This window comes from Falco peregrinus, chromosome 1, assembly GCF_023634155.1.
Source record: "Falco peregrinus isolate bFalPer1 chromosome 1, bFalPer1.pri, whole genome shotgun sequence".
Lineage (NCBI taxonomy): Eukaryota > Metazoa > Chordata > Aves > Falconiformes > Falconidae > Falco > Falco peregrinus.
Window position 1 is genome coordinate 97,258,277 of NC_073721.1, and position 72,089 is coordinate 97,330,365.

At 41.8% G+C, this 72,089-nt stretch overlaps 2 protein-coding genes across 2 annotated transcripts; one reads left to right on the top strand and one right to left on the bottom strand.

The window, feature by feature from the left end:
• Positions 1–2,169: 2,169 nt before the first annotated feature.
• On the bottom strand, positions 2,170–31,987 carry EXOC5 (exocyst complex component 5). The gene is made up of 18 exons (XM_055799740.1): positions 31,855–31,987; positions 26,850–26,941; positions 22,404–22,551; positions 21,806–22,000; positions 17,644–17,708; positions 17,191–17,219; positions 16,928–17,037; positions 16,403–16,447; positions 16,163–16,303; positions 15,009–15,091; positions 14,352–14,561; positions 13,015–13,162; positions 10,730–10,838; positions 9,843–9,963; positions 8,988–9,074; positions 6,160–6,268; positions 4,904–5,119; positions 2,170–4,455 (listed from the first exon to the last, which is right to left on the bottom strand). The coding sequence occupies exons 1-18, from the start codon at positions 31,879–31,881 to the stop codon at positions 4,267–4,269; spliced, it is 2,124 nt and encodes a 707-aa protein (XP_055655715.1). The 5' UTR covers positions 31,882–31,987; the 3' UTR covers positions 2,170–4,266.
• Positions 31,988–32,041: 54 nt separating this feature from the next.
• AP5M1 (adaptor related protein complex 5 subunit mu 1) lies at positions 32,042–41,586 on the top strand. The gene is made up of 8 exons (XM_055799792.1): positions 32,042–32,174; positions 35,929–36,574; positions 38,097–38,324; positions 38,756–38,895; positions 39,649–39,734; positions 39,838–39,953; positions 40,220–40,316; positions 41,413–41,586. Exons 1-8 carry the CDS (start codon positions 32,107–32,109, stop codon positions 41,493–41,495), a joined length of 1,464 nt encoding a protein of 487 aa, XP_055655767.1. The 5' UTR covers positions 32,042–32,106; the 3' UTR covers positions 41,496–41,586.
• The last annotated feature ends 30,503 nt before the right edge of the window (positions 41,587–72,089 follow it).

The window sequence follows — 72,089 nt, forward strand, 5'->3', positions numbered from 1 at the left end:
AAAAGAAATTAGAATGGAGGAAAAAAAGGCAAGCAAAGCAGTGAACACGACTGGGCAGATCTGGCTCCCTCCGTGCCTTAAAACAGGTGTGGAAACACCAGGAAAGAATAAAAAAGTGCCAGCCTTGATGTCCAGAATGAAAACACCCCAATTGCAGATAGCAAAACAGAAATCTATCTCTACTTTCAACTAGCACAGAAGTGCTGGAAATAATGCCTGGAAGCCAAGCAGAACATCAGGACAGGAAAGGTGCTCCTACCTTTCGGTTGTCTTCTAAAAAAAGAGTAAATTTTGGTGCTGATGGCTGACTTATCCTCCCTACAGCTCCTGGGACAAGAAGCGTAAAGAAGAGCTCCTACCTGCATCTAAAATTAGACAAGCAATTATTTAGGTATCTACTTTCTTAATAAAGGAAAAATCATCGCTTCAGCCCGGTTTCCCTATCTGCAACTGGTTCAGCTCAAGTGCTAATCCAAACAAAGATAGTTATTGCCATGGAAATTTAATACAAAGAGCACCCCTCTGGTTTGGAATTTGTCATGACATCTAAAACTGAGTACATCAGGTTTACTGTCACACACACACTGGATTGAGAAACCTGGAGCAACAGGCTTCTGAAGAACAGGCCAACACATACCCAGCCTGTGAAGGAACCCAGCAGGCCTCACCCTCTTCAGGGCACTTTGTAAAATGCAGCATTTTGCCACATTTCCTAGAGAAACGAGCAATCTATTCAAACAACACTCAATCACAACACTGCAGCACCAGCTATATGGTGGAGGATTCCTCCTCAGGCAACTGAAATTGTGAGTTATCTGTGGCAGTTACACGCTGAAGCAACCAGTGATTTAAAATGACTGTGAAAGCTAAGAGGGGAAAAAAAACCCCAAACCCCAACCCAAATTTTCTTATTGTGATATAAACTGACCGGCCACCTGTCAATACCATGCCATTCTCAAATCAAGCAGTCACTTACCATTATCCAGATCACTGCAGGCTTAAAAATAAATAAATAAATAAATAAATCAACTCAGCTCTGGTAAATTCTCCTTCCCTCCGATCAGACTGCATATTGTTGATGCACTTCTACTCCTCACAGTGGAAATAAGCAGCGGACACATCCACAGCATTGCTACCTATCCTTCACAGCAGACATACTCATGTACGGATAGTCTCTTCCTGTTGAATCCAACGGTTTCAAGATGAATAAACAGCTCCATGGAAAAGTATTTTAGCCAGCTCCCCTTCTCTAGAGCTCACTTCATTTCAGGGTGGGAGACGTAGCTGTGGAGATTTTAATTCCAATCCTGCTGTGATGTGTACGTCGGGTTTCTATTAATCACATTTTAACCTCCTTCTATGTGTTATGCTACTTGAAAACTGCTTGTTCTCCATATCCTTTTAGTTCATGTCTTTACTCCTTACCCTCTATTTCTGAATATCTAGATTTAGTTTTTCCAAGCACTTCCATTTCCCAATTTTTTATATTTTTGTGTTGAGAGAAGTATTCTTACAGAACACCAACTCCTTCCTGCCCTCTGTGCAGATGCAAACAGAATACAATACCAAATCACGTTAATAAATTATAGGACTTGTAAAAACACAGCTTATTTTCCAGCCTACAGCAGTTTACTGCAAAGCCATTTTCAACAATTGTAGACAACATAATTACACACACATATATACACCTCCTCTCAGGCATTCATTTGGCTGCCAGCCTGTTAAATGCCTACGTTCTAGGAGTGAACATTAGAAAAGCAATACTTTAACTCAGTACATGAACATTAAAAGGTGTATTTGTATTTTGGATAGTACTCTATTGTACTCAAAAGCCACTGGAAGTATTTTCCCAGATTACATGCTATAAAAACTCTAAGCTTACAAATGTATGAAAATTATAGTTCCCCAGCCCATCCCATTCCAACTTGCAAAGTAAAGTTATGACAACATAGTCTTCTCTAGAAATAGTAACTCTTTCAGTGTGCACATGGGGAGGTTTTGTAAAGGAAAGGGAAAGCTCACACCAGTTATAAATTTGGTCAGTAAAATTACATTTTATTCTTTTTTCTTCCCCCACCCCCCACCCGCCACCCCCCCCCAGAAGGGCTTATACAATTGAGTATAAAGGTATTTGAAAAACATGGAAATGAAATTAAAAAAAAAAGTGTCTAGAGGGAATTCTTTTTATTGAGGAAGAGTTTACATATCTAAGTTTAAGTATTCACCTACTTTTTGCTGCCTCCTGTTAACAGGCATAATGAAAATATTGCACTGAGCATATGCATGGAAAACACAGCTAATAAAGCAAGAAATATGGTAAATACACATTTCATACAACCTTAAAAAATTCCAGCAATCATACAACAAGTTCTGAAGCACTTTTGTGATCTGCAATCTTAAGACGATGTTCACTGTTCTGAAGTGTTTACAAATTGACACTTTTTTGTAGAAAGATTTTGTATTAATAAAACCACAGCCTTAAAATTGTTGGCTTTCAGTTACAGAGGTAACAGAGAGGTATCATCTGAATTCACACCAGAGCTTTTGAAAAACAATGGCAGCAGTACAGCCATGTGCCTCCTCCAGTGTCCAAAACTCTTTGTGGCTTTGCCATGGCCAAGGCATAGAGCTACGCAGCTCAGCAAAGCAGCCAGTCTTCCCAAATACTTTGAGACAGTCTGGCATCTGTTCTCTTTGTTTGCTGATGTAATGCTCTGCTAAATATAAAATGAAGCAGAAGAACATCAACTAACCAAGAGAAGTTCCGCACAAGCCTGTCAATATTGACTACACCTGTGAATTCATTTTAACAAAAGCAGAAAGTAGTTTGATTTGATCAACCCATAAAGTAAATTTATAGAAATGCTGCTCTGAAGATGGGAGTGAAAGAAGTTTCCATAACATATGCTGAGCTCAGAGTAGAAATAAAGTGGTACAGATGATTTGTTCAGGCATGATGTAAGTCAGATTGAAGACACAAACCACAGCAGTTCCAACCTGTTTTCCACAACAGCTCACCCTGAACAAAAGTCTATTTACAGAAATTTCCAACTGCTTGTGGAAAAGCTACCCCAAATATTTCAAACATCACTGTTGCTTCAATTCACTATATGCACACTATGGGTCCATCTCAGAAACACCTTGAAAAAACACTGGAGCGTAATGGACAAAAATAGCCTGTCTCCAATATTAAAATTATGATCGGTCAAAGAGCAGCATTTGCACACTTCAACATTTTATATTGCTCAGGCACTGAGGATCAATTATCTTCAGCACAGGAATTTTCAACTCTAGGTTTTGGCTAGAGCTGCTGTCCATTCCTTTCATATATGAAACACTGGGCTGCATTTTATCCTTTCACTTTGTTATAATTTGAATTTATTTACATACAAAACAGAGACAGAAGAAAGTTCTCATATTAATCCAACAATGGGCACCTTCACCTTGTTATACAAATGCCTTAGGCAAGGCTGCTGCATTTACTTTAGGAGTATATATAAAATTCAGTGTGCCAGTATCAAACAGAAACAATAATGTCAGGTCATACAATGCCAATATGTTCTGGTAGGCCCTTGACTATTAGGTACGAAAAAAACCCCAAAGCCAAAAGAACCAAAAAAACCCCAAAACTTTTCACCACTTAGTCCTGTTTAGAATGCTACACAATGAATAAATTACATCTTTCTGGGATAATGTTGCTTTTACTCCTACATCTGAAAGAAATTCCAAGCTAATTAATTAGAGCAAGAAATTACATTGAGCAGGATAATGTTTTAAATGAAAGAAATTACTTAGAAACACCAATCAAAGATAATTTGATTATGATTAGCTGTGCTGAAGTCTAAGTCATTGAAATTGATGAAGAATGTTTCTACGCCGGTCTATTCTACGTAATCCATTACCTATGCTATGCTCTGTAGTTCAAGTCTAACAAATGGTATCTGATAATTCAATATTGAAGACTAAAATAATTTCGATGCACCACTTGCTTTCCTATGCCGACATGGTTCCAATAAAAAAAGGAAAAAAAATCAGTAGCAAGTAGACTTGCAAAATTCTTCACTTTGAGAACTTCAGCTTACATGAAATATCATCCAGATTTTTACCTGCTTGCCTTCTACGTAGTCATGTTTAAATATGGCTGCTGCTTTATTCTGAACAGTCATTATCCCATGAAAGTTACAACCACAGTTTGTTAAGAAATCATTCCCTGTGCTTTCCAACAACTGAGGCCTACCCAAAGGTACAACATTTCTTTCCATGCTCTCAACTGAAGTGACGAGCAAGACGAGCAGACCTATAATCAACACGCAGCTGAACAAAGGAGTGAAGGATGTTCTTGTCCAGATTAGCAAGTTGTTCTCCTGAGCAAACCTGCTTTAAATTATCCGGGGCTACAACCAAAAGATTGCAAAGTGCATGCAAGGTATCAAAGAGTTGTAACACCAGCGCAATCTGTGGTTAAGAGAAAAGAAAGAAAAAACCCAAATATTAAAGAGTTAAGAGTTGCTTGAAGTCTTAATAACACAATGTCAATCTAGATCTTCAAAATACTTCCCGACAGAGGATTCACATCCATCATTCTCTCCTTGTGTGCATAACTATACACACATATAGACACACGCACATATGCATCTGTTGGGAGATATGCACGCACACACACACACTGCTACATAGAACACATAATAACGCAAACTCAACACTTCTTCAGTATACGTACCTGGCAGGAAACTGCTCTTTAGGACATGATAAAGAACTGCTGGTATAGTAACAGATTATATAACAAAGGTATACAAAATGGTGATGTTAAAACAGAAACAAGAAGAAAAGACATCCAATTAAAAATAAGAGTCTGGCTACCAATTTCAACATGGCTGTACACTACCAACCTGTACAAGCTTACCTTGAAGTCTTTGGCACACTTCCTATACTCAGCCACATCACAAATAGCTAACATGCCTCCCATGCAACTATAGGAGTATTGCTGTAGGTGTTCATAGATAAGTCGATGAAAACGAACTCCAAGCTCCATCAAAACTGTGTCCACGTTTTTGCCATCCATAGAACTTCTAATCTTCTCCACCTGCTTTCTAACATAGCCACAGACCTTAACACAAGCCTAAATAAAATTAAGAAAAGTAATTATGTAACTTACTTTCTAGAAATCTGTTCTCAAAGTGACTTCCACATCATAAACTGAACATCAGTCACTGTCTTTAAAATTCTCACATCACTGAAATTATTCATCCTCCAATTTATTAATTTTCCAACAGGTTTTTTATTTGCTATATAAAGATTCAAAAACATGAGTAGAAAGATGGATTCGAGACAATATTCGATTAAGTTATAGTTCTTATCAGTTCAGAATAGAACAGTTTAATTCTGGCTTTTAATTCAAACAACAATCAACCAAGGGGAGGGAGTGGGGGGACAACGATGACACACAGTGTTTAAAAGCCTCTTGTGAGCTGCAGTTATAAACCCAAATTAACAGCTACACAGGCACCTTCACCCTTCCCACATAGTACCAGAGTGTACATGCTACTGCGCCAACTCTCCCATTCCCACCCGGCTGTAGGCATTCAGGCAATGCTCTCACTTCTTCCCATTGACTGTAGTTCTCCGCTCCTCTCTGCATTTTTCCCTGACAAGAGCCTAATGTAACCCAGCACTACAGCTTCTCAGCAGCCACTAAGGCTGGGATTTGGACAGATGTGGTGGTAGAGACAATGTTCTGCAGCAAAGAACGTTCATGCCAAACCTGTGATGCTTCGTCGTGCTCCTGCCATTCCAAGGGGGAAAAGCACCCAGCAACTAGACAGTACCTGATAATTGATTTTCTGAAACTGATAGCTTAAACCTAATTGTCAGCTAAAACCCCTGTTTCAACTCTGGACCTCCTAGCAAGAACGTGACAGTTCGTCCAGCACCTACTGATTTGTGTCTGACACTAGATACTAAACTGCTAATGTTCCTTTTCAGCTTGAGAAAACACTCCACAACAGAGTTTGGAGGTGCTTAGTGCAAAATGGAATAGCTAAAGTAAATTAATCAGATACACATGTTGTCTAACACAAGTCTGGTAAGGAACATCTTGAACCTGAAAAGACTCATGAGCATTTGAACCTATACTGATGAGCTGGGACTCAGTTTACTTACATTAGTATACTGAATCAAAACATTGTTTTCATCTTCTGGTTTAAAATCTGTCTTCTTTTGCTCTGCAGTCAAGATGTGCTTCATCTGTCCAATCATACAATTCAGCGTCCTTTAAAGTTACAAATACAGATTGGGTTTTGAAGCAAACATTTTAATTTCCTTCATTTTTATATTTCCATATACTAATTGATTCTCTACAAAAGCAAGCAGCATAAAGCAGTGAGGAAAACCCCTGCTACCTAACACTCGAGTAATCTATGAAGATGCACTAAAAGCAAACATTTATTACAAGAAGCAAGCAGTGCTAGGACATGTCAAAGGCAGTACTTCATTTAACAGACATGCACACTCTTTGGAAGTTGAAATGCAATTCTATAGAGAAGATATGCTTGATTTTACATAGTCAGTTAGAAAAAGAACAATCAGTGAAAAAAAAAAAAAAGACAACCAACAACCCTAAAAACTCTTTCCTCCAAGTTCCGTGTCCTGGGGCACAGCACACAGCATGCTGGCCAGCTAGTTTTAAAGGGGACACATTAATTGTAAGGTAACCCATTCAAATCCAGCTATTCAAGAGAAACTGGATAGCATTCCTCAGTGCAGAGGGAACTGGATAGCTGAAGGAAGCATTTCAAAGAGTTTAGTAGCATAGAGCACGTTACTCACGAGGAAGCATCAGAAAACACTCAAACTGAAGGGGTGAGGGGGAAAAAAAAAAAAAAAAAAAAAAGGAAAACCCTCTTCCTCTGCCAAAGCTTGGTATTTCTCTTGTTCTCAGAAATCTAATAGTGTTTTACAGTGCCATTTACTTCTCCTTTACAGGATTTATCTTTTCAGAACACTATCTAAGGTCAAGGCCCTGCTTTGCTTCAAGTCCAAACTAAAGGTCAAACAGCAAAGCAGCAGAGAGAGGCTGCACAGCTCTCTCAATGCCTACCTTTACCAGGAACCTCCCTCTCTCTCTTCCCCCCCCCCCCCCCCCCCTTCCCCTCCTGTTTTCTTTACTTCCCTCACCTCTCCAACCTCCCTGAAGAAAACATGGTCAAGGCAATTACAGGCCTTGAAGGATTCAAGCTGGGGTGAAGGGGAGAAGAAAGTATGTATCCAAAGAGGGAATAAACTCTTTTTCTACACATAGAGCTCAGACTTCCATTTTAGTTGTACTTCATTCAACAATCCACATACCAATAGAAATTTAAAGAAATTCTATCTTGCATTCTCCTGCATTTCCATTTTCAATAAATACTCCTAGAAGGCTGTTTACACATAATACATACTGAAAGAAAACCAGTTGAACTAATTTGTTTGACTAATACTGCCTTCTGCAGAGGTAGACAACTGCTATGAATGGCATTCAAGAAACTGCTATCGGACTTTCTCAGATCTGATAACTGTCAACAGTTAGACATTTGCTTTTTTTTTTTTTTTAAAAAAAAACCCCTCAATCATTCCTTTAAGCAAGACAAGTGATGCTCAGCAGCACCAGTGGCACCACAAAGCAGCATGGAATCAGGCACACAAACACATTTAACATGTAACATTTATCTCAAAACTCATCTCTTATTTGTGCCAAAGCACAAATTTGTTTGAAGTCTCCATTCACAAACCTTTGAACATTCCATTTTCCAACAGGGACATGCTCTCTTATGTCTTACTGTCATTTTTAAGGTATTATTTACAAAAACAAACTATTCTGATGCTGATAACTGATCTGTGTCTGTCTAGATCTGAGCTTATGGCCTTTATGGTTCAAGTATTTCAAACTCTGTGTTTAAACCTCTATGGTCACTTCCAGCACAAGCAGCTAAAATCTCAGTTGCCACGTACACATCCCCTACCTCCACCTTTCTTTTTGCACCTACCGAAAACACAGGTGCAAAACAATATAGCAAATCTCTTCCCCTCCCTCTCTCTGCAGAAAATGCTCACTAGGACACAATTGCAATGCCACCTTTTCCTACACAGTGCTCTCTTCATCCCTCTCCAGTACGGTGTGATCCTTACAAAAACCTCAATAATAGTTTAGAGTAGCTCCCATTACTTGCAGGATGGCTTATTTCCGTTACTGCAGAGAGAAACAGGCACAGAATGCTTAGGTAATGTGTGCTTGGTTGAATAATGCCACCTTGAAGTACAGGAACACTACATGCTTCCTGGTTCAATGTCAAGCATTGCACAACAGATCAATTTCCTAATATTAAGCATATTAGTTTGTTATTTTCCTCTACTGCAAACCAGTTATGATTTTAATTTATAATCTTTGTAGCTATCCCCTCATTTTTATTTGGAGAAACAGAGGAAAAAAAAAAAGATTAAATGAGTTAGTCAACCTCAAAGCAAGTAAATGTCAGAATCAAAATTATTCCAGGTCTACAGATTTCTATGGCTAGGTCTAATCCATAGCACTGCAGAGATTCAAGCAAATCACCTAACCTATTTTTGTCAAACTTTGCTCCTAATGGAAATCCTGCAAGTTTTCCATCTATTTCAATCATCATTCCTCCCTCCTTTACAGTAGAAAAAAGTAGTTTGAGACAATAAGGTAACACTGAATTATTGCACTCTTTCAATGTAACCAAATCCTTTTATGTCCTTCCAGAAGTATTTATGGGTCAGAAATCTGCCATGAAAAATATGACCCTCTAAACAAACAAAATCTACATTTCCTATGCACCACAATGTGTATTTATGGGTTAAAAAAAAAAGTTAAAAAATATAATCAATTTTGTGTTCAGAAATAATTAATCCTTAAAAGAAAAAGCTAACATACATCACAAAGGAGTTTTGAAAGAATTTGTGATTAACAGAAAGTTTAAATCTCTACTTGCCTATCAATGCCCATATCCAGCTTCACTTCCATTTGTTCTATGATATCCTTTTTCTTCTGAAGGCATTCAGATAATTTAGGAGAAGAACTGCAACAGTATAGAGGGTTGGGTGTGTGACAGAGTGTTAATACAGCAGAACAAATCTGTCTACAGGGTCTGCTTCTTACACCAGGAGTGTGTGAAGATTTCCCATCCCATCAGAAAGGACTAGTTTAGGTGGAGTTCAGCCAACTCGAGAACAACAAATCAACAGCCATCTGGCCCTGAGGAGGACACACCGCGCGCTGATGGGCAGTGCTGTGATGCACTCCGGGCAGCACTGTGCCCACTAAGCAGTGCCTCTCAGCTGCTGCCAGCCCCTGGGCGTGAGCGAGCAAACTCAGCTTTTCACGCACGCTAACTCACAGCACAGCAGTGTGCTCTGCTTCGCACGTATCCAACCTGTGGCTCCCAACAACATGCAGCTTTCGCGTAGTTCATGTGTGGCTCCCAAGGCATGGCCAGCTGCTCCCTCTGCAGAACCTGTGGGGTCCTCCCAGGAGTCTCAGCAGCCCTGATATTGCCGGCTCACCCCAAGGAGCAGCCACAACCCCCTCTAGTCCTGGCCTGTAATGCAGCAGTGAGGCCTCTAAGGACCGATACCCTTGGAACTCCCTCTCTCCCCTAAGTTCTCCAAGGAAACAATTTGTTTAACAGCCCTTCTCCTGTCCATTACAGTGTTCTGTCTTCCCACAAGATCAAACTGAACCACTCCAAGAATAAACTCCTCTTAATAGAGATGAGGAATGAAAAAAATTGCTTTCTTCACCAAAAGTCACCATTCACAAAAGGAAATGCTACTCAAAATAAAGGTACCTGATCAATGGCATCAGATGATCATTGAACTGCTTGTCAAATAAATGGAAAATAGTATTGGCCTGGTGGACAACATCCAAGAAATAAAGATTTGCATTCTTTGAATCAGAAGAGGGAATGCCTAAAGCAAAGAAGGTTTCATTAGGATTCTAACGATATGCAGTTCCTATAATTAGCATGATTTTTTTTAAATATGCAGAGTTTTTCCATGAATGCTTAAATCACAGGCTTAGAGTTTCAAAAATTTACCATGGTGCCATATATAGAATAGTTCTCATAGCTTAAATCACAGGCTTAGAGTTTCAAAAATTTACTATGGTGCCACATATAGAAGACTTCTCATAGCTATATCAAATAACCATAAGCACAGAAATATATTGCTTTTAAAATTTCTAAAAGCAAAATGGAACAGCCAATTTAAGTATTTCTTCAGAGCATGAGTTTTATGCTTTCATGTAAGAAACATAGGTTCTCACTGTCAAGATTTCAACTTCTTTAATACAAGCAGTTTTCTTATTTACTGTCTAAAATGCATGAGTATACAAACAAACACAGAATTCTCATAAAATGTAAGACACTAAACCTCAATATATGAATATTCTCCTGCTATGGCACAGAGAACAATTAAAAGAGCCTGGGAGCACTAATGGCCCAATTTCTGTGATACAGTTTTTGAAGACAGTAGTGTCCATCTGTGCATCAATTCCCCAAATAGAAAGTACTCTTTAGAAGACATTAAATGCCACCCCCCATATACACAAAACAAATTTCATTTAACCAATACATTCTGAACAAGGCCAATCAATAAGACACAGCAAGGACCTGCAAAGATCATCTGCACAAAAAGGCCAATGGGATGAAACGCTCAGAAAAAAAACTATACTCACCAGCAAGGCCTGTTTCTAATGCATAATCGATGTGTTCAGTACATAAGAACTCTACAAGCATAGAAAAAATTCTGAAAGCATTCTTTGGTAAGTCAGATGGATCAGAGAGCTTTAAAGAAAAAGAAAAAAACACCTATCTTAAAGGTCAGTTCTACATACAGTTGAAAGTTTATCCAATATTGCATAGGGAATAGCTTAAAATGCAACAAGTGTTCCAGAATAACTGGAATTTTATTCTAAATGAAAAGTATCCATAGAGAAAACTATCCAGGAGCAGCCTTTAGTATCAATAAACCCTTCAGCATTAATGAGTAAACTGAAGCTAGCGTGCCAAAGGATGCTACAAAAAGCAAAAATATAAACAGTTTATAGTAATAATAAAGATATTAATTAGTAGTCCTTAAAACACAGTTGTCCAGATGTAACCCCACAAATTACCTAAATTGCATACCACTGGATCCTGGGAAAACATATACAGAAAAGGTGACTCTACCCATACCCTGCCTTTTTTCCTCTTTTACTAAGCTTCTGCCCCTGGCCACTGTGAGAGACAGGACATTGGGTTTGATGGACCTTCACTTTCACCCAGTGCACTGTTCTTTTAGCACTGCCACAGTACTGCAGAAAAAAATAACACAGACTGAACCTCAGCTACATTTATCACAGTTCAGCTGGAGTCAATGGAGCATGAAAATTTTTATTAAGTGAAGTAATGCCCACATATACACACAGCATCTGTACTTTTATGAGCTGTAAGCAACATGGGATTTTGGACAGCAACCTGTCAGTAAATCCCTTTGCTAAAGAAAAACGTGACAGTGCTTTTGTATATAAGAAATGCAGCTTTGGTTTTTAAGGAATTATGTGAAGACTTTATGAAGCTAGGACTAAGAAAGATTACTATGGCAATTCAAATTTTATGCAACGATGTTCCCAAAGATTTCTGCTGTATTCCAAAAAAACCCCAAAACAACCAACCCCAAATAAAAAAATCCAACAATAAAACACCTTTACAGAGATTTCCAAACACCAAAATGCTTCAGTATATGGTTACATTCAGAATTATTTTATATTATCAGAAATATTTTTCCTAAAGTAGTCACAGTTGGGACAGAGTGTATCTGCACACATCTGTCATCTGACACAAGTATTACCATTAGCCAGGGACACATGTAGCTTCTCTATTGTATAATGAGTTGCCTTAACCACAAACAAAACCCTAACAGCATATATGATACTGCAGAAGTCATACACCTTTAATTCTAAAAATCTCCTTGCACACCAAGATCCATTTAGCATTGGTTTCCATCCCAATATCTACAATTGTTTTTAGACAGAGTATGAAAAAATTGTGCATAATTGAAAAGTTAGTTTATATCATGAATTAATTTAACAACCATTTCTAGCAACTACCATACTGAAAAAAAGAATGATCTATCTGCTCGCCTTGCAGTCACTGACTTTCACCACTAGGAAGGTGGTCATTCCCAATGCATACAGCTAACAGTGCCATATGAGTATTTCATTATATCTTTGATCCCTCTAAGTTTATAAAATGTTAAAATTTCTAAACATCTGAAATGTTATTTTTTGCACTAAGCTAATATAGAATTAGAGGTATTAAAATTTGTTAAAAAATCAAGTGTGTTTAGCTAGTACAAAATCTCTAGCATTTAAGTTTGCAAATCAATTTCAAGGGTTTTCGTTTACACTAAAGTACCAGACAAACAGTAATTGAAAGGCAGAAAAAACAATTTAATCAGAAGGAAAACATATCTTTTTGGTTAGACTAAAAAATTTAAAGAACAGCAGATGGTTACCAAGGTAAACAACGTTAAAGATTATTCTTCTCAGTGTTTTATTGGTGATAATTCTTCAATGCAAGAAGAAATGGCACTAGACACAGGAAAACAACTGTTGAACTATTCTCTGTACTTTAAAGTAGCAAAAAAAAATACACTAAAGGCTTCTCAGGTTTTCAGTCTAATTTACTAAGAAAAGCAGCGCAGACAGTAGGTCTTCCAAAAATAGACGGTATTAAACCCCACAAAATACAAACTAGATCCACATTTAAAAATCAATTCCTTAGCCTCCATCATGACCCTGCTCCAGTGAAAAATACAAAGTTATTTATAATATAAATATTTTATAATATACATGTTTATTATTCTTTTAATAATGTCCTTCCTTTCTTTCTATCACACTTCAATCAGAAATTGAACCACAAAATGTGATTTCATGCACAAAATTATATCATTAATGGAGACGACAGACAGCAAACTTACCCTGTGACATCTTTCAAAAGCTTGCTTAGTTTCTTGCAAAAGGTTAACTACCACTTCTTGTGACAGAAACGTTTCTCCATGTGTGTCAATACTTGGCCCCAACGGTAAGTTTGTACGTTGCCTTATTCTCTCTTTGAGATCTTGAATACTAGAATAAAAATACACCAAAAGAAGATTTCACTGGATGGAAATTTTGATGCTCAAATTCAACAATGATTTAGGGTAATTTAGTTGTTAACTTAAAAAACAGAACCCAAGACACAGTTTAGGATATGCAAGCATTAAGACAGTCTTGCAAGCTCAAAAAAACATCGCCAGTAAATGCAAAACTACCACCTCTGATTCCATGGTCAACTGTGCTCTACCATGGCACATTCACACCATAGGACCAGCTATTCCCCATTGTGGAATAAATAATTTCAATTGAATCCTATGGCACTTATGCTCTGTGGACAAGGTTTAGCCTCCATACATTCTGTCACATTGTACTTTCAAAACACTAATGAGAGCTTTCTATCTCATCCACGCCCACAAATCCTCTCATCCTCCTCCACTATCTCAGCAGTCCTGATTTACTCAAGCATGCTCTAACACATTTCCATGCATAAAACAACCCATAAAGTTACTCACTACCATAAATTTAATTTTCCCCAAGAAAATTAAATTTTCATCTTTGTTTTTTAATTCATTTAATTACTTTGCTGCTGCTCTCTTTAAATAACTTTCACATTCTTGACACACTGAACCCAGTAGCTCTTTGAAAGGCACAGTAGTCTTATCACCTCTGCTTCACACAAGTCTTAATTCTTCCTTTCCCACTTCTCACTAGTCCTTTATTAGTTCTCTGCCCTGAGGATAATGAAGTCTTGTTTTACCTTTCTCTAAGTCCATTGCATCTTCTGGGCTCATTAAGAGCTTTCTCACTGACATTGCTATGGTCTTTTCCCCTTCCTAGGTCTTGGGAGGGGACCACAAGACCTGGGCAGGTGAAAAAAAATGTATGCTTTTAGATACACACATACACATGCTTTAGGTACCTTAGTTTTGCTTCAGTCCTTTTGTGGATCTGGATCCTAAGTTGAAACATAGGTTTAACTGGTATTTTTCATTTCCCATGAGCGCATAAATACCATGCATCACCTTTCACATGTACCAAGAGCAATACACTTTTTAACAGAACATAAACTGATAGCAAATTATAAAAAGCTGCAGGTTATTTTAGAAGCCTGCACTTTCACAGTTCATCACTGTACATCGAACATAGCAAATACTACGTTTTTTCCCTTTACCACCTCCCTTCCATTTTAAAAGTATGAAACTTCACAGAAGAAACTTACCCTCCAGTGCCAATGGACCTCTTCTGGTGGTTTTTGGAATCATAATAGCGTTGCAGAATCATAGCACTCCTACTTTTCAAATAACCAATTTCGACCTCAATGTAATTCTCCAAGTAGGAAATGAAAATGGATTTGATAAGCTTAGACAAGAAAGTCTGCTTATCAGTACCCAAGTTAAATTCCATCAATTTGCTTGACAGATTAGTAGTTCTTTATGCAAAAGAAACAAAGAAGGGGAGAGGAGGAAAAGGTTGAATTTGTATGAATTACAGCATTACATGTTTGTAAAGTACACAGCACAACAGAATCCTGATTGCGATTAAGACTTCTAGCAGCTTTACATTTAAGTAAAAAATTTTGCATAATTCATGCTTAATTACATACAAGCAAGTAAGTTGCCAGTGAGATACAGAGAACTGGCTTTTACACAGTTTTAAAATTACTCTCAAAGATCACTATAAAAAATACTTCACATTAAAAGTAATAACAATAGGAATTTAAAATTTTCTTTAGGAAAGCAATCATTGTAAGGACAATGGCCATAAAATATTTTCAGTTTTTGAGAAGTTTAAAATTTTGGTTCCTCTTCCTACACCTTGATAATACAACTATTACAAGAGTATCTACACAATAATTTCATCATCAATATGTAAATACCTTGTATATAGATCATAGAGGTTCTTAAGATACTGTTCTGCATCTGATTTCCTGTGTTCTTCTAGCTGGTCCTTTACATAACTCTGTAAAATTTTGATACATCTGTTAGAAGATTAACTAGCATCCACAGGTGATACTATGTGCCAGATTATATGTCGTTTACTGCAAAGTATATATATTACTTAAGGTAATTCATGTTGGGTTTTTTCAAAATCTCTCATTTACATACAGATCCTGCATTTCTTTTAGAAGAAAATGATTTAGTAATAGAAAGCAGTAGAGCATGAAGCAAAGACAAAAGACAGATTGCTTTGAAAATATGCTTGACCAACACACACAAAACTCCCTCTTTTTAAGAATCAAAAGCACTGGAAGCCTAGGGGCATTTACAGTTGACAGTAAGCAAAGGAAATGCTTACATATTTGCTTATCATAATACATACACAAAGCAGATACAAGCTTAGAGCCTTCCTGTCATTGAATACTTGGACAAAAATATTATTTACCATAAAACACTAAGTCAAAACTGACACACAAATTTGAGGCTGAAACACAAGCTCCATCTCTACGCTACAAGAACAACATCTACAGAGAAATTGGTTTTTGTAGCCAATAGTCATGTTGTTGACTTCACACACTTAAGCAAGCGTACTTGCAGGACAGAAAACATAGTATTTTCAACTGTTCTAGACCTTCATATAAATATTGGATGAGCTGTGAGACAGTACGCGCAACTTTGTTATTTCCACTTACTCAGTGCTAACCTTACACATTAAACCCAATTCCAAGAATGAACAGATTAAAGATACTTATTAAATGTGAAACTGACATATTTTTCCTGACATATTCTTGGTAGGGGGCACTCAGAAGAAATCAAATACGCGAATGACATCTTATGAATTACCCAATGAACATACTGATTCCTGTATAATTTCACATACTGGAATATTTTCAGTCATACTGTATTCACAGCACAGACAGTTTTATTCGATATAGGCTTGATTATCTGAATTGTTACAGAGCTATCAGCTATGATTCTACATCCTTATACAAGATTACAAATAATATAAATTCTCATTAATTGTTATCACTAGATACTATGTTTTTGGATGAAAAGTTTCCTCAATAAACTTCAACGTTAAATTTTGAAATACCTGGAGTTTAACTTCAAAGATATTTTGAATGAGTTTGGCTAGCACAGTCTCTGGATTACTAAAGACTTCTCCAACTTGCTTATTCACTCGCTGGCAGAGAATGGCTGCATCTTCGAAGACATCATTCCTCAAGAATGCACCCTAGGGTTTTAGAAGCACATTTCATAATATATTTACAACAACCTATACAACTAAATAAATCAATACCCAAAGAAATACATGTAAAACAAAATGCATTACCTCTTGACACTGTTTTATGTACACATCAACGCAGTGGGAATAGCCCTATGGAAGGAGCAAAACAACTCGGTGTTAAAGCAGGTTGCCCATGCTTTCAGTATAGAATGAAATCAAGGAAATACAATGCCTGTGAAAACGTTATTGCAAAAAACCCAGAAACATTGAAAGTGTAGACTCTTTCAAACCCATTTCCGTCACACACCTAACATAACTACACTTATTACCACTCTACTTGGATATACACCACAGGTTTCAACACTTTCTCAAGCATGAAGGTCAGTTCATACACATACAAGAAAAGATTATCTTAGAATGGTCTCTACTGACACAACCTCCAGCCCATCACCTGCCTCCTTTATTCCCCTGCATTTGATTTCAGATGGAACAACTCAATATTTTTAAAAAGTCATACATGTTATCTGACATGGAGGTTGTGCCCATGCAAATATGTTCACTTAAAACAGGTACTTATTGTATTTTCAGTTGTTTTATTTATGTATTTAAATTTAAACTCTCAGTTTTTACCTTAAAATGAAGCAAAACTGCTGCTACTTCTCTCATTCTGGAGATTTCACCTCTCCGCTGTGCACTGGTAAACTCTTGAATTAGCTGGCACTCTAAATCATGGTACTTACCTGGAAAGGAAAGGGGATAACAACAAAAATCCATCAGGCCACGTAATACAAGCACTGACAAAAAAATGTAATCCTGACAGTATTGCATACTTTTTTAATCATCTTTAACAATTCAAATACAGGAATATGGATTGAACTGGATAGATAACTTACTTGCTATCTTTGATTTTACTTCAGAAAACCTGTAACAACAAAATATGCCATGATTAAATTCAAATCCACATCACAAGAAATCACAGACATCCTAGATCATGACTAAGAAGCACTTTACTTAAAAATGAAAACATGTAACACAAAGACGACAGAAAAGTTATACACTTTACATCCATAAAAACCTACAAGCATCTAATTCAAATCTAGCATTAAGTCAGCACAGCAAAATTATCCCATTAAAAATCTGTTAAGCAGTTTAGGATGTGTATGTAAAGATGATCCTACAACATGAGTGCGTGAACACAAATTTGAGAATAGAGGAGAGAGAATTAAGTACACAATCCGTCTCAAAAGCTACAGGAATCACTAAGTAAAGTACCAAAAAAGTAGAGAAGCATCAGAAAATTATAGCTATAGAAGATCTTTCTTTTTTTAAAAAAGATAGATTTTTACCTGTCAAAAGGTAGCTCCTGTGCAATCAAATGTAGTTTCTGAATAATATCAGCTGCCTCTTTAATCTGTTAAGAGTAAAACAAGACAGAATTAGTAGAGGTTTGTGAGCTACTCCTTTCTTCCCCCTCCATTGTTCAGTTTTTATACACGTAGCTCCTATTCCTAAAGGTGGTTGACTTGATATACCCACAGAGGAAAGCATCCCCTTAAAGTTCCTGTAATGCACTTTCATGATGCTGAAAGTATTTTTTAAAACAAAGTTATATAGGTCACAACATGATAAAAAAAATCTTGTTATATGTTCACATTGGGCATGTATGTGTGTGCACTATACCAACATAGCTATACAGCTTGCAGACCAAAGATTCCTCAGGGCTGATTAGATCAGAACATGGCTAGAGCAGTCTCATGAAAATCTGTATCGTTCCATTTGGGAATAAAATATGTAACTGTAACACAAAGCTCGCTGAAGTGCAACCTTATAGTTCACAAGTGATTAGGATAAAAGTGTCGATGACTTGCACCCAACCAGAGGAGATCCCTGTTGAACTCACAAGTGAAATGGCTAGCAACGCTTTCAGCCATGTCAGGAAAAGCATGAGGGAATTCTTTGCAATTGATGAAACCAAATGTATAGCTGTATCCAATAAGAGCCATGTCAGTGCTTGGCATGGAGATGAGGAAGAGGGGAAAAGAGGGGATGAAAGCAGAGCGTAGTTGGAGTAGCTCACATTCTCCCAAGGAAAGAGAAATGGAAACTGTACTAGAAATTATAAACTCCGAAGACCAACGCAAAGATCAAGATGAGTCAGTTAGCCGTGCATCTACAAAACAGGAATACTTGCATGAATAAAGAAGCTAACACAGTTAATGCAGCATGCAAATTTCTGCTCCATCCTCGACAGCAAAACCTTTTATAATTTATTTTTCCGCAATCAATCAGCGTGAGAAGGTGCACCTACACACTGCTTAGTGACTGTTTCACTAGGCTAACTATAGAAAACACCCATTTGAAAACGTGGGTAACACAGCTGATTGCAACTGAAGTTCAGTAGATTTAAGGACACAGTGTCAACTGGCCCAAAGCGGACACAGCTCTGGGATGGTTTTACAGGCTTTGTTACGCTGTCCTGGTGACAGGAAGGCACCTTGAAGGGGGCGATGAAAGCTCTAGCTACTACATTGAATCAAAACCTTTATAAGCTGACACAACTGACAACATGGAGAACACGCAGTTTATCTTGTTCTTCCTGTTAGTCATGTTCTAGGGAGCTGGAGTAGAGAGGAAAGAAAGTAATGAAATCCTATTCTCCCACCACTTAAAACAGATTGGGATTAAAACTTTTCAAGAACGTAACAAAACACACAGGTAAGAATACAGAGCACAGGCAACATGAGGTTGGTTGTTCAGCAAGAAACGAGGCTCTCAAAGTATATCCATTCTGCTTGTTAAGAGCGGCTTATGTTTTGAACTGTCAGCTTACAATAGCCTGTTAAGTCAAAAGCAGCTACGCTCCTCAAATCCAATGAAACAGCAGTTATTTCTATTAGCTTACAGCAACCTTAATACTTCACAATTGTGATCAATACTGATGTCATCAGATTAGTCTCTATATTAGCAATTATTCACCAATGTTACAAAAAAACCCCAAAACACCCTCACAAACACAACATTTTATTTGTCTCCTCTTCAAATGGTAAGTGTTAACTAGATTTTATTGAATTCCAGGCCTTTACTTATGCACAACAGAAGCCACGATAAATCAGTTCTCTGTGGTTTCTGCTTAAACATGGACATATTTCATTTTGAATTGGATCACACTTCTGTAGACTATTAAATCAAGCACAGATTCTGTAAAATACAACTTCATGGCTGTAACGTATCTGGAACAAAAAAATCTGAAAAACCATGGACAAAATGGCAAGAGAGGATTTTAACCAAAGTATTTTTATGAACAATTAAAAGGCATAATGGAATAACATTGAAAACAAAACATAAGTGAAGGAAAGGGTGTAAGAATAACAGGAAATACATTACACACAAGACCATGCTACTGCATGATAAGCAAGTGAGCTGCTAGATCATTTTGATAGTTTGTTTTAACTGGAGCAATTTTCTCACCTCAAGACCCTTCAGTGCAGCAGAGGGTTAGCTGGCAGTGCAATGGAAATTGTAAGAATTCAGAGGATGAAGACCAAAAATACATAGCATGGGACAAGACAGCAATGAAAAACCTTCACAGAGACAGTAAGTCAGAAATTGCTCAGTATGGCTAGGAGAAACTGATGTAAGAATTGACACTACTGAGAGCATATGAATTCCCTAGGAAATAACTGCATTATAACTATTTTCTTGCCTCTCCTTTCACAGCATCCCCTTCCCTCAGTGTCTCAGAAAACCCCACACTTGTGCGGGATGGCATAGTACAAAAAATTGTAATACCCTCCAAAACACTATCTAAAAGCCACATCAGTTTGAAGATCAGAAGACAGTGACAAAGCATTAAGGTTTTACATTTAAGAATAGCTGTTACTATCTCATACTTTAAAACTATTTTTAGTTCAAAGATGCGTTAAGATGCGATAGCACATGTCTAGGCAGGTTCTTTTATAAACACTATTTCTACTTACTATTGAAACTAGAAGGCAAAAAGTTACAGAACAGTACTAACCCACCTTGACTGAAATTTGTCTCAGTAAGACAACTTTTACCCAGAAAATCTTGTGTCCTCACACACTTCCTCTGCAGACCAGCACAAGACTTCTGGCCTTTACTACATTTATCTTCCTCCAGATTTGCTGAATATCTGATTATTCTTTGGGGTGTATAAAGATTAATTTGTTTACAGAATTCCAGGTTTACCCTATTTATCCACCATTTTTTTCAGATCCTTCCTCCAACAGAAAGTATTACAAAACTTTAAGTTACAAGTAAAAGTTGAATTCTATATGAGACTCTTCAGCAGACAACACATAATTCTCTTAAATTTATGCTTTGCTATTTACCATGTTGCCATTAAATAAGTTTTCAAATGCATGTTTTATTTCTACTTAGGAAAAAAAGAAAAACTTACATAGAAGAGCTTTTGTTATGTTGAAACCTTTCTGTTTTTCTTGGAAGTCAGATGATGTGCTCCCTCTTTGCTTAGGGCAAACTATCAACTGGAAATTAACATATATCCATAGACCATGAATCAAAAGCCACTATGCAACTGACTTCTTGGGTATACAACTGTATGAAACTATTAGTTTCTCATTTCCCTGAGAGATACCTTCAGATCAGTAGATAGGGTATGACTATTAACCTATTCCCAGGTGCTTCAAGCACATGGTTTTTGCAGAGTGTGCAAACCGAGGTTTTGCTGTTCTCACATACTGTAATTTTTTCCTGACTACAATCATACCACTGCACAGAATTCAAGGAATATGGGAAGATTCTTCAGGACACACCTCAAAAAAAACCCACCAAAAAACCAAAAAAAACCAACAACCCAACCAACAACTTTACTTGTCTTTCAAACTGCTTAGGGAAATCTAGTATGTGTTGTTTTGCTTACAGCTGGACACTTTTCCTTCAGTTTATTTCTATTAGCCACACCACTCAGATTATATTTGCTTCATGAACATACTCTTGAAGCATAAGAAAAACAACATGCTTTAACATTTCTTTGAAGTTTTCCTGCCTGGTTCCTCTAAATTCAAAGGGTGGAGACATAACCACAGGACTATACAAAGCCCAAAGGCATGCTGTGACAAAAAGGTATCCAAGGCCAGTGGACTGACCCAACAGAGTAAAGTTTCACAAAGAAGTTGTATTCAGAAACGTTCTGCATTACGGGGTGGATCTGAGGCAAGGGGTTCAAAGGAAAAAGGCAGATATTGTATGCACTCTAAAGTTGCCCTCCCAGCGTTCCTCAAATCTCTGATAATTTCATAAAATGAAAAATGCCAACATTGCCACATTAAGCATCACTGAATACAAATGCTTTATCAGCAATCTGCAGCCTAGTGTTGTTAATTTACATTTCAGAACAATGAAACTTTAACAAGTCAGTCACTCACTGGTTTGAAGTCTGACCATGGTAAGTCATGGTAGCAGCTTGTAATTAGGGCAGTACTGCTTATTGCTTTGAACTGCTTTCATCCCGCTGACAGCTCTTACCTTTTCAGAGTTTGTAAAAACATCAGACTTCAGCTCTCCATCCAGAAACTCATTAAAGTATTTCATCAGCTTCTGAGCCTCCACAGCCCGTTGCCGTGGCGTGTTTACCCCCTCCAGTTGGTCGCCAAGGTGACAGACCTTAGTTGCTACATAGCTGATGTGCTCATCTAGTTCTTGGAAATGTTGGAAGGCAACCTGGGAGAACATAGACACAGACACAAAACTCATTATTTCCATTTACTGTACTTTAGGAAACACTAGATTTACTTCAGTAGGAAGCATAGCAAATGCAGGCATCAGCTCTCCAGGTGCTGGAACTACAGTAGAACTACTCAGAACTGCTAATTAAGTACACACAACTGCTTAAAGTTTAGTGTCTTCCTTTAAACTATTGTGAAGACTGGCTACTTTCAGAATAGCTAATATTCATTAAGGGAACATGCAGATAAGCCCCCTTTCACAGGGGAAATTGTTTTCTGTCAAACCCTCTTTATTCTTATCTCAAAGAGTAGCAAGCTTTACCAAGAAATGTTAATGGAGCATGTGATGTTTTTAAAGCTTGAACAGCATACCACTGACTATAGTACTCAGATTTTACCTGGTTGCTTTTCTGCAGCTCTTGTACTTTCTTGGCAAATTCCTTTGCTTCCTTCTGGCATTGTTGTTCTAGTTTCTCCACCTTCCTCTGAATCCTTTCATCCATTACCTGTAATTCTTGGATATGATTTACAAATTCTTCCAATAATCTGATTTAAAATAAAACACAAGAAAGCAGAGTTTAGTCTGAAAGACATTGTCTTCTGCAGAGCACCTAAAAAACATCAAAGAACTTGTCTACAAAGCTGATATAGCCATGCCTAACTTACAAATGTTCTTTTGTTTTAAACTACATTGCCCTAGTTGTGTAGAACTCCATGCCTGCATAAAAACTATCTGATCACATAAAAAGTAGGACAGGGAAAAGGCGAATACCTAAATACCCATCACTCAAGAACATGACTCTGCCACAGGTACAAAAATCCTTATATCCCCATCTTCCCTAAATAAGTCTCATAAGGACAAAGAGAGCTAAGGCCACTACATTCCTTCAGCGTAAGGGCTATACTGCACCTATTACTGTTAAGCTTGTAAACCAGCATCCTATTAACAGGCAATGAATATAATCATATAGTCTCATAATGTTATTTTGGTTATAACCATGTCACTTTCTGACTTCAGTTCTTTTCCTCCTCTAACATACACCATTTTAAGGGGTTTTTTCCCTGCCCTTTCCAATCACTCCAATTTTTGTTTTAGACTCACATTTTACTCTTCCCAAACAATGTACACCTGACTGCATTCATAAAGTTTCCTCTATTCTTTTTCATTCCATTCTCAATGTCTCTCTTTCTCATTCCTGTTTTTGTCCATTCTGTCCCATTCCAGTCATCTTTTCAGCTTATAATTTTCTAAACATCCCAGTCACTGATGCTCAGGAAATAGATTATTCCCAGGTCCTCCACAGCCATAAAACTTGTGCTAGTAACTGAAAACATATGAAGGATTTGAGAACTCTGCTGTCCAAAGCAGAAGAGGAGAGGAAATGTGAATCCCTTCCAGGGAGCTATTTCTAGACTACTCTGGAATCTGCATTTTCACATATACTCTGTTCAGAAAGTATACTGTGAATGTGAAGCCAGAATGAGCACAGAGTGTGAATAAGCCAGAATGTGAACGAAAGGCAGAGTGAGCACACTCTTCCTCTCCTGGCTTCCCATGCAGGGGCTAGAGACTCTCAGCAACCAGAAGGGAAAAGCAGAATGTATTATTCTACCCTCACGTAACTCCTTCCCAGCAATAACTACAGTACCTCTCTTAGAGAATCATAGAATTGTTTACATTGGAAAAGACCCTTAAGATCATCAAGTCCAAGCGCTAACCCAGCACTGCCAAGCCCACCGCTAAACCCTGTCCCCAAGGGCAACATCCACATGGCTTTTAAATACCTCCAGGGATGGTGCCTCAACCACCTCCCTGGGCAGCCTGTGCCAGTGCTTAACAACCAACCCTTTTGATGAATAAATTTTTCCTCATATCCAACCTAGACCTCCCCTGGTGCAACTTGAGGCCATTTGCTCTCATCCTATTGCTTGTTACTTGGGAGAAGAGACTGACACCCACCTCGCCACAACCTCCTTTCAGGCAGCTGTAGAGATCAATTAGGTCTCCCCTCAGCCTCCTTTTCTCCAAGCTAAACACCACCAGTTTCCTCAGCTGCTCCTCATCAGACTTGTTCTCTAGACCCTTCACCAGCTTTGTTGCCCTTCCCTGGACATGCTTTAGCACCCCAATGTCTGTCTTGCAGTGAGTGGGCCCAAAACAACACAATTCAAGCTGTAGAGCGAACATCTAGAGCTTTCTCCAAGCAACACCTAAATGATACTAGTGTGGTTCTCTTTAGTTGCATGAAATGTCACAGCATTTTCAGTCTTAACCTCTGCTGCTGAGATGACTGGCTTTTAGCCTACTGCTTGGAGCATGCAAACTGCCTTTTTGCTCACTGCATTGGTCTAAAACCTGTTAAAGTGATATCTTTACAACACTAAGTGACTTCAAGTCACAATTTATTAAAGAAAACTGGATTGGCACAGATGTTCATGACTACTTCTACTTCCTGCTTGCCAGAAGCTCAAGAGTAAGCATGTTGCGTCAGATTCCACAGAAAACCACAAGGAACAGACTTAAGTTTACAGAAGTATATTTAAAATAAAATTTAAACAACAGTAAGTGACATACAACATACTTTCAAACAAAAGTCTAGAGAAGTGCAGATAGTTTCTATTCATTTTAACAAGCTGATTCAGTTCAGTTCAGGGTTTGTTTTTAAACAGATATAGTACCAACTCAGCTCTTATTCAGCAATAGTACTCAATACAGTGAGACACGAAAGAATGCTCAAGTAGAAGAGGTAGCTGCTCACGAGGTTTCTCAGAACAGAAATAAAAGACTCCAACACTCTTTCTACCAAACAAAAGCATAACATTCTAAAAACAGAAAAGTAAAAAGATACAACCAAAGACCTGTTTCTTTTTGATATTAGTTTTGGCTCCCTGCCCCTTACTAGCAGATCCCAAAAGAAAAATATTTAATGCTGCAGGATTCTTCCACTTGTCCTGAAAATTATGAAAGTGCATCACAGAAGTTAACACAAGCCAACTAGCAGAAATATGGAATATAGGTTAAACTAAGTTGGTATTGATACAAACCATTAGCTACCCTAAAGTACATATTAGGCACAACTGCGGAGAAAGAGCTACAGGAAGAAGTGTTGTGTATTTCCAGATTTCTTCCTGCTTAAATCACATGTAAAGCTCTGCATAGGATACAGGCCCAGACTGAACATCAAGGGTTCGCATCTTGCTAGAACTCCAACAATATCCTTCCTCTCCTTGCACACCTCCGAAGAGCCAGACTGCTCCAGAAGGAATGTCCTTTGACTGTGCTAATGAAGCGTTCTAACTAACAACAGCTTGTCTATGAAGTTAGCAAACCCTAAACTTCTTAAGAGTTCTCTCTTAGGTTACTATAAACAATGTCAATCTGGACTAAGATTGCGTGGATAAATCACTAAGGAACAGCTATTGCACTTGCACATCTCCCAAGTTATAATCATGTGAAAAATGAAAACACATAGATGCAGCGTATGAAAGCATAGACTCCAGTTGTGGTGCAACTAGAGACACTTTATTATACAGAGAAGCTCATATTTATATCTCTGAGCCCAAATACAAATTCCAGCTGTATGTACCACCAGGCTCAGGGCAGAAACCATTCATGCAGTTACATATCACTACAAGCACGCAGACACCTATTTGCTACTAGATAACCATGTTTATCTTTCTTACTTTCCTTCAGAATACCCAGCTGTTCTCTCATCTCCTGCTAAGTCAGACATTCTTTATCCTCCTCTCCCACACATAGAGACGTAAGTTATTTATGTCTCTGGAAAGGCTAACAATACTGATACAAGAGCTAAAAAGTAGCACTATTTGAAAGAATCACTCTTGTCAAAACAAAAGAAGGTCCATAGGTGTGGAGTAAAGAAGCTTAGATGTTGAACACTGCTGTATAAAACTGTGCATCTGCATTACCAATGCACTACCAAATGCTGGGCCAGTAACCAGAGAGCTGTCTTCTTCAGGTGAAGTTTCTCAACAGAGCCAAGCCAGCTCACCACAAACAAGAGAAGGTCCTGCACTACCTCCTCCTTCCCCACTTTCCCTACCTTAGCCTTGTTCCCTTTCCACACCCACATTCTTTCTCACTACCAGCTCATAGACACACCACCTCTTCCCTTTGCATCTGCTCCCAGGCTTTCCCAGTCCTCCAAACTTGCTAACCCAACTAGGAAAAAAAAAAAAAAGTTTATTTTTCCTGTCAGGTTAGTTTTCTTACATTTTAGTAAATTAGATTAGTTTACCATGCTAGCTCAAGATAAGCCATCACAGTGTGTAACTAAGAGCAAGGAAGGGGGGCACACACCCATCTCCATTCAGCACCAGCAAGCCATTCAATTGATTTAGACTATCCAAATTCACACAAATTCAGTTCAAAACAATCTAAGTCAATATTGCCATATTCCTACCTTTCTTCCCAATACCTGTTCATGCCTTTTATTTGCACCAGAACTATAAATGACTGGGTTTTACAAGAAGACAGCTCAGGGAGCTAAGTTAGCAAGAAACTCATTAAACTGACTTAACTATCATAGCAGTGAAGCCTCATATTACGCTTTAATCTGGCAACTCTAGTGCTTTGGAACATTCATGTCTGACAAGGACAAACAACATCAATTCTCCTACATTCAAAAGGTCTAAACAGCAAGTGATTTTCCCTACTCTTGTTACTGAATAATTGGCTCATGGTCACAAATTCTAGCAATTCTCCCAAATGAAAACCTCCTTGGACACACACCAACACTACATACAGGCTTTTTGTTACATATGTAATAAAACAGTACAATTAGAGATATATTCACTTTGCCCATTATGCAAGTTTATTTTACCTTTTTGGATCAAAAGCTTCTCCACCTCTGGAACCTCCTCCAGGTGTTCTCCATGCCAGGCGTTCAATGTATTCATCTGCCACAAAAGGCTCCTAGCCACAGAATAAAAACTCCTTACAATGTGCCACAGCAGGGTGTCCCTTAAGCAGCTGCTTACACAACATTTTGAAAGTGTTTAGAAGCTTTACTACAATCAAGAGCAAGTACAGTGTTGACAATTACCCCATCACCTCTTACCTTTACATATTTAATATAGGGAACACTGTTCTTAATATGGTGGGTTTGAACATCTAGTCTAGAGATTGCCAAACTACTAGCAAAGAACTGCTGCAGGTCTGAAGAGCTGGCTCTAAATTACTTGTTCTTATTTCCAGCTGAACTTACAGCTTGTCATTACAAAGCATCTGAGCCATGCAGCAACTACACTGATTTGAGATACTACATCATGAGACCCAGCCATCAGCTGTGCAGCAAATTAGACAGGATTTATCTGTCCAAAAAATTATGTGGCAAAGTAAGTTTCCTCTGCAGTTGTTCAACTCTGATGTAGTTCACAATACAGCGTCACAAGCCGAACTGACCAAGGCACTGCCCCCGTGGCAAAACAGTGAAAGTCTGTCACTGGACACTATGCAACATCAAACTGCAGCTGCAAAACCAAAGCCGATAAGAAGAAAAAAAAAAACCCAAAGTAAACACAAAACCAGATGATGGACTTGACTTTCCCAGGGAGGAAAAACAAGGCATAAGTGATGCTAAAAACACAGTTACTCAAATTTCTTTCACAATATTTGCTGGATCATCCATAAAAATACTGCACAGTGGTGAAGAGTTAAGATGTTTCTCCATCCAACAATGTTTTCTGAAGGCAGAGACCTCATTATAAAACCAAGACCTCTTAGTTTGTCTAATATTTAGATTAGCTCAAATATTTCTTCACATAGTTAACATTAAATATAACAAAACACAGGCCAACACCTATCCTTTTAAAAACCTAGTATTTATCAGCTTCATTGGTACTCTAGGAGCATTGTTTAGGTACTAACATCATCACATCTAAGATCACTAAGCAAAGAATTCTCACAACTGTCAGGATTTCATGGAAAGCTTTTAAATTACATGTGGTAATGGTTCTAAAACTGTGAAACACAATGAAACACAACCCAACACGGAGCTGGGAGTGGCTCTGGTTAACAGTGGTGTTTGCAACAACTCATTTCTGATAGCAAAACACTGGAACATGCCACTGGTGCCTTCGATAAAGCTTGGTTTAAAAAAAATAAAAATAAAAACAAACAGCTGTCCACAGGTATCAAATTGGTTCCTGTATCAATAGGTCTAAAAACTTGTCAGAAGTAATAGGGAGGGAAAATCAGCATTATAGTGTTATCATAGTAACTAAAAACATGGGTTGAGAAGCAAATACTGCCGCTTCAAGGTTTGTCATTCCTCAGAAACACATTATATGCCCTATCCAGTCAGGCCCAGCTATTAAACTGAAAGATAACAAGCTTTTTAAATATACTTTGCAACATGCTGAATCTTGCCAGACAGGTTCACCCTTTCAACAGATCACCCAGTAATACCACATTCAAACACTGACCAGAGTAACTCTGTTTTGCTCAGCCTCCTCAGTTAACCTTCAAAAATAACTGGATGATACCACATACAAACAATTTCTCTACAAGTCACTTGTCTCGTTAACCCAGTTCTTCCTGATACAGAATGTTGTTTCCTTTACGTGAATCCTTTCCATCAGAAGTTATAATTCAGTGTTTTCATATCAAGTGAAAATTCTCTCCTTATGTCATTTTTACATCTAAATGTTTGGGAACATTTTTGCAATTTTAGTTATAGGTGAAATGAGCCATTCAATACAGTAACATTCCCTTCAGGGGACTCCTCCAGCTTCCTAATTACCTTATGGCTCTTTGTATGAAAATCACAACCACAGTCTTTCCATTGAAGATCCTGTAATTCAGCTGGAGTACCACTCTAGCTACAAGGATACCAATACAGCACTATGGAATAACCCTGTATAAAGGGTGCACTGCTTGCTGATGCTCTGTGGGTGCATATAACATCTTCTATATTTCTCCCTTCAGATGTTTGCACTAAAAAGATAACTCACACACACATAATGACCTTGATTATTCCTTCTTTTTCTTTTTGCAAAACAACATTTACAGTATTTTTCTGCAAGCCTATCAAAGCCTTCGCTCCTAAGAAAACCTGACATATATGTTCGTAGACCCTCTTGCTCTATCCATTACGGCTCGATACTCCTCTAAAGTTCCCTCAAGTGCATGTGTACTCTAGAGCACCTGTAGCTCCCTCTCCTGCATCCCAAAAACTAGCCAGGCACATGGCAACAAATGCTGTGGTTGACCCCAAACTCTGTGCCACCTGATCAGCCAGGAGGCCAAACTGAACCTGCAGCAGCCCAGTACTGCCTGCGCCCCCGCCCCCCAGTGCGGGAACTCACGTGTGTCCCCCTCCTCCACAATCCTCAGCTTGTTGCCCGGTCTGTCTCTCTCCTTCTGCAACATCTGCTATTCTGCAAAAATTACAAACTCGTATTTTGTTTTAACAATATGATACATCAGCACAGAGCATAAATTAATTTAGTCAGAATCACTGTTACATGCAGGTGTAGTAATATTTTAAAGGGATGCAATCTGGAAAAAAAACCCTGTTTTTCAAGAACACTTACATAGGAGACCTGTCCTTCAGTTTTGTAGCAATATAAGCACTGTTCCGTATTATTTAAGAAACAGTAACAGCAGGGGATACTATTATGTGCAGAATACTGACCAACTGAGAAACAAAATGAGCTTTTTCTTCCAAATTTTCAAAAAGAGCGTGCTAAAAATAATCTACTCCATTTATAAATGAAGTTCAACGGTGTCTTTTTAAGACATGATTTCACAAGTCCCATTGCAAATTCAAAACTTTTCCATTTTGTTTATATATTGTATCTTCCATATACATTTGCTCTTTTTAATGCTGTCTTGATAATAGGGTTACCTATAGCTGACAGGCTAATTCCTATTTTGAGTCTCCTATCCTGTTCTGCAGAAACTGCTGAAAGTCAGCTATTACAAATGTCATTTGCAAGTCCTTTGCCCGTTATCAGATGAGCCCCAACAGTCAATTTTTTCACAGCTTTGAACTTCCCTCTAGCTCTAGATGAATTAATATGATCCTATCCATTCAGCCAATACTACCGATTTAATAAGAGATATGCCTGAAGTGGATGATAACCTGGTTTGATCTGGTCTGTATAAATGAAACTACACCGGCCACATTAAAAAACAGTTTAGAAGTAATAATTGTTAAATTACACTTTGAGTTACATGAGGGAGAGTTGAGTTCATGTTGTGTCCATTTTCAGCACAGATCCTTCTACACAATGTCACGTATTTATATTGAAAATTACTTTCAAACACACATTCATGAAAAAACAGCAGTCAAACACCAACATTCAGTATGCAGCTAAGGGTTATTCCCATAATAAGCACACTGTCATGTTCTAACCTACATAGCAGTCACTTCAAACTAACATATTCAAACTTCCATATTGGAAAAAATAATTTCAAGCCCCTTCTCTAGGTAAAGGCCTCGCCCACTGCAATTTCACCCCCATTGCTATATGCAAAATTGTTGCATGACCCAAAGCAGCCAAAACACACAGTCGTCTTTCCACATCCAGGTTATCTCACATTCATCATCTCACAAAGAACAGAACTACATTGTCATCACGTTGATAAGTCAATGGGCTCCTATGACAGTTAGAGAGGTGTAAAGAGGGTATATAACCTAGCATCTAGCTACTTAGAACACGGTATATTAGTCTTGTCATTTTTTTTTTTAGACCATGCAAGCCAAAAGATGTGAGTCATAACAGTGATTCATAAATACAAGTGCACACAATGTATCTATAAAACCCACAGATATAGGATCTTCCAAAGAAACAGGAAGACCCTTCCTGAACCCTGGGCAAAGCACGTCCCAGTGTTAACACATCAAATGAACGACAGACTGGCTCTTGATTGACTCAGAAAGCATATACAGGATTACAGAATCACAGAATGGTTCAAGTTAGAAGGAACCTTAAAGACCATCCAGTTCCAACCCCCTGCAGGGGCAGGGACACCTTCCACCAGCCCAGGTTGCTCCCAGCCCCATCCAGCCTGGGTTTGGACACTGCCAGGGATGGGGCATCCACAGCTGCTCTGGGCAGCCTGTTCCAGTGCCTCACAGTGTACCTGGTAATGCTACCACATCCCCATGCACTAGCAAGTGGGGACAAACGCTTTCCGCTAATCACAGGTCACACCACAAGACCCTGGGGTCCAGGTGAGGAGAGAATGTGCCAGACTCCTGCTACGTTCTTGTCCTGCTTGTGCACAGCTTTGGGCAAGCTATTGGTTTCTCACGCCTCAGCGCCACAGCGGCTTAAAAGACAGCAAAGTTATTTCCTTATTTCAGAAAAGTAAATACCGCGCTAACATGCCATGGTGCTAGGAGCAACCGAGCATGTGCCTTAGGGAGAAAGAGAGCGTCGGTCGGGCCTAGCATGGCCTGTCACCCTGCGGAAAGCGGCACCCCCTCTGCTGCAAAGCCCTGGGAGCCCCAGGCGCAAGGGGCGCCGCAAGCGCTGGCCTCGGGTAGGGCGAGGGGCTGTATCCTCCCGAGGCATCGCCCGCGCTCCGCCCCGCTCCCTCAGCCCCCCGCGGCGACACGCCGCTCCCCCAGGCTCCGGCACCGCGCCGCTCGCCCCCTGCACACGCCCTCACGCCGGGCCCCGGCCGGGAGGGCCCTTTGCCTCCCCACCCGAGCAGGAGCTCGCCCGGGGGGCTGCGCCCCGGCCGCGGCGGGGGGAAGGCCGCCGCATCCCCTCGGAGAGCCGGCCGGCCTCGCCGCCGCCTCCCACCCGCGGGCCCGGCGCGGCCCCCTCCACCCGGGGAAGCCCGCGGGGAGCCCCAGCGCTGCCCGCACCCACCTCGAAGAGCTCGGCCGTGGTAGCCATGGCCGAAGGGAGGGCGGCGGGACTGCTCAGCGGCCCGCCGCCACCCCGCCGCTGCCGCCCATTGTGCCCCGCCGGCCCGGCAGCAGCAGCCGCCGCGGCGCCGCCTCCGCCCGCCGGAAATGGGCCTGCGCCGGGCGGCCGCCGCCGCGCGCAGCTCCCAGCCCCTCCCCGGCCGCGGCCGCCCCTCGGCACCGCTGTGGCCGCGCTCAGCGCCGCGCCGCCGCCATGGCCCTGCGGGCGCTGTGGCTCCTCAGGCACGATCCCGGCACCGGCGGCACCGTGCTCTTCTCCAGGTAACGGCGGCGCGCCGGGCGTGTGGAGAGCGAGGGGGCGGGCGCGGCGAGCCGGGCCGGGGGCGCTGCGGGGGCCGGGGCGCGGCGGGGCGGGCGGCAGGCAGCGCTCGCCGGGCGCGCAGCCGGCGCCGGGGTTCCTGGGGGGCCGGGGCTGCCGCGGGACCCCGGCGGGTGCGGAACCACCCGCAGCCCGACGCCGGGTAAGTCCCTCCGAGCGGCCGCTGCGCGTTTCTGAGCCCGGGTCTGCAAATTTTGGGGTTCAGATGTTGTGCTTTTAAATAAATCCGGTTGTTGTTTTTTTTACAACTTCTGCATTTTGCACGTGACTTTTTCTCTGTTCCTCCTTTAGTTACTGCAAAGGTTTTGCCTACCTCTTCTCAATCCTAGGGTGGAAAAGGACAAGGCAGTGATTATGAAATACTCGCAAATTAACAAAATGGGCAAAGTAGAAAGCATGCAATTTTTCATGTATCTTGCTTATGTTCTCTTTGTGGTGTTCTGTGACTGTTCAAAAAGTACGGTATATTCAGGCAGAAATTTAACTTCCCATTTTATTTTATTTTTGCATACAAAGACAGGTTTTTCAAATTCGTGGAGGAGCCCACTGATCAGTCTTCCAAAGGAGGGCTTTTTATTCAGAACTCTTGCGGAGTTTTAAGTAAGACTCCGGGCTGGGCAGGCTGCTTTTGTTGGTCTGGCAAAATTTGTTGCCATTTCTGCGTACGCTTGTGTGATTCCAGAGGACTTGGTCTGGAGAGTAAGAGATAAAACAACCAGGGCTAGGGAGCGGAAAAGTCCTGAGACCTGGGGGTAGGGACAGGACCTACAAGTCTGAGTCTGAATTCAGTAAAACTGGAGAGAGAACACGGGGCTGGGGGTGGGGGGAGCGTACGTAGACTATCTTCCATCTTCAGGTGCAGACAGATCTCTACATTGGACATTCCTCTGATTGTTTTAGGATTAGTATTATGGTCCTTGTATTACCTACAAGACTAGAGATGAGGCCTCCCCTCTACAAACACAGAGAAAGAGCCTTGTCCCAAAAAAACAGAGAGTGTAATCGCAGTGGAGGAAGGGGGGGCTGGTGACAGGGATATGTGAAGTAACTTGTCACACAGTAAGCGGCAGAGACAAGGAATAGTGCTCCTTTGAAAAGGGCAAACTATACTTGATACTTCAAGTGATTTCCAGACTTAGATCTTTCACATTCCCAGAGGAAATAATAGGGCTGTAGAAACCCCATGTTTATCCTCCTAACTGACCTTAAATTCAACAAAGCGCACAGACAATATAAAGAATGCCAGATCACATGGAAACTGTTGGTTTCGGGACTTACGCACTCAGCTGGAGATACGTGAGCCCTGATCTTTAACCTCAGAGGAGACATCTGGGACATCAAAGCATTCCTCTTTTTTTGAGCTGGTCATAACTTAATTCAGGCAACAAATATGGTCTGCCTCTTGCATCACCAAAGCTCATTCATCCCTGGAAACTTTTTTTTTTCTTCTTTTTTTTTAAAAAAAAATTTCATCACTTTCTAGAAGGGAATACTGAAAAACTGAGATCTGAAAGGCTGACTAATTGTCTAATGATTCAGCTAAAGCTGTGAAGATTCTTTGGGAGGAGGAGAAGATTGCTGTGGTGTGGGGACAGCTTCAGCAAATGGAGCAGACAGATTAGGACATAAGACAAAACTAGACTGAAATATCTCTGCTTCCTTTGTTTTGGAAATGTTGACCAAAAATAAGAGGTGCTTACCAAGGTTACATGTAGCCACTTACCAACAGCCTTGGTCTGGAAGTCCACGTAAATTTTCGAGCTGCAAAACCACTGTTTGTTCACTCTTCAAAGTAGACTTGAGACTGCAGGGAGGCATTTTACTGTCATCTGTATCCTGTTTACGGATCTCGTAGCTCTAGCTTCTCTCTGCCTATGCTTGCTTTTTCCTTGTTGGGGGGTGTGTGGGGTGGGGGGAAAGCCCTTGATGCCTGATTAGGAATCAAACAAAAAAGCACAGTCACTGAAAATAAGCCTGAGGAAGCGTAGTTGCCTCCAGCAAGAGACTCTGCTACTCAGTAAAGAAAAGATGGTGTAGGTGGGACTTCAAGACAACAGGGTAAGAACCATGCGAGTGTTGGGGAACAGAAAGGGAGTGTTACACGTGGAGGTCATGGATACAACAAAGTACCACGTTGCTGTGATTACAAGTTCCATAGCAATTTAAGAAACAGACTGTCCATGTGTCCTTAAAAAGATGGTATAAAAAGGAGAATAAATGAAGGCATTTATATATCTGTGCATTTTTTTCTCCCATGGTTATAAGTGTGGCTCTGAGTGCAAACATCCAGCCTGGGAACAGATCTGCTACTAGATGATTCATAAAGTGATTTAACTAGTTGCCTGGTGTGTAACCTGTGAGATGTGCACTTTGAGGGTCCGTGGATAAAGGGAATCCACAAAAGATAATGTAGAAAAGCTAGCCTGTTATCAAACTTAACGTAAGAGAGACTCAGGGGAGTCTGCAGTTCCAAAACAGGATGAAGACCAATGCATTAGTGAAAGTAATAATTTTCCTTTTCTCGGCTATTTATTAAAAGACAGCTCATCAGTTTGTCTTGATAGATTTAGGTTAGCTTGAGAAGGAATTCATCCCTCTCTCCTTTAAAAAAATAATACTACTTCAGAAGAAAAAAATGCCAGATGTAGCATTAAACAGTATGATTTTTCTCAAATATTATCTCTAGGAAATTTGAAATGAAATATATATGTTAATGCAGTCAAACAATTTTAAAATATACAAAACCTTCCATCTCCATTATATCTTAAATACTTGAAAAAATGAAATGATGAAACAGTCATAAAAGCTTAAAATCACATATATTGAACATGCAGTGTGGAATCCATTTTGCTCCCTCTCCCCACACAGTCCGTGCAGCCTTTTCTGCAAAAATTTGACTGACTTACACTGAAATCTTTTTGGATTTATAATACTGTCAAGATTTTTAATTAATCTTGTTAATCAATTAAAGCAACTGCTGCAGATCAATTGTGTAAGCTCAGAACAGCAATGAAAAACCTGTATACAAATAACTTCCGTTACTGTCTTCTAAACATGGTATCTAGTAGAGTAGCAAAGCTGTAGCAATAGCATACTGTATCTCGGCAAAAAGCTGTTGCAGTTGGATTTTATTATGTGGGACATCTGTTTTTTTAAATGTCTGAAAACTTGTCTTCAGTGTGATCTCACCTCTTAGAAATGTTTCACTGTTGAAGTTTCACTGTGCTGGTGTGAGTCATGCTTGGGTTCATTAGTGCCATTTAAATGTCCTATACCTTTGTGCAACTGGAAGGGTAGAGACAGATTCACATTTTGTTAAAAAACCTGAGTGAATGTGTTTGCTCAAAGTGCCCAGTAAAAATCCACCTGCTAGAATGAAGCCTAATTACTCATTAAATAGTTTTATTGACAGTGATTTGGATGCTGATCCTGTCTCTGTTTCTGTCAGGATGCTGCTGGTGTCCACTTACACAAGGTTACTTTTAGGACCAGAGGGGCCTTTGGGAGTTACTTGAATACCTAAGAGAATCCCATCCTTGATTATATCAGTATTCCAAAGATTTTTATAATGCTTTTGCATTTTCCAACAGCCAGAAAAGGCATTGTGCGGTTCTGCTTCTAGGAACATCTGTTGGTATGATATTTTGGGTGGGAAAAGATCCACAGCATTAAGATGTTCTCATTTCCGTATCACAGACGTTACCCCACCGTTGAAATGCGCGCGGAGACCTTCAACGGGTCAACACATGTGCCTGTACCATCTGACAACGCTTTTCTTAAAGCCTTGCTTTTTGAACTGAGACTCATAGATGACGATATTTTTGTGGAGCACCGAGATACTTGTACTCAAATCAATCACTCATCAGTATATTCAGTTTGCACCGAAGGAGGAGATCTCTGGCCCGTGCTTGCTTTTCAGAAGAGTGGTCTGATATACGCGTGTCTTCCACTAGTTGAGGAGACCTTGGAGCCACGGCCACCCCTCCTCACCGTCCGTGGGCTCTCACAAGGACTGGCTCTTTTGTTAGGCATTGTGGACTACATCTCTCCAAGTCGGAAGAACAAAGCTGAGATGAGTGCAAAAATAGGCCAGCTTCGAAATTTGCTTATACAGGCCTGTCCACTTGGCACCCCCTTAAACACAAACATACGCAGCTTGAACAGCTCATTTGATGACATTCAGGAAATGCCCACAGATGAGCATCAGCCAGCCTGGAGATCCAACACATATAAAGGCAAACCTCAGGTTAATGTCTGTATCACTGAAAAAGTCAAGTGTATGCAGTATGACAAAAGAGATGTTGCGGACGTGTGGCAAGTTTATGGAGCTGTAAATTGCAAGGTGAGAGCAAATCTGTGCAAATCTGACCCAAAGTATTTTTCATGCAAGCATGCTGGGGAAGAAAATACTCATGCCATTTTACTTTGGTATGTGATCAGTGAATTTCTAATACCGTAATATTTCAAAGTGTAAGGTACTACTACATATTGGGCTGACAGGTTAGTGTTTTTTTTGATCTTTAATGTTTCTTACCTGCAGGCTTCATGCATTTTTTCATTATTTATGGGAATTATATTTCCAGAAATAGCTACATTGCATGTATCTTCCCAATTTTTTCTTACTTTAAATGAAATAGAGAAAAATAATGTCATACAGACTTTGTGTATAGAGACTAAGAAATGGTAGTGCTAACACCAAGTGTATTTCCAGCTATATGATAAGCAATGTGTTAAATAATGATTAGAAACAGAATTTCTGAATGAGGCTTCTACAAGTTTCTGTATATGAGCTTTTTAAATTAATTTTTCTACCAAACAAAAGTTTAATCTTCTATCCTACTTTATTCCATTACAACAAGAATCCACAAATATTGTTTGTTTGGCTGACATAAAAACAGTTGATAAAAAATCTAGTAAAATAAATAGTTGTCTAATTAATTTTGAATGTTTTTGCGTGCAATGATGGTTTTCATTGTTTAAAATTAAAAATTGGAGAATATTGACTCAATAATAATTATGAAATACATTGAAAATTGTGTTTTCTCTAATGAATGCATTTAACATTCTTTGTTCTGAATTATGCTTAGGAAGCACATATATTATCACAGTACACTGTATTTGTAACTGCCAGTGTTTTAAGAGGAGAAAGACCTTCCAATAAAGTAGATCATGGTAATGTAATTATTTGCAAGATGTGGGACACTCATCTCTGAAGGAAGCCAACCTAAGTACTGTGCTTCTGAAGACTGGGTTATATCCCACCAGCTATGCTGGCAGGGATTATGGGGGTGAACAGCTTCCTCTCTCAGAGGGACAAGTTTGTAGGTCATCTTGCAGAGTGGATGGCCTTACATAAGAAGAAAGCCCTGGTGTAATTGTGCACTGCTGAGCTGGCACACGGAGGGACGAGACAATGGATGCACTGCACATGGTTGCTGTGAGAAAGCTGACATGGGACCACAGTGGCCATTAATAGCGTACTTGAATCCATTAAGCGGATGTTGTAAAAGTAACTGAATTAATTAGACTATCACCAAGTGCATTTATGTAAAATTCGTAATGATGTAGCTATACAGTAAGTCCTTGGCTTGCTTATCTGCTGTTTTCTTGCTGAAGAGTACTTGTCAATTAAGAGACATTTAGCTAAGACTGCATCACTAACCATACCATGGAAAAGGCTACAGAAATGGGAAAGGGATTTTGTTTTCAAAGTACTTGTCAATATTACTGTTTGAAGCCAGCTGATGATTTTTAGTGTGATTTTTTTTTTTTTTTAAAAAAAATCCTTATATTCAAATTTTGAACGTCTGATGCTGACTTGAGGGAGATATTCTAGAATAACTTCTTGACTTCATTTTTTCAAGTGTGACATAGAGGGATCTGCACCAAATGTAACCCTCAGTTTGAATCTCCCAACTAACGGTCCTCCGCTCCAAGATATCGTGGTCCATCATTGTGTGACTTCTGTTGACCCTGCCATGCTGATGTCCAATAGTGCTGAGCCACTGGATGATTCTGTGTATAGTGGACCTTACAAATTTCCTTTCATTCCTCCTTCAGATTCCTTCAACTTGTGTTACTACACTTCCCAGGTAATAACATCCCTGACCTTTGTTATTTTCAGGTCTTCAAACAGGAATAAAAATACCTGTGGCGTTGAATGTGTCTGAATGAGTTTCAGTCTGATACAGGTCGTAAAATGCTTTTTATAATATAAACTGCTTGGATGGCGCTTTAGGACCTGAGTTATCTGAATCATATTCAGGAGGTGCCAGTACCTTTGATTGTTTGGCATCACTGCTCTTACTTCAAATGAACCACTTAGATGCCTGAATGTTCAGGCTGAGATGTCAAGTGCATATACCACAAATCTATTTATTGCAAGCAGCCTAAAGAGTTTGGTACAGTCGGCAATTAATATGTATTTGTTATTTTTTAAAGTACTTTAGCAATTAAATAGTATATAACTGATCTTATGGTGATGGTATTAATTTTTCTTGAGAATGAATATAGTTTTTTCCAGGTTCCTCTTCCACCAATTCTGGGACGTTATCAACTCATTGAAGAGGGATCACAGTTAAAAATAACAGTGAACTTAAAGCTTCATGAAAGCATAAGGAATTCTTTTGACTACTGCGAAGCTCGTATCCCTTTTTTCAACAGGTAAGAATAAAGAATTCCTAAACAAATTTCTTCCATTTCTCTGTGATCTTCCTGAAATGAACCTATCAGATGTCAATGTAACAGATTATGCTCCGTCAAAGTACTACCAGTGGACACTGACCTTGCAAATGTTGGGAAGCCTCCTTGAAATTCTAGTAATTTCTATAATACAGAATTTTACTGGAATATTTGGTTCTGAATACTTCTGTTGTGCATCCTGTTTCCCTGTGGTATTTTTTCATGTGAAACGCTACCACAATCCTCCAGGTGGATTAAGTCTCAAGATCATTTCCAACCTAGGGTTACCTGTTCCTTAAGACTGCTAAGACTGCTAATCCTAGCTACAGATCAGCTTATCAAAAATACAGTTATTTAAAATTAAAATGATAGTTTTCATTTAAGCCTCTCGGACAACTGCCATGACTATGCTGTCACATAATTATCATGAAAATTTAAAGATGAAATGATACAAAGTTGCTGGTGCTGATCATAGTGTTAGTGAAACGCTATCGGTGAACTAAGACAGTAAAATATCAACAGCTCTTTTATGATTACTAGGTTGAGACCATGGTGATTTCCTTCTGCTCTGTAATTTTGATTTATAAATTAGCAGTGTGCTCAGATATGTGTGATTTGTCTATATGCGCATAAATAATGTCTTTCAGCATGTTGTTGCTTTCTTTAACAAAATGGGTGTTAAATACTGAACGATACTAATTCCAATGGTTTTATTTCTCCTCTGTCACACTGTAGGGGCCCAATTGCTCAATTAGAGTACAAAGTTAGTTATGGCCAGCTGGATTTGTCACAAGAGAAGAGCCTGCTGGTTTGGGTCATTGGTGAGCAGAATACCCCTGCGCCCTCTCACTTCCTCCCCTGGGCAGTTTTGTGCAGTGTAGGCACAGCTGTACAATTTCTCACAGATGCTGTTTCTGGCTTTAGGACAGAAGTTCCCTAAATCTTTGGAAGTTTCCCTGACTGGAACTGTGTCTTTTGGCACTGCAGGCAAAGAGCACCCAACTGATTATGTTTGCACTGGGAACACTGCTTATGTAAAAGTAAGTTGCAGGCTCTGTGAAAAGATGCCTTAGTAGTCATTTTTTTATCTTACATTGGCTATGAAGATACGTTGATTTTAAATCAGATATAATTATTAGCCTCTTTGTTCTCAGCATGAAGTTTTCTGTTTTCTTGCTTACAGGATTTGACATCCTGTCAGTTTGGAGTATGCTTGCACACCAAGAGCATGTAACACAGATTGCCAGTATTTGCACAGCAAGCATGACAATACACATCTGATCATGTTTTCCCTCTCTTTCTGTAGCTGTATTTTAGGATCCCAGACTTTACACTTACTGGATGTTATGTAGACCAGCATTCTGTTCAGATCTTTGTACCAGGAAAACCCAAAGTTACTGCATGTGAGTTGCTAAAAATGTCATTTGTTTAACTGAAACGGCGTATTGAAGTTATGGACTGGATGTCAATGACTAAAATTATGTAGCTAAACTTGGACAAAGCTTTTTGTTGGTTTGCTTGGGACATCCTGGAAATTTTGTTCTCTACTTTGATGTTTGGGGTTTTTTTGTTGTTGTTTTGTTTTGTGATTAAAGCATCCCTGGAGTAGGAACTGGCATCTCCCTTTCAGATGAAAGCTCTTATTACGCAGTTACAAAGTCAGTCTCTCTATTGGGCTCTCTCCCCTTTGCTCTGTGATGTTTTACTATGCATAATAGCAGAACTTTTACTGGGGGGGTAGAAAATGCTTCTCTATTCTGGCCCCTTGTTCAGGACACTTTTGTCAAAGATGTAATATGTGGATTGGCAATACCCAGGAGCAGAACTCAGCTCCTGCCTTCAAGGCGAGACTGTTGCTGTCAGTATCATCACACCAATAGCCCTTGGTGGATGTGGCTGTACATTGAATCTCCGGAGCAGAAACCAAATCTGCTTATTCGTCAGTCAACACAGGAGTACTTCCAAGTCTGCACCAAAAATACACTAATTGGGAACACAGCAGTCACTCGTTAAATCCGAGCAGTACTGTTGAATGGAAGCAATTTTTATTTGTAGCTGTCTATCTCTTGCAGCTTCTGTCAGTTGTGTTAGCAGAAGTCTGTAAATGCCTTTTGAAAACTGTTTAATTTTGTGACAGGTCACATTCAGTCCTAAATTGTAACACAAAAAAGCAAGAGTTTAATACTGTATATTTTATATAAAGTATGCAATTTATATTCATTGAACAAAATCAAAGTCATCCACCTGCTTTTGACTTAACCTGTGTTTGAATTTTAAGCTTATGACTGATACATTAGTAAAGATAATTGAAACTGAGACTTTAAATGTCTCATTATCAGAAACGATTTTCAAATAATAAGTCTTACAGTTTAAAGATGCCATTATACCTTCTCTGTAAACTAGTAAGGATGGATTAGTAGTCTCTTAACTTGAATGAAGGAATGTCTGATGGTAAGGCACCCTGTAATGCTTGTTTTTCTTCCCTTTTTTTTTATTTAGCCCGGAAACTCATTTCTACCGATTATTACATCTGGAATTCCAAAGCACCAGCACCTATGGTCTATAAACCCTCACTTGCCTAATCTTCTTGTGAATTATTTTTGTATTTAAACAGAACAGCTAATGAGACCAATGTCATGATAGAGTAAAAATAAATATTCTCCAGCACTTGTACTTTGTATGTTTTCTTAAAAATTTGTCTTGAGGGGAAAAAAAAAAGAGGTAATTTCTCTTAATAACATAGTTGGTTTAAAATTGTTTAGTCCTGATTTTGCTTACAGAAGACAATTTGAAATGTACTTGCTGTGGCCATTTTTACTTTCCCTTCTAACATTAACTGGTACAAAGTAAGTAATAGTGACACAGATACAGACTGGCATGATTGGACGTGTCTTCCAGGAGGACTACCAGTTACTTCACTGGTTTTATAAACCATAAGGCTCATGGAGTGGGAAAGCTTTCAGTGTCTTATTCCAGTCCTGGAGTCACAAGGATCTGATTTAGACCCCAGATTTACAGGACAGTTAAAAGCAAGAGTTCTGTTATTTTCACGAGATGCCTACAAAATACATACAAGTCAATAATTTACAAGAATTTTAAGAGAGGGAGAATGGCATGAGCGGCACTTGTAAAAACAAAGACGATGCAGGAGTCTTGTATGGCCTCTGTCAGCAGAAGTGGTGAGTTCCCTTTCACACATGCCTGTGAACTGCATTGCTCTGAAAGCCAGCAGTAGGATCCAGAGGTGTGAACCTGGTTTTTCAAATCAAAAGGCTAGCTTTGAGCAGGCAGAACCAGCTAAGTTTGCTGGAGGTTCCAAAAAACATCACTGAGCTGTTTTCCCTGGAAAAGTAGGCAGAGGAGGAAAGGACTCAGTTTATAGAGGCAGACCTCTAATTTTGAGAAGAAAATTGGTATCTGCAGGAACACAGGAAATGGACTTTAAGAGAGTTATCAGGAAATGTGCAAATTCTGAAAGGCAGGTGAAAAACTGAGAGAACCTGGAGAGCAGCACAAAAGAAGAGAAGAATGCCATCTAATAACGGAGCATGCCAGCTGCTCCTGCCGTACCTCTTGTTTAACTACGCTGTGTGATAAATAAGATTAGTGATTATGTAAGGAGAAAAATTTTAAGCTATAATTTAAAAAATGCTTAGATTGAGATAGTAATCTAATTGGTTGGTTAAATGTTCTAAAGGGTGGATTAATTCATGTGAAACATGCCGTTCAGCTGAAGCTGTTATGCAAACTTATAAAACAGAGCTATCCTAAGAATCATTTCACGCAAGTGGTTTGTCCATTGTAATTAGCAGGCAAAAGGTGAATTAACGATTTTACCCAGAATCCAGCCTCTACCTGTTACAGACGTCCACATGCCTGGACGCCATAGTGTGAGTGGAGAGAGTCTCTCTGTTGGAAGGGTTTATATCATGTTCTGTACACCAGGCACCCACCCACCACAGGATTTTTGTGTGCTGGTGTTTGTGTCCCACCTTCCTGTGAGAAATATGGGAGCTGTCTATTCACAGCGGCACTGTGGAGGCTAGCTTTTCTTGTTCACAGGTGTTCAACAAGTACTCCCCAATAAATGGTATCTAGCAATGGAACTCAAAATTCACAGTGAATTAGACGAGGAAACACCTTGCACTTAATAGCAGGAGGTCCTTCCCACATCATGTTCCTTGTTGTTTCCCTCTAGTCTGGAAAAAAGGAGGCTCAGAGGAGACCCTACCACTCCCTGCAACTACCTGAAAGGAGGTTGTAGTGAGTTGGTGGGTGTCAGTCTCTTCTCCCAAGTAACAAGCAATAGAATGAGAGCAAATGGCCTCAAGTTGCACCAGGGGAGGTTTAGGTTGGATATGAGGAAAAATTTATTCACCAAAAGGGTTGGTTGTTAAGCACTGGCACAGGCTGCCCAGGGAGGTGGTTGAGGCATCATCCCTGGAGGTATTTAAAAGCCATGTGGATGTTGCCCTTGGGGACAGCGTTTAGCGGTGGGCTTGGCAGTGCTGGGTTAGCGCTTGGACTTGATGATCTTAAAGGTCTTTTTCAACTTCAGCGATTCTATGATTTTGTGTCTCCAACCCTGTCAAGGTTAGGAGAGCTGCAGTACTCGGGAATGGAGGGCTCCTGCTTTAGATTACTTCGTGCATGCATACCGCTGTAGGTTTGGGTGGAGGAAGGGAGTGAGTGGTGTTTCTTTTCTACCCCTGAGCAGTCTTCTACAACTTCATGCAAGCCATCACCTGTTTTATTATAAGGGTTTGCTCCTAAACCTCTGGATTATAACTCTAGCATGCTCCCGCGTCATGATTGTGCCCCTGCTGAGGGACAGCTCTGTAGTAAGGGAAGTGGGGAAAGGAGGTGCTCTCTGCTTTTTTTTAGAAGTCTGGCTGAGGTCTCTCTGGCAGGCTTGACTACGCAGCATGCCTTGTTCTTCAGAAAGCACCCACGAACGGATCAGACAGCAAACTAGATCAGGTTAAATTGGCACATGCCTAATCCAACGGTCTTGTGCAACAACTGTGAGACCTCCCTACGGGTGGAGAAAAAGTCAGATGAAGCCTTTCTCCTGGCCTGATGGGCTACGCTTTGCTTTGCAGAAGGGGAAGGGCACATTCTCATGGGTGCTTCAAAAATCTTAGTAAGCCAGTAAACTAGTAAAGTAAGCTTAGTAGTAAACTTGGCAAACTAGATGGCTAGCAGCTCAGGCCTATCACAGCTGAGGTACCTTTGGGCATGACAGACTGAACACAAGGCAGGGAGAGAAACGAGTGATGTGTGGCTTCAGGTGCCTCCAGGGCTGGGCAGCAAATGGGAACACTGGGGAGACTGGGGAGATGACACTGGAAGCCAGAGTTCAAGGAGTTATAAATGACTAAACTTTCCTGTGCATCTCTGTGTGTTCCCTGGTAGTTCCCCAGACAATTTAACTGCTTCTCTGCCTGCTTTGACCATTTTTCCTGTTTTAAGAGGGAGAAAAAACACTTTGAAAACTAAATCAGGAAGACATGATTGAGAGCTAATGTGAGCCTGGACACTCCACGGCAGAGATGGTATCTAACAGTAGTTCTGGTAGGCTCTAGAGGTGATTAAGCCCTGTGTCAGTGGTATTCTTTTAGCTCTTTAAAAAAAAACCCAAGTTTTTAAAATTAAAGGAAGTATTAAAGGGAAAAAGCAAGAATTCTCTTCTGGTACAGAGTGTTCTTTCTTCTACGAGAAGTGCTTGCTACTTGAAGTGCTTATAATTTTGTCACGGGTATAGACTGTATGAAAAAGTAGCAGATAACTTTGCAGAAAGACTTTCAAGACTTTCACAAGAGGAGGCCAAAGCATTCTGCAGTCTTAGTATTGCATTTCAGAGGGCTAGAAGAAAACTAACATGCAAATAATTGAAAAGAATAAACATAAGGACCTAAGTAAATATTGGGTTGTCAACCTGACATTTTCCCAAACAAAATAATGGGTATAAATAAGCAAGAAGTTAATATAGAACTCACTTCATTAATAAAATGAATTTGTTTCATTTCATTAAAATTTTGGGTTAATGCCAATTAACATGAATTTAAAGCAAATATACACTGTCAAACTTTTTAGATGAGACTACACATTTCATTGGCAAAGAGAATTGATGTAACAGACCTCTAAAAAATTAAAGTAATGCAAAATCCATGTATAACCCACTAAACAGTAGAAACTGGCTGACCTTTCCAAATGCAGTGGCAATGGGGAACGATCACCAAATGTGTTTTGGAGCCCAACTGTGTTATTTAACACTTTGTGGAAGGTGTGGAAGGAAATGAGGAATTTGCATTGATGAAGTTCACAGAGGGTGCGATGGCTGAGAAGCAGCAGTTACTGGGGGTGCTGAAGCCCTCATTCAAACTCTGATGGTTTGAATGTCTTGGGGAGAAAAAAAAAGTAGATGTTCCAGCACAAGCAGGTGCAAAGGTGTGGATCTGAGAACAGATGCCATCGATACAGGGTGAGAGGAAAAGCAAACCATGGAGTGTCAGAGACCTAATGTGTAGCTTAGGTGGCCGGAAGGACCAGTGCAATCACCAAATGCACAAGGAGCAAAAATGCGGGAGTAGCTGGCACTGGTGTGATTCTCACCAACCCACATATCCCCATTTCTTGGAGAATGTCCAGACCCTGAAGCTTCTTAGAACTCCTGAGCTTCTCAGCAAAATCTCCCGTATTCTTCACCCCTACCGCCTTGCAACCTCCAGCATAGCCTGCCTCTCTCCAAGTGTTGTGTCCAAAGGCTTATACCAAGGTGCCATGGTGAGGAGAGATCTCTCTTCAGGTGTCTTAAGTGCATTCCTCCCACTCCAAATCCTGAATTGTACCAGGAGTAAGACAGGACCAGGAAGCCCACCTTTCCTTGGCTGGTAACTACTGCTGGAGAACAGCTGCTCAGGACCCCAGGAACACCTTCCCACCATGGTCACCTTAACTTACCTCCTGAGCTTGCTAGTCATATTGGAAGACAGAGTCAAAAGCATCACCAGTGTCCGTGTGTGAGACAAATGTCGCCCTCCAAATTCACAAGGCCTGTTCCTCTCACCATAGAAGGGAATTAGTCTACCTAACATGGTTCGGTGTTGTCTCATCTGCTGCCTGTTACTTACCACTACTCAGTAATGTGGTGCTTCTCTAGTTTTCGGGAAGCCCTTTCCTCCTGCCAGGGTCCAAAGGTGACAGCTCCAAGATGGTATATTCCAGTTCCTCAAGTACTTTGGGGTAAACCTGTTACTTCAGATAATTTGTAAGCAGCTGCTTTTTCTACATAATCCAGCCCTTCCCTCCTCTGAATTTTTATCCTATTTTTACCAGCGTTAACTACTTTGGCCATTTGTTAAGAAGCAAACACTGGAACAACAGGGCATTAAACATTCAGTGGCAGTTGTTCTCTACTGAAGCTATCGTAGAAATTTGCTGCACTTGGTCCTATTTGTAGAAGCCCTGCTGAGTTTTAAGTTATAGCAGAGCTTGTGAGTAAGTCCATGTTTGTCCTTCATTACTTTTGCTGTATCCTTCACCACCACCTTGTTCTCATCCTTTAGAGGATGGTAACACTTTAGAAAACACCTGCTCGTCTGGGCAGCCTTGTTTCTTTGACTTATCGCCCATAGGCTCCAACTTTCTGAATATACTGAGATTTGGTCCTATTCCCCCTCTTTCCCATGGCTGGAGTTCTACTGGCTTTATTTTGCTGTCACCATCTCCCACATTGCCTTCTGCTGTCCCATCATCTGTTGGCTCAGTCCCCAGACTGGGATCTGAACCTGCACCACGTTGTATCTGCAGCAAGAATTTACTGAACAGTGAGCATGGACAAAATACAAGGTATTACCAACAGCATCTTTTAGGGTGGTGACAACCAAACCCATCTGAAGCAGTGTCCATCCTGAGCGCACCATGGCAGGGAACGCCTGCAGCCCTCAAACCTGAAGGAGCCGTTAGATGAGAGTTTTGTGGATCCCAGTTTGGGAAGCGCAAGCTTCCTTGGAGGAGCTGCTATAGCACCATATGGCTGCCAGTGGGAATCCCAGAAGCACACCTGGGAGTTGTTCCTAAACTCTGTTCCCTTCATGCCATGTGTGGTGGGCTGACCCTGGCTGGGTGCTGGGTGCCCACCCCAGCCACTCCATCACTCCCCTCCCAGAGAGAAAATATAATTAAAGGCTCATGGGTGGAGATAAGAGCAGGGAGAGATTGCTCACCAGTTACCATCATGGGCAAAACAGACGCCACTTGGGGAAACCAGTTTGATTTCCTACCAAACCAGAGTAGGATAATGAGAAATAAAAACTAAATCTTAAGACACCTTGCCCCTGCCTCTCCCTGCTTCCTGGGGTCAGTCCCATGCCCGGGGTCTGTCTCCGAGTGGTGCAGGGCCTGGGGCAGCTCATCTCACGCTGTCGCTGTCGCTCTGCTCCTTCCCCCTCGCACCCTGCCCTGCTCCAGCCTGGCACCCTCCCCCACAGGAGACAGGCCTCCACGAGCTTCTCCCACGGGAGCCCTTCCCACAGGCTTCAGGGGGGAATCTGCTCCCCCATGGACCTCCCCGGGCTGCAGGTGGGGGTTTGCTCCCCCATGGACCTCCCCAGGCTGCAGGTGGGGGTCTGCTCCCCCATGGACCTCCCGGGGCTGCAGGTGGGGGTCTGCTCCACCATTAACCTCCCTGGGCTGCAGGTGGGTGTCTGGTCCCCTGTGGACCTTCCTAGGCTGCAAGGGGGGATCTCCACCGTTAACCTCCATGGGCTGCAGGTGAGGACCTGCTCCACCGTGGTCCGGCCTGAGCTAAGGGGCACAGCCGGCCTCACCATGGGCTTCACCACCATGTTGTTGCTCTTACATATTCTTGCTCATCTCTCCAACAGCAATTGCTGTAGTGCAGCAACTTTTTCACCTTCTTAAACGTGTTATCCCAGAGGCGCTGCCACCGTCACTGATGGGCTCGGTGCTGGCCAGCAGTGGGTCCATCTGGAAGCCGCTGGCGGGCTCTATCTAGTATTGGGAAGCTTCTGGAAGCTGCTCACAGAAGCCACCCCTGTAGCCCCCCACTACCAAAACCTTGCCATGCAAACCCAATACACCCACCAACACACCCAAGTTATTCAGGTGCAGGGAACAGGGAATAGTTTTAACTCTCAGTCTGACTCCCCTGTCGACAACAATGCTAAAAAGCCCTTGGGACCCTGTATGGGCTCAGCACAGGCCACCTGGATAGGTGCATCTCCTTGATTATCTGGAATTTTTCTTTCTTATTTCCACAAATCTCATGTTGCCATAAGATATGCCAATCTACAGATTTTTGCAGGAATAAGATCGTGATTCATGCAGGGGAGCAGGATCTGAGAGAAAAAAGGCTCCGTTCTCCTAAAACCATGAATCCTCTCTTGTGAGCAGACTGGCAATAAAGTAACTGGCTCTCTCCACCGAGACCCAGATCCAAAGGACCACAAGTTCATTGCCTTCCAGGAGACAGGACAACTACCAGTGTGTTCCCAAGAGGCTCCCAGAAGAAACCAGCATCCTTGGAACTTTAGTATTGGTCCTTAAGGAGCTGCTGCATGTGCAGGATGTCTGGAAGGACAGCAGTCCCACCAGTCTATCCTACATCAATAGGGCCAGAGAGAAGCTGGAAAACATAGGAGCTGTGCTTCTCCCAGAGGAAGGGAGGGCCCACTGCACCCCGAACCAAACCTCACTGCCCGCAAAGGGGCTGTAGGGCTCTCCCAGGAGGCTTCCCATCCAAGATGTGCCTGCTCACCTAGATGGCTCATCCTCAACAAATCATACCAAATACTGATTGAGAGGTGTGAACCCTCATGGAGTTTTTTTTCAAGGACTCACAACCTGGAATGCAACTACAAAAAGGCTGATCCCTTTTCCCCTTCTTGCTTTCACGAGCCTCTGAGAAATCTGGCTGAGCTCTAGATAATATTTTGAAAGCCTGATGCCATATGTAGTGACACATAACAGCAAAGAACTAAATCCAACCCATTTTCTTCCCACCATTTTCTTCCCAATGAGATCAGCTGGTTGCTTTTCATTTTCTCTAGAAAACTATCTCTTCAAGATCTCTTTTTTTCCGTTTTTTTTTTTTTTTTAAGTCAAATCTGTTTCCCGTTTGGTAGGTGACCCGTTTAATGTTTTCCCTGCGTCTGGGAACTCCTTAGTGTAATTAGCGACCTTTGAACTCCACAACTAATCCTGAGCTATTTTGTATTCCTTACTCATCTTTAAGGCTGGACCTTTCTTTTCTTTTGAGTCCGCTGCCACAATTAAAGAAGAAACAGCTGCATTTCAAAGGGATTCCAATTCCAGAAGCTTAATCGTGATTGACATGTTCTTATTCTAAGCTATAAGAAACTCTAAGAGTCCTTTCTTGGGTTAAAACTTCAATCATTTTCTAAAAAATTATCTCAATATGGATTTTATTCATTTTCTTTGATAACCATTCTTTGCAATTTTTTTAACTTGAAAGATGCTTTGAGTTTGTGATGAATATGAACTGCACCCACCAAAAGAATGGATGGTGTCAGGCGCAGGCTAGATGCAGAAGTGGCTAAATTCCATTTATTGTTAAAATCTGATTATGAAATCTGACGTCCACCATGTAGCTTGACATTCTTCCATATACCCGACAGGTAGGAGAGGTGGAAGCACTTGCAAATGAACCCCAGGATGGCTGGGAAGGAAGGTGGCGTGAAGCATTTTCCAGAAATCTACATTTGTAACTATTTTTCCCAATTTTTATAGAGCAGATGAAAAAGCCATTGCCTTCCAGCCCTGGAAGAGCCCTTCGCTCTTCGAGAAATGAATTCTCCGTGAAAACTCAAAGCAACTGCCATAAACCAGGAATAATTCATATGGTTTAAAATCATTGCCACAACAGCATAACGAACCCTCAACAAGGCTGCGGTGCTTAAATCTCTTCTGAGGGCTGATCCTAGAAAATGATGGCAGCCTGTTGGGTCCCGTTATTTAATTAGCTCCATCTCACTTCGAATTCAGCGTGACCTCCGAAAGACAGGCTTAAAAAGAAAAAAAAAAAAAAAAAGCCTGAAAATCCATTTGTGTGCATGTGTTTGCACAGATCCACACGTGCGGTGGGCACACCGATCCTGTGGGCATCGCTTGCAGCCGCCGGTATAAACCTGTATGAAATGATCCCAAAAAGCCCCGGGTAAGGCGACAGGCAAGACCCAGTGTTTCTAAGACAAAGGTCAAATAAAAAAAGGATGTTAATAAACAGCCCTCCGGTTTAAAGGGACTTTTTTTTAAGGATTACATCTTAAATTCCAACAAATCAGATTTAGGAGTTACTGAAAGTGAAATTGATCCATCCCTCAGCCAAACTTTGCAATACTTTCCTGTTCTGACATCATTTAGATAGTTAGCTGTATTATCAGATTAAAAACCATTGTACAGGGCCGCTGAAAGGAAAAGGAGCCAAAAAGCTAAACACTGCCTGAATTCTGAACCTTTTAACCTGGCTGAAGTACGTTGGTCCCTGTTATGCAAATACCTTCAATCCTCTGCTAAGTTCAGTGGAAATAATTTTCTTGAATGACAGGTTTATTCAGCAAGGATTCAGTTGGCGATTAATCCCCCTTTGATCTAAGGTATTTCACTTAACTACCAGTTACCTCGTCCTGACAAAGTGCAACCGAGATTAGGGAGATCACTAGAACACGACCAGGGTGTGCGTTTATTCTCCCCAACCGTTCAAAGCGAAGGGCCAAGAATGCAATCTATTTTCAGTATTTGAAGATGGAAAGTCCTGTCTCCTAAGTTAGAAAGTCAATTGAATACCAAATGGTGTTTGGTCCTGACAGAAGGGGACAAACGGCTGAGACATCGTCTTCAAACCCAGGATATTCCCACTAACTGTGATTTTTTGCTATGACCTACCCCCAAACCCTGTTTTGCAGCCAGGTTTTCCCTCGCTCTCACAAAGCTGCCTCTTTATTTCAGATTAGCGCGTGGCACGTGTAAAAGATCTTTGCTTTTGAAAAAGCGGATAAGGCACGACATTTTCCAGTTTTGATCTGTTCAATATTATTCCTTAGGATTCACCTTGCTTTTTGCTGAAGAATCCTTTTTCTAATTCTCCAGTGAGTACAGGCATGGTGCAATATTTTTGTGCCAAAACCTGTTCATGAAGGAAAATACATCACAACAGATTACAGAAGTCATTCCCTAAAATAAAAAAAATCAGGCAACAGATCTGTGGCTGCTGACATCTGAAATGATGTATTTTTTTTCCTTTGCTTGTTCATTCACCAATATGTTGTCTTTTTGCTGAATTACGACATCATTTTGTAGAAGTGTAAACTGCAAAAATGGTGCAGCAACCCAGACAGCACCACAGGAGCATGGTCCTGATCCAGGGCTTAGCTGGGTCAGCCCATGAGAAGCTGATTACAGGACTGGGCGTAAAGCTGTATTTTCTTATTGCAAGTGGAAAGGTGGAACAATATAATTTGCGGGATTTTTTTTTGCGGGGGGGGTGGTGGTGGTGGTGTTTATTTGGTTTTTTTTTTTGTTAAAGTGGCTGCCAGGATTTTCACTTCAAACTCTCTGATTTTAGGGGTGTTCTTTGTATGTAAATATGCCTGAGAGAGGGAAAAAAATATTATTCCACTTCTAGGACTTTACCCATCCTGAGATATTAGGCAGTAACTTAAACAAATTCCTTGTCCATAGAATCTGTATAAATCAACCTTCTAAAGCGAAACAGTGTACTTATGCCTTTGCAGAATCAGGGCTGTATTTGGCCATTTCTATGTTCCACAGGCAATCTTTAAGCTATCCTTCAGATATGTTGTTGGATTTTTTATTCCCTGATGTTAAATACTTTTGAGTTTTTAAAAGCTGCTTTGCAGGGTGAGTACTTTGACCTGAAGTGGCTGTAACCTGCACTGGGGTCCCCCCACCCTGGTTACATCCCCTCCTTGTTTACTTCCATTTCCAGTGAAAATTTCCCAAGCGTTTCCTTGCAGGACTCCTTGCCTGTAACAGCCGCAAAATCCCCCCAAAGGCTCATTGAAGGCCCCCATCACACTTGATCAGGTCAATAATACACAAACTAAGAAGGATTTGCACTCAAGACAGTAACAGCTTCTTAAGAGCCATTACAGTGGAGTGGGTTTAAGAAAGAAATCCCTTTTAAGAAATGCCAAAATCTGGACTAACGTGATAGTCTGTAAAGCTTTAGGGTCCTTCTGGTAAATATAATGTTACATGTACTTATGATTCGGTAAAAATAAAAAAGGAGGATTGTAAAATTTTTTCTACATTTACTATATTGACTATATGAGCTCTATAACGAGCCAGTGACGGAGAGAAATTAAGCTTTGAAAATAAGCCCAAACTTGTCTGCCTAATGTTATAGCATAACAAATACAACACGGTGACCACAAGCAATCAAAGCAAAGACCTGCGAGCCCCATGCTGATCTCTGTACTGCCTCATTGGTGATAGATAACTGATGACTCGATTTAGCTAATGACTAGATTAGATTATTTTTAGAAGCCCTGGGAAGATGGGGTTTATTCATATGATATATAGAAAATGCCTCAACTGCATCACTCGTGTTTTAAGCAAAAAGAAAAATGTGAAGGGGGAGTCCTTTCTTTGCAATGGTTGTGTGAGTCTGTGTTCAAGTATATACAATATATACGTATATAAGTATATAGTATAAATAAGGCGGGAAATATCTTAAGCCAAAATATCTGAACGGCACTTACCAGTTCCATTGGTTATTTTTCCCAAATAGAGCAACAACAAACTGTCATCAAATACATAGCATAGAATGATACTGTATTCTGATTAAATTAAAAGCTATTTCCTAATTAATCATGGTAATCTGTTGCTTAATTTCTTAAGAAACGGGGTTATTAAAAAAACAGAAGGCATCTCCAACATGCCTAGAGAGAGGATAATTTCTCTTTTCAGCCCTCAGCAGCATTTCTGGAGGACAAATACCTTAAAACAATGCACAGAGCTCTGTCTCAAATGTAACGTACAATAGGTCAACCTGCTCATTTCAATAAAGGGCAGGGATCTATTAATAAAGGAAGAACTTGGCTTCAGCAATGCCAGTTTTCATGGGAAAGGCTGGTGCTCTTCACAGGCCTTTTCTGCCCCCCGGTGGTGGCACAAAACCAGCTCCCCAGCTGCAAATCCAGCCTGGCAGGAGGGCTGCCTTCTTAGCTGTCATTTATTTATGTTGCATTTATATGTTGCACTGGCTATCCGGCAGGTCACTGGTTCACTGGTGCAACTGGTTTGCTGCACCCATATATCGTGCAGAGCATTGCAAACTCCTTTGCTCTGCTACCTTGGATTCAGCCAACCTGGTATTCACTTTTTTATTTCATTCTTTCATTTATTGCTCCTCTAGGTAGATGTTTCCTCAGAGTATGATTAGGGGTAGCTTGATTTGGGGGATGGAGTGGGCACTGGTTGTGACTTTATTACCAAAGTTTGGTCTTTGAAAATACTGAGGGTTAACGCCACAGCAGCTCCCATCCCCTCCAGGCCCAGAGCAGTCCTGTCTTCAGCTCAGGCCACAGTAGCTCCCTGCGATGGTCCAGCTCAGCAGAGGTACATCGTGCTAGGAAAACCTCCGATTACTATGATAAGCTGTGCAAAGCTTTAAAATGGACTCAGGATTCTACTCGCAAATTGCTATGAAATCACTTTGCCACTTGCAGGACTTCTCCAAGGTTTCTTCCAGTTTTCAGATGCCACATCTGTAAGATTCAGGAATGCAGTATTATGCGTCTTTCACCCCTAAACCTCATTAAAAATGCAATAGTAAGCATGAACTATGATTTTTGTTTCCATTTATCTACTTACTGGCAGAAGAAGCATGTCCATATTTGACCCTGTGCTTAACTGAAAGACAGTAAGATACAAGGTCAGACTCCAGTCGGTATCATCGCTTTTATTGATACCAGTGGGTGAGCTGAGATTGCAGATTACACAATTAGAAAAATAATGCTTCGCCCTGCTAAAACAGACACATTTGGCCTCTAGCCCCAGAAAGAACAAGCAGCACAAAATGACATCAATCTATTCCTACAAAATCACTTTTCAAATTGCTGCACTCCCAATCCTTGCTCTGCTGCATCGATTATGCTTCTCAATCTCATTTGTGTTTGTTCAAGGAGCAGGCTGGAGGATAACTGGTGCCAGATGAAGGGAGTTTTATTGTCTGACCAATTTGAGAAGAGAATCAGAGGCTATCACTATGGGAATAAGTCATCTCTAGATATTTCCTCACCTTCTCAACAGGTGCACATATCTGTTTCTGTGGCTGAAGGGAGATGCTTTCCTACATGAAACCGTAGATCCGCAGGCAGCCTCCTGGTGGCACTTCTAATTCAATTAACTTACTCACTGGAACTACCAGAGAAACTAAATATGACGAGAACAAGAGGAGAAGCTGGGCCAAATTAATAGGACGAGATCCTTTTACAGGCTGGCCAGCAATCCTGATCAGCAGCCCTGAAAAGCAAATTGGAACAAGCAAATTGCTGTTGAAAAATTCTTTCAGCACTTGGCTGTTGCTACTCAGCCAGTCATTGCAGGGAGTCAGAGGTTGAAAAATCCTGGGCTGGTGCTGACAATGGAGGCATTATTATGACAAACATTTACATTTTATTTATTGAAGTGTTGGAGGTAGATTAGTCTCGTCTTCAACTGCTCTGGATGGACTGCGCCATTCTGAGGGAAGACTAGCGGAAACAAGCATTTTATTGTAGGGAAAAAAAATAATAATCATATTTCCCACTCCCAGTCTAATGAAAAGAAATTCAGGTTTTGAAGATTACACTCGGGAGAAAGCTTGCATTCCCCAGGACTCCTTCTTTATGGGAAAAAGCACAGTACAGGGGATTTTTTTTTCCTGATTCCAAATAAGTTATCTTGAAAAATAATGTCATTTTATGCATATGGCTGACTTGACATGTGCTTTATGCAAAAGTCCTGCCGCTTTCCTTCATGGAGACCAGGGTACACAGCAAACAATCTGTTCAAAGTGTCCAATCAAAGCTTTATACAGATGCAAACTAGTGTGTGGGTATTGTTTAAGCAGTTGTGTAATTGAATATAGTGATCACCTATGCATGGGATATTCGTTAGCTTGTAAAAAGAATAATTGCATGTTCATAGCTGCAATCTCCACTGAACTTTTTGACTTTAAATAAGCAGTGGAGAAGGAGGGGAAGCTGAGCTGGGGGAGCGGAGACGAGTAACAAATCATATGCACATCATGAAACATCCTTCTTCTGACTTACGTCCTGGATTTTATTGTACAGATAATAAAGCACCAGTGCATCTGTAGAATAAAATGTTGGGGGAAAGAAAAGGGAAACATGCCCAGTTAAAGCCCAAGTGAACAGTTTCAACTGGAAGAACAATTACAGCGATTAAGCTGTAAGTTCCTCTCTTTCGTGGCAGTGCTGGCTCCGACGCCGGTAATACACCAGCACTTGTGCTTCTGGGGAGGGCTCTGACCTCAGATGTCCAGGTGGGGGGCACTGTCTGTGGGGGTCTGACCTAAAAAGCTTGGGGCTTGCTGCTACAGAGGAACAATATCCACTGCCACCCTCCTCCTCAGCACTTGTGTGACAGGGCACATAGCAGAGAGCAGGTCTGGTGTGGATGTTTTTTGCAGTAATGACCTCAAATCCAGCTCTGTCCTTGTCATTTATTTGGGAAAGTTAAGCCCCAAATCCTTTTACTCTCTCCTGCCTGCTGGCCCACAGACAAGAGCCAAGGGAGCACTTGTGCACGTGAAGATTTTTTTCAATTTTTCTGTGGTTTCCTTCTCTTCTCCTTGACATCAGTGGAAGGAAAAGCAAGAGAGAGGGCAGCAGCCAGTGCTTGATCCTTGGGTCAGGAGAGTGCTGGCCCCAGCGCTCGGCACAGACTCCAGGGGCAGGATTTGTGTGTTGGGTGCTCTGGGCCAGTGAGGCTGCTGGTGGCCTGCATGCCCAGACACTGCCTTTCTCTAGAAAGCTGTGAGCCTCCACCACTCTTCTTCCCCAACAGTAGAAGCCACACTTGTCCAGTCTGCCTTGGAGTGCAGTCATGGCACTAGGCAGGGGCTGTGGCAACAGCGTCATGAAGGGCAAGAGCATTTTGGAGATGATGTTTTGCCTTTAAATCCCAAAGTGAAGGCACTTCATGGGCCACAACATCTTCTGACCCACACTCCAGAAGCAGTAGGAAAGTAAGTCCCAAAGCAACCCAGCAAGGTGCATCTTGCACCAAACACATGCCGGTTCACTCTGGCTCTTCCTACACTGCAAAGGCTAGAACAAGCCATAACAACTCCAACCTACACTGGAGGTTTGATGCCATGCTCATCCAGCCTAAGATCTTGGATGATGGCCAACATCCATCCTGATCTCCAAAGCTGCACCAGACTGAATTGCAATGAGAGCACTCTGGCCAGTAAAGCTTCTGCTGCCTGACTTGGGTGCCTACAATGGGGCATTGCTTTGTTTTCCTTCCAATGGCCCAAAACTGGCATAAAACATCCTTTGTCACTGCCCCTCCATGTTCGCTCTTCCCCTCCTGTGTCTGGGAGATGGTGCACCCCCAAAGCAAGGACCGCCTTTGCTTTGTCTTGCACAACACTGCCAGCAAGTTTCTTAAAAGCACAACCTAAACAACTTGCTCAAGCAATAATCTGCAGGTGCTCCTGTCCATGCCCAGCTGAACTGTATTCTTCAGCGCAACTTGGAGCATCACCATGCACTAAAGAAGGATGGAGAGGAAAGGTGTCCACTGGTTTTCTTCTGCAAAAGCATGATCATGTACGGAAGGAACTGTTCCACCTATTTTAGATGGGATTAGCAACAAATCTTTATTTATCCCCAGAGAAGGGGTGTAGGATCCTTTTACACACCCTTGTAAGCCCTAAAGCAACCCTAGCAGTGTGACTAGTCAGACTACAGACACCTGGTCCAAAGAGTAAGGTCACTGTATTAAATTCTTTGCACCTTTTTAATTCCAGTGGCTTTATTTAAAGCATTCAATATTTTCTATCATTTTTGTTTCAACTTATTTTTAGCCTTTTTTTCACTCTCAAATGTATTGAAGCTGACATAATTATCACTCTGACTTCCCCAAAGGCATGTATTTACCTACTTGTTAAAAGGCTTTTTCCATGCTGCCATGCTGTTGCTGTGACAAGATGACTTTGAAGGCACAGTAGGTAAAATAATATTGTATATTGCACAGCAACCCCAACAACAAAATGTTAATTTAACCAATAAAGTAACCACATCATAATTATAATAATCACTATTCCTTATCTCTTAACGGGGCTAAAAGTGGAATTCAGATTTGCCATGTAGTGCTTGTCAGCTCTGAAATTACTACACAAATCACTCAAAGCAATGAAGTTTTCAGCCTCACTACCCCTAACTCGTGGAAAGTGAGAAAAGGATTATCTGGAGGAGATCAATGTGGTCTCATAGCCATCATGTTCCTCCTCCAGCTCCCTCCTGCTCCACCTTCCCATCCTGTTATGATTTACCTTGTCAGTGAATGGGATATTTGGTTGGATTTTTGAGATTTTTCCATTTTAGTACGTCTCCAGCTGCTGTTAATTCATCCCTCTGCTCCATAGTACTAGGAGTTAAGCAAAAGAGCCTTCTCTAAAGTAACCAGATTCAACAAATTAACCCTGAGGAGCAGGTGAAGGGCACCACCATCACCCATGGAGCCAGGAGAGCTCTCAGTTTGGCCAAGCCCACCTGATTTCACAGGTTGGACCTACACTTCCCCATGTTCTGTACTGTGCCATGCTGTGCTAGCATGGTCAACCTCACCGTCCAGACTGGGCCAAATTTGGGGAGCATGTGGCTCCCATCTCTTTTACAGGATTTCATCTTCCATCAAAACTGAGGTTCAAGAGCAGCAGTGCTCAGGCAGCTCTCACTCTGGTAGCAAGTCATCCAGGGGGTGTGCCAGGACATACTCTCTGATCGGGTATTTGAAATCAGCCATAGGATTTAGCTATCATTCTTTTGTGCTTCTAAACCTCTCTGATGGCTTTGGAAGTCCCATCCTGATTCTCATTCCCAATGTCACATAAATAAATGGATGCCAAGTTCTCTTTTAGACTCAGAAATGTGTTACTGAAAATACAGTAAATCTGTAGCAATGATGGACATTTAGGAAGGCAGAGAGCTTACAGTGGGAAAGAAAGGGAAAGAGAGAGATGGAGAGTCTTTTTGTCTTTGTAGGCATGGCAAAGAGAGATGACAAAGCTGCAAAAACTCTGTGCTTGCCCTTTTGCTGAACAGCAAGTTAGAAAAACTGTGGTTCAATGTAGCTTGAGGGAGGATGATCTAAAGCTGTACAAGGGAATTATCATGTCTTAATCCATGGCTGCTCCCCAAAATGACAAGGCAGGAGCCATCTCAGGGTGGTTGAGGAATAGTCTGGCACTGCAAATCTCACTGCTTGGACTGGCAGCAAAAGGGCGATTAGCCCCAGCCTGTGCCCAGGGTCCCACACGTGGTATGGGAAGACCCACAAGCAGACTCAGGAGGTCCAGGGACCGGGATGTGCTTGGGAACCATGTCCACCTCAAGCAAAAGGGGCTTGTTTTCCTGCCCTTACAACCCCCTTCCATGGCAGAGATGGGATGTCCAGCTGAGCACTATCTCAGACCTCAGCAAGGGCCAGCTCAAAAGCCTGTGCTGGGCAAGTGCCACAAACCTTCCTGAGATGTGGGGCAAGACTTTTAGTGCAAATACACCTGTGCAGGCTGGACAGGAGGAAGCTGCATGCAGAAGACCCCATAGATCTATCAACACAGTCTTAAGCCTGGACTAATATCTGCTCCTGCTCCAGGACATGGCTTCCGGACCAAAGATACCCAGGGTCCCACTGTGGGACAGGGGTGGCTGTTGTCCCCCGAAGGGATAGATCTGTAGGTGATCACAGGAAGGTCTCGGCATCCTCTACAGAGGGGCTTTATGAGGATAATTATGTTACAGGCTGAGCAGCGTTGTGATACTCTAGCACCACGAGCCTGTGTGAGGTCCGAAAACAGATTTTTCCCTTCTCACATTTTATGGGGTGTGGAAATAAAGCCAATCCACATCCCAGGCCAAATCCCTCAGCCAGATGCCAGTCTGGCTCCTGACTGTGATCCTCAAGCTAATATTAACTTGTCACGGAGGCAACAGCAGAAACGCAAAATGTGAAAAGAGGGCCTGGGTCCACACTAGCATAGGTTTTGAAGTTTAGTCCAGAATTTTTGATGTGAAAATTGATTTCTGATTTTGCAACATACTTTAGCAGCCACCATTAAAAACCAGCATACCTAATACTTGCTACAGGCAGGTTTTCAGATTCCATTGACTTAAAAAGCCATGGAAGCAGCATTATTTCAGGTAGCACGGTGCAGTAAACCTTGGTAAATATTGAACTGCAGTCCTTAAACTGCACTGACCAAACCACCCCACCAAGAAATGAAGCAGCTCTTGGAGGGGCCAGTGGATCCTATAAGCCAGGGCTCAAGCTGTCCTTTTGCACTACTAGCCAATATGAATCCAGCAAGGTATTTCCTATATTTCCCATTGCTAATTCAAAAGCTTTCTTCTTTCTTCTCCAAGGATATCGCAGGGACTGGACACCAGAAAATTACCCCCAGCAAACCCATCCTTTCCTCCGGCTAATGAGGAAATGTACTAGTAACTCTTTCCTCTGTGTTAAAAGAGAGGGGGTTTAAGCCATCTCCACATGCCTTCTCGTCACCCCAGTGCTCCCAAGAGCATTTAACACCAAATCTGCAACACGCATGGCATTTCCCAGGTCTCAGTGGTGAGAAACCTTCATTGTCACCGGCAAATGCCACATTGTACGTTCTGGGGACTAATGGTGAGAAAATGTAACTGTGCCTCTTTTTAATTTTCTCATCAGATTAGAGGCATGTACATCGTAGGGGTTAATTGTCAGAAACTTTAATTGTTACCCTATGACTCCTGCTTCCCTTGTGTGTTAGTGGCACGCAGTCAGGGCTAATAGTGAGAAAATTTGACTGTAGCTCTACCACACTCTCTTCATTAGGCTAATGGAACATTTTCCTCTCATTTTCTCCCTAGGGTAGCTGTAGGAGTGCTACCTTATAATTGTTGCTCTTACTGTAATTGGCAGTAGTAGGAGGATGTATAATCTCATTGTCTTTCCTGTGCAGTGGTAGATTTATTTATGACCTATTGATAATTCCCAGCCAGCAGCTGTAGCGCAGTGAGTATTGCATTAGCCTTTCCCCCCAGCAAAGGGAAGACTACACAAAGGCTGTTATTAACTAGAAAGAACATGAACCCAAGATGTCCCACAGGACCAAATATTAACATCAGTAATGGCAAACAAAGGCACTGCTGACCCTGAAGATACATCGGTATCTTATTCCCAGCACTAAGCTCAACCTTTGCGGATTCTCACGGTTTCTGGCATGCCTCATCACACCAGTAAAACACAGAGGGTTAAATTCATCTCCAGAGCTGCTTCAGCACATTCACACCAAGGCTGGACCAGGCTGTCTTTGTGCAGATGCCACCATGCACCATAGTTTTGGCGAGAAAACGGGGTCTTGATTCAGCAGAGCCTGTGAGAGGGGATACTCCAGCCCCACTCGGCAAAGCACATAAAGACATGCTGAATTTTCAGTTACTGCCTTGGGATTTTGCTGAACAGGGACCTCAACTGGTTTGGCATGAATAAACCTGATCCTTTCTCCCAAATGTGACTGTCAGGATCCAGAAGTAGCTTGTAGGTCGCAGCTGCTGTTGCCAGGCTGCTGAAAGGTGCAGCTTTCCCATGGGTGACACCCTGCAAGTGGCTAGTTCCATCCGAGGCTGTCAGCAATCTTATTTATGTCTCCATGTCTTTCCTATCTGGGAGGTGCTGCTCTTCTTGTCCCTGGTTCCAGAAGGCTGTTTGTGATTACTCATGGACCGGTGTTTTCACAGCAGCAGCCTCAGACCTTTAAAAACACTGCAGTCAGTGCAAGCTCTGAAGCTCTCCGGGCTGGAGGAGCATCCTCCTGCAACAGCTTATGGACAGGTGCTTACCCAGCGGGTCCGACAGAGCCAGGACCAGGTCCTGATCCACAGTGTTACACTGTGTTATAGCAGCCACTGTGTTATACTGCTGCTCCATGACCACCTCAGGTGGTGAAAATAAATAGAGGGAAGTAGTGGTGTAAGTCAGTGCAGGATCAGAGCCTGAATGAAGCTAGTGCAGACCTCGACCATTATCTGTTTTTCAGTGGGGGAAGTGGTGATCTTTTTACCACCTCTCATCCTCAAGGCTGAGGCAATCAAAGCAAGATCCATAAAATCCCTGTGTCTCCAAAACAGGGAGTACATGAAAAGCAAATCTCTCCCCTTCATGCTACTAGTTTTTCCATCTTCCCTCTGCTTTTCAAAAAAGCAAAGAAGAGAACAAATAAAATAATAAAAAAGAGAGAAGTAAAGAAAAAAATATTGACCCAGATCCACTGGCAAAGGAAAACTAAAAGAAAGAGGGAGGGAACCACAAGACGTTTGCACCCTGATGCTGTGTTCATGCTTACAAGGGTCCTGCCCACCTTTGCGCCACTCAGTCAGGTCTATCTGTGCTCCCAGCTCCTCCCAGCCCAGGAAAAGCCTGTTTAGAGCTGGCCAAGGGCATTTCATAGCAGGCAAGATTTTCTCGAGCAGAGGCATTTGCCAGCTATGCCCCAGAATGTGACCCAGGTAATGAGCTTTGCCATTTGCCACGTTGTATGTGGGAGCTATTTTGGGAGCAAAACAAGCTTTGCTCCGCTGCTGGAATGCTTTGAACTTGGAGGGGTTGTATCAGGGACGCCTCTATCAATGAGAGCCGTAACACCCACCCTGACATATTTAGCACAGTTTGTGGTGGAAGCTCTCCCAAGAAAGGCTGGGTTTTCCAAAGGGAACGTCATACCTTCAGGTAGGATAGGAGATCCTGCCCATCCAGAGGCATAGATGCTGGAGACAGGGTTGCTCATGTTCGGCTGGAGCCCCGTGTTACTGTGGTGGGAAACCAAAGCAATCAGATGCCCTGCAGGAGCGAGAGCCTATGTTGCCCCACAAGAACAGGAGCCACAGTGGCCCTGGCGAGCTTCAGCCTGAAAACAAAGTTTTCATAGAAAAACAGGCACATGGCCCATCCAGGAGGAGATGGAGGCAGAGCCTGCGGTCTTCACACACCCCCTTTTGAGCCTTGCGTTCCCCAGCAAAGGGACCACCCTGCCATATTTCCTCTATCCCACCATTGATCCCACTCCTCACTCTCTGTCCATGCCCAGGCCCCGAAGCTGACTGCTTGTCCTTCCCACGGCTGTAACAGGGCCCAGTGCTCCCAGTATGAGCTTCACAGGGTGCCAGTGGAAGTTTTGCTTGCATGAGAGGGAAAACCAGCCCTTATCAGCACAGGATCAGCCCCTACCAACAGCAGCACATGTGTATCAATATACAGGATGGATTTTCAGTGTCAGAAGACTGGTTTTGCTTATCTTTCACTGCACACAGATGAGCTTATTAAAGCAAAGTAGGTCAGGCACATGATATAACAGTATGATCTATGTAAAAGGCACTGGGAGGTGTTCATTGTGCTGAGACACTCCACTCCTGACAGATTCATTCCTCTTCATATGAAAAGACTCCACCAGAGTCAAATCTCCCCAACAAAGCCAGTAGCAAGCTCCCCACTAACTTCAGTGAGACCAAGATTTCAGCATCATCCACTGGTTTGTGCAGTTAATATTTTAATGAGTCCAAGTATGGAAAAAAGAAAAATCACCCAAATAAAATTATATATAAATAAATAAATTAATAGTGAATGAGAGCTGGAGCACAGTGATGACTTCAGAAGGAGGATGAGTTAATTTCCCCAATCTGTAATAGTTCATGCCATCGTTGAACAGAATTGCTGTTGCTCTACCAGACCCAGCCTAGGAAACCTGAGATGAGCCAGATGATCATGTGTTTCACATTCACACCCAGGAAAAAAAAGAAATCTAACACTTTTACAGACTTCTGAATCCAGGAAAAAAGATTTTGCAGTACATGAGATGTGTCTGCTTTGCGGCTGGGCCTCATTCTTCCCAGCGCAGCTGCAGGGATGTGAACAGCCACATGTGCCCCCCCATCCAGCTGAAAACTAACCAGGTTTTCTCCTCCTTCATTCTCTACTGCATCCTCTCCTTGACCTGGCTGGCCACACCATGGGTGCTGATACAAGCCTACAGGCTGGATACAGCCCAGGACTTCATTTCACCTCCTAGACAGAAGATTATTCTTATTTAGGTATTAGCTAACTTATTTAGGTATTAGCAGACTTCTCACTGGTGGCAGCTGGCAGTAGTACCCCCTTCAACTGGTGTTCGATCCAGCAGAAGATGCCTGCCTCCGGCCGGCAGAGATAATCTCTCTCTCGTGAGCTCCCCAGCGACACGCACCATCCAACGTTATCAAATCTAGCTGGTTTGCGTGACTAGCTCTTGCTCAATCAGCAGCTTATTTAGAAAAGTCAGTTTGCTAATTGAGAAAAGTTTAATGAATTTTTGGTGTATGGAAAAAAAACCCTATGATTACTTTATATTACCAATGTGTTCATTTGAAAAATTCATTACATTTATGTATTGTGTTTTCATGTAAATACCTCTGCCAAAATGTATTAGCAAAGAATACAATATTATGGTTCATGGTTCATGTGGTATCTGAAAGGAATAATTGTATAACTAATCAGTGAAAACAAAGTAAATGTTCCTCTTGAGCTTGTACAATAAAAAACTGAATTAAAACTATTCAGGCTCAAAAATTCAAATATGCCATGTTTCCCATCAGCAAGAAAATAAAAAAATAACGTTTAGAAACCCACCTGGAGTACTGCATTCAGCTCTGGGGTCCCAACATAAGAAGGACATGGACCTGCTGGAGCGAGTCCAGAGGAGGCCACGGAGATGCTCAGAGGGCTGGAGCCCCTCTGCTGTGGAGACAGGCTGAGGGAGTTGGGGCTGTTCAGCCTGGAGCAGAGAAGGCTGCGGGGAGACCTGACAGCACCTGCCAGTACCCAAAGGGGCCGACAGGGAAGCTGGGGAGGGGCTTTTTACAGGGGCATGGACTAGCAGGACAAGGGGGAATGACTTTAAACAGAAGGAGGGCAGATTTAGAATGAGATATGAGGAAGAAATTCTTTATTGTGAGGGCGGCGAGGCGCTGGCACAGGCTGCCCAGAGCAGCTGTGGGTGCCCCATCCCTGGGAGTGCTCAGGGCCAGGCTGGATGGGGCTGGGAGCAACCTGGGCTGGTGGGAGGTGTCCCTGCCCGTGGCCGGGAGTTGGAACTGGATGGTCTTTAAGGTTCCTTCTAATCCAAACCATTCCATGATTCTATGATCTGGGGTCTCTGGGATTTTCCAGCAAGGCACCAGTCCAGCCGTCGTTCAAAGTACTTCTCTGTAACACCATCATACAGCCCCAACAAACAGTTCAGGGATGGTTTGGATTTGGGTAGTTTATATTTTGGGGGTGATTTTTAAATGCCATTTTCTCAAATGATCTCTCCAGTGTCAGGGCAGAACAGGAGCACGGTGATGCAGAGAAATAACCCAGGGCCTCTCAGAGAACAACCTGCTGTTGAAGAATATATTTGAAGGTATTCCAAGCAGGTAACTGATGCTGGCATTTGTAATTCAGAGTCAGCCCTAGGGGTGGGGAGTTGGGGGAGATGACTGCAGCCTGAGCTGCAATCACCATGACCAGGTCTGAAATGGGACAGAGCTAAGGGATCCTAAATTTTTTCTCTGCTCTGGGTGCTGCTGCATCTCAGCCCAGTTCTGATGGCATCTCCCAGGAGCAGTGGGACTCGGTGACTCTCTTCTCTCCATGAGTCAGTCATCTCAGAAACTGTATGGCACCAGGGCAGGACAGTCTGTCCTGATACGCACACAAGCCCTCAGCCCAGACCCAGGAGGGAGCGGGGAATCAGAGGGAAGGGCTTAGGAAGGATATAAACTCCCTGCTAAGAGCACAACAGAGCCATGCCCAGCACTACGCAGCCAGTGACAATGGCCATTCGCTGAGGAAGAGTTAGTGCAGCTCTCACCCAAACCCTCAGGGGTTACCTAAGGTTACCTGCAAAATACAAATAGGAAGCAACCAGCAATATTGATGAATTAAAGACACTAAAGTCCCAGTTATTTCCCATTCATACATCTCTTTTCATGTATACACATAGCTCAGACTGGAAGCATGAGACAGCTTTTCTCACTGATCTCATGGGGATCCCTCTTCTTACACAGGCTGCTCTGAAAAGCCACAGATCAGAGCCATACCAAGAAGGTTTTTGGGAATAAGAGAGGCTGGATGAGAAGCACAGCCCATATAACTGGTACAGCAAGGCCATCACCATCGTGTTTTCCAAATGACAGGGAGATGTGGCAAGCAGGTCAGAAGGAGGCAACAAACCAAGCGGAGTCCTCCTGACCCCAGGCACTCCCGAAAGCAGGGAAAAATGAAGTTTTGCTCAGACTACAGAGAACTCAGTGTGGTCACTGATGGATGTGAGAGAGATGATGTCTCTGATGGACTCCAGGACCTCAGACAATGCGCATCGTGGAGCCTCCTGGATGGGATCTATGTGTCCTCACAGCAAAGGAAAAAAAAAAGCAAAGCATGAAGCAAAGGGGAAAAAAATAATCCACTTTCAGCACCACTTTGAGACTTTCTGATTTTCACAGCCAAGTGCCAACACCTTTTTCATCACTCAGGTACTAGCAGGCATGACGGGCTTCACCCAAGCTGCCAGTAAAGAAGCAGCCTCCTTCAGCAAAACCACAAAAAGCAGAAGCAGAGGATATTCAGCACAGCCAGGTCAACTGCCAAGGCTGCGGGGTATGAGATGGAGAGCATCCAAAGCTACTGACCTGGGGAGGATGAGTAGGCAGAGCTGCCTGTTCCCAGGATAAATTAAGTCATCCAGGATGCCCTGCACAGGGTGACGTGAATCCCAGTCTTCTTAACTAAGTGGGGACCCCAAACTCCCACCCTCAGTCCAGCAGCTGGGTGTCCCTTTTCCAAGGACCAGGCTCATTCCTGCAGAAGGGTTAATATCTGCAGTGCTAAATTATTAACCGCCTCAGGGCACACACCCGACCTGGATAAAAGCACGCATGCTAGGCTTTTAAAGCATTTTGGGGGTTACCGCAATAGCCTTGATCATTATGGATGCAGTGGCTGAGATGTATTAGCTGGTGCCTTCTTAGTGGGGTGGGTTCAGTGCCCGTGTCCAGCCTGGGCCTCCAGCAGGCAGGGTGATGGTTCCTCAGGGCTGCTGTGTGCAGAAATGGCCTCGTTCAAGTCTGCACTAGCTTTCTCTAACCACAAGAGTGTGCCTGGACCACAGTTTTGGGAAAATGTTAGCATTTTGCTATGATGATGTTAAAAGTTCTCCTCCTCACCTGCAAGAGAAGGGTTCTGGCTCTACCCTCCTACCCATACGGGATCCCCCAAATCATTGCTGTCCTCTCTGGAAGACACCCTGCTTCTCCCAGCCTCCAACCATTACTGCTTCCCCCATCTTGCACCTGCTCTGCCCCCTGCAAAAACGCGTTTTGCCCGACGCATTAAGATAAGGTCAAGCTGTCCTGGGGGAGTCTTGGTCCTCCTCTCCTTAAAGACCAGCTATGACCCTCTGTAGGCTTGGAGAGAAGAACTAGGATTTTGGAGCAAGAACTGTCTTTTGTTACATGTCTGGATAGGGGGTTTCTGCCTCAAAGACTTTTTTATTTCCAGGCATATAGCACTGGGCATCAGTAACATTCCTTAAAGCTGTAAACTCTCGAGATGAGTCCCTGCATCTGCAGGGTGAGATTCTTCTCACAAGTCTCTAAGGGGTGTTCTAACTGCTAACTTCATCTGAGCTGGTTAATCAGGTCCTTTATTACAAATAGGCATTTCTAGGGCAAGACTCATCTGAACTGCTTCAGTCACTGGCTGTAGGATGAGCCTGGACTGCAGGATTAAAAAGCGTATTTCAGCCCATGTAAAGGAAGCCAAGGGTGTCCAGCTATAGGTGTCGGCACTTGTTCGGTCAGTAAATCTCACCATTATCTGGATATGATATGTGTTGGTATGACACTTTGGGGTAAGGTTATCACCTGGAGGATTATTTTAAGGGAAGCCAAACTGATTTGGAAATACAGTCCTGTTGTTTGAGACCTGCTTTCCATGCAGGACTGCTCATATCTGTGCTATCACTCACTTATCTGGGAATGACTGCTCTGAGCATGGCTTGATCTCAGATCATTTGAGCATCAACTCCAACACCTTACTACAAGGGCTCTGTTTCACCACTGTCCTCTGAATCAGCTCATACCGATTATTGCCAAAAGTAGGAGGTGGTAGAGTGGTGAGTCAGTGCTGCATGGCTTTGCCTTCTGCACAGATGGGCAGCCTTCTGTAGCCAACACCATCTGCAAGGCCCAACACATAGACAAGAGGTTTTTGTCTGCAGGGGCTTCAGAGTAAAGCCCTGTGCCTTTAAATTCACGGTGACATATGTACCAGACGGATAAAAGTGATTGCTGACCTCCATAGGGTTGAGAGTTTTCACAGCACCCAGCTCCATATGGTGGGCTCACACTGAGGATCTGAGGTCTGATTTGGAGTTGAACACTCCCACGTCCATGGGTATTTGGATAGAGCTGTTTGGGAGCCACTGTAGGAATCAAGCCAAGCTGCCAAGTCTTGGGCTTGGTGCAAAGCAGAGCTCCCTCAAAGTAAAGGTGATGGGGAAGATGGATGTGGGTTGGCAATAGCTCCCTGTCATTTTCCATTTGTGAATGAAGACCAAACTCTGCCGGCAGTTGCCATCTGTATCAGCCTACTTGGACACTGCCATTTCTCCGCATGGGATCCAGGCAAAGTAAGACAGCCAAGATAAACATTTGGTTCAAAAAGTGCTCACAGCCTACCAGGAGCAAAATGACACATCGCTCATCTGAAGGCCAGGGTACCTCCTGGTCCACTGTCTTACCTCTCCAAAATGGGACTGGAGACCTGCCCTATCTGTTTATTGGTCTTGACATCACCTTTTCTTATGCGTATAGGTGGGAGGATTGAACATAATATACATGCTATGACAACATGAGAACAGAAAACATTTTGGAAGCTACCTGGCTATTTCATTAGCAGTGTTTTCCTTGCCCTTCATCTACTGAACTTCTCAAATAAGCTCATTTTGAACAGCTTTTTTGTATTAATTCAGCGGAGTTGTTTCTGTGGGCCTTTCAAAGGAGGAGGTGACTGTTGCCCTCTGTGCATGCACTTAAATGTTCTCTCCCTGTACTTTGGGATGCAGCAAACTTGGGGAGCATATTCTGACCAGGCTTTCCAGCTCCAGTTTGCCTCTCACAGCAAGGGATAGATTTGGACAGTTCTTCTTTCCTTCATCCCACTTATACAAGAGTCACATATTGTAGGCAATGAACCAAACGTGGTGAAAAATATTCTTCCATATAGATAAGTATATATTACTTTTGAATATCTCCAATTATACCTTACAGATGAGGTAGTGCTGTCAACAGCACCGAACTAGAGCAACCGTTACATTCAACACCGACATCTGGAATATAAATGAGGCTGAAAACAACTGAGTGTTAAATGCCTATTAGTTATTCTGATGGTCTTTAAAAAAAAAAAAAAAAAAAAAGTGTGGATTATGTTAGGACACAGATTGTGCCTTCTCTTTCTCTGCCTAGTGTATTACTTATCTTCCTGAGTTTTGCTGGAAATTGAATTCTTGGTTCCACAGACTTATCAATACTGCCACCCAGATTTTTTTTCCTGAGAAGATAATAGGCATTAGAGTCTATCATTACATATATGTAGTCCATTACTTTTTCCCATGTTCATTGTTTGGTACTTATCAACACAGAATTACCTTGGAGTTTACCTTACAGTCACTAGGCGTTGGGAATTATTCTCTTCCCTTGACACAGATCTTTAGCTTCAGCTATCCCACGTAACTGTGTACTACCAGCAAGCTGTGGCCCCTCAGAAATCTCTTTCTTTTCTGGTCAGCTCCTCAACAGTTTCAGTAGACCTTTAGAGCACCCTGCTTGATAACCTCTCCATGGTGAAAAATGGCCATTATTTCTATATTTTCTTTCTTCTCTTTAAACAACTAGTAATTCCTGACAGGGCTTCCCTCTTACCCCACAATAATGTCATTTCTTTAAAAACAATTGTTGCAATAAACCTGCTAAAAAGCTTTCTGAAGTGACTGATCTTCTCCAATATTTCCAGGTATCCTACTGTAATATTGGCTGATATGTCTTGCCAATTTGCCTGCTACAGAAACAGGACCTGCCACTCTGTGGTTTCCAGGGTACCCCTTGCATCACCCAGCATCATAACTACACCGAATCAGACTGATCCAGCCCACGCTTGCTTTTTATCTTGTCTCCAGCACTGGCCAAAGTGAACATCTAGGAAAAGTACAGGAACAGGATGAGCATAAAGTGATGTTTCCTCCGATACTATCTCAGTCTCCAACAATTTGCCTCTTGGGAACATCCTGAGCCAAATACGCTTGCAGATAGTTAGAAACCCTCAGTCAATGCTTCTCTTTGGCCTCTTGAAGCCACATAAACTGTTGTCATTCACAATTACACTTTATCTACACCCTTTTGCCACCCGCCTATACATATATATGTATGTCTACCTCCCTCTACATCCATAAAGGAACCAGAACTGAGGTACTCAAGATGGAGTGAGTCATGGATTTACATCATGACACCATGACATAACAATGTTAAAATCTGGTGTCACATCACTTTCCATTCCTCTAGTAAGCATCTGTGTTCAGGAGATTTTTTGGTTACATTTCTGATGCTTATTTTTTCTCTTTATAAGATTCAAATTCAGGAAGTTTGACATTTTCTACCCTGAATGTTTCAGAGGATGCTGGAAAACATCCAGTACTCATTTTATCACTTTACTTTTTGGCCAGATTTCAGTGTAGCCTTTTTTCTTTTGTGCAGAATTAAAAAATCATACAACAGGTTAGTTTTTCATATGTTTTATTGTTTTAAATAATTAGTTCAATTTAGGCTCCTTTTTTGTTTTCTTTTCACAGACTTTGCAATCAATATGTTTACTAGCAACTGAAGACATCATGAATATATGTGTGTATTAGAGGATAAATGCAGAAATTACATCTTGAATTCACTGACATGAGCTTTTTGAGAGTTTAATCAAGAAACAAAAACTTGTGAGCCCAAACAAAACATCTCGACTTTCTCATTTCAATTGCTAAATAGTCACCCAGGCTGCATATGAATGAATTACCGACCTGAAATTATGTGCATAAATTATTTGCCAAACAAGTCTGTGTAATGAACACATGTGAGTCAATTGCTGTGTTGGGGAAGAAAAAGCGAGGCATGATTCATTCAATCACCTACTTGTTATGGCTGATTCCCTAGGCTCAAATTAGGCAATAATCAAGGATCCTTCAGCACGGCGGCTGGGGCGAGCTCGGAGGAGCTGTGAGCCTGCAGAGGATTTGACAGTTCCTGTGTAGCTGCGGCTGGTGCCTCCAGCATCCAACGCTCCTTCATAGCACCAAAGCACCTGGCCAGTTCTGGTGCAGACACTTGGCCATTCCCACATATCAGGAAATTGCAGTTCCTGATCTCACTTCAAAATACTCTCATGTGTCTCTGTGCCATATAATAGTCGATATATGGCCTAAGACAAACCAACTGCTATCTTGTAGTGTAAGCAGGGTTATCACTTAGGCACAGGTAAAACCTACCTTGCATTGTATCTCAGTTTCAGTACTTACACTGGACATGCACTGAAGCCTCGCTAGGATATCTCCTGCAAACTCCACTTCTGGCACATCCCACAGGATAAATCCCAATGAGGATTTGTTTGCAGGAAGCCCTTGTCTTCCAGTCTCGGAATGAAAGGGCCACTCTAAACATCTATCCATAATCTTCATCCTTACTGAGTGATGGGGCAGAGGGAGGAATGGCTGTCACTACTGCTCCCAGGACATCACCCTGAAACCTCCCGAAGGCTCCCTCCAGTCAAGCCGGTGGTGAGTACTGAATCACAGTGGCTCCAGCAGTCCCACCACCCTGCCACCATGCCACTGCCTGCAAAGCTCTCCCCTGTGCTCTCCCAATGGATCTAACGAGACTTTGACAACGGGCTTTCTAGTAAGTGGTTATGTTGCAGGATAAACTATCCCTTGCTCTACTATCTGCTGCATGATGACTTCCTGCTATGCCAAGGAACAAGAGGTACTGTTATCATTATGCATATCCACAGAGCAGAACAGCCATTACCCAAAAATGTGAAAATGACGTATAGACCAAATTGGATCCAAATCTTTTCCAACTGTAATTACAGAAGAGGCTTAAGAGTGATTTTAGATCTCTACCTCTTGAATAAGGCTATCTTCTAACGATTTCTTCAAAGGCACATTGCAGCATTATTGGCCTTTTGGATTTTAAGGTTTGCATGGGATTTCTGGAGACCTTGTTCTTGATGAAGGATCCTGACAAACTTGTACACAGCTTACACATTGAGCGTGACCTCTAACCAACAGCTGCTCTCCATCCAGCTGTGCCCTCAGTCTCACCTCCTGTCTGCTGAGCCAATGTAACACACAAAGTTCAGCTTTGCAGCTTTCTGGCTGCCCTTTGGCCTCACCAAGCACGTGTTTCATAGCTCTGATGTTCTGGGGAGAAGCACTGTGCAAGCTGTGCTAGATAGTTACCCTGTGCATGCACAAAGCAGAGCTGGTATGCAGAGATCATCCAGGAAGCCAAGGATCAACAAACCATCCTCTATCCTAAGATTTTTGGTTAAGCACCTCTCCAGTCAGACTTTTGGCTACTTGGTCTTCTGTTGAATTACGGGACGCAATGCACACTGAAGTGGAGAGCAGTAGGCAGAGGTTTTATATGCAAACATGGGGCTAAATAGATTATTAGCATGGGTTAAAATGAGCTATGTTCTCCTTTTTCGTGTCCCCATCACATTTTCAGGATCTGCCCCTGAAATGCCCACAGTTTTGGTTTTGGCTAGCAGTGCTC

Coding starts and splice junctions, on each gene's coding strand:
- EXOC5 (XM_055799740.1), bottom strand. CDS start 31,881: ATGGCTACCACGGCCGAGCTCTTCGAG. Junction 17,220..17,643: donor CAGGAGCTACCTTTTGACAG/GTAAAAATCTAT, acceptor TTGTTGTTACAG/GTTTTCTGAAGTAAAATCAA. Junction 9,964..10,729: donor ATTAGAAACAGGCCTTGCTG/GTGAGTATAGTT, acceptor TCTTTGCTTTAG/GCATTCCCTCTTCTGATTCA.
- AP5M1 (XM_055799792.1), top strand. CDS start 32,107: ATGGCCCTGCGGGCGCTGTGGCTCCTCAGGCACGATCCCGGCACCGGC. Junction 36,575..38,096: donor ATGGAGCTGTAAATTGCAAG/GTGAGAGCAAAT, acceptor CATTTTTTCAAG/TGTGACATAGAGGGATCTGC. Junction 39,735..39,837: donor CCTGCTGGTTTGGGTCATTG/GTGAGCAGAATA, acceptor TTCTGGCTTTAG/GACAGAAGTTCCCTAAATCT.